The sequence below is a fragment of the Alnus glutinosa genome, chromosome 13 (assembly GCF_958979055.1).
Source record: "Alnus glutinosa chromosome 13, dhAlnGlut1.1, whole genome shotgun sequence".
Classification (NCBI taxonomy): Eukaryota; Viridiplantae; Streptophyta; class Magnoliopsida; order Fagales; family Betulaceae; genus Alnus; species Alnus glutinosa.
This window is the reverse complement of record NC_084898.1, coordinates 8,509,107-8,581,195: the sequence shown is the minus strand read 5'-3', so window position 1 is coordinate 8,581,195 and position 72,089 is coordinate 8,509,107. Positions and strand designations below refer to the sequence as shown.

Below are 72,089 nucleotides of genomic sequence, written 5' to 3'. Positions count from 1 at the left end.
TTCCATATATGAAGCTTGATCGTCCGGACCATGAAGACTGACGTCCGGACGGTTGAACTTAGAGTGCATGACTTGCCTTATGGAGGACATCGTCCGGACGGGATCACACATCGTCCGAACGGTAGCAGCCGTCTTCCCATAACTGTGTCTTGAGGCAGAAACCCTAATGTTTGTCAAACACTGAATGGCGTCCGGACAGTATAGCCACGTCGTCCGGACGGATGCGCTGGAACACTAGGGTTTTCTCGAACTCTGAAGAGCGTCCGGACGATTTCCCATTACGTCTGGACGGATGAAACCTTGCACTGTTCAAAGCTTCTAGACACTAATGGGCGTCCAGACGGAAAGATCTCGTCATCCGGACGAATGTTGCTGACTGATGAGCGTCCGGACGGAATACCACGTCGTCCGGACGGCTGACAGGGAACCGAAATAAATCCTTGAAAACTTCACAGAATCTTCTCGAAGAACATAGCTGAAGAGTAGACTCTGGATAAAGCAGCATCCCTGTGAAAGCAGCAACATTACATAGAAGTGATTTTGTCCAACAGAATGCAGCCAACACAAAAACTAACAAACTCCCCTTTGGCCATTCTAGGACAAAAATCACTTGACCGGTTAAAAATACAATCCCGGTCCAAATCAAAAATTACTCCCCCTTTTTGTCACAAAGGGACAAAGGGTAAATCAGAGTAATGAGAAAAACCACACAACAATTACTCCCCCTCAAAGTCTCAAAAGTACAAGGGTAAACAGAGTATTAATATCCACAAACAAAAAACTTTCTAAAATCCAAAACAATAGGAAAATAAAGAAAAGTCTGCAAGTGGCTCAAAAGAGAGGAACAGAAATCCTCCAAGTACCAAATCCTGCTGATCCACTGAAATCAAGTAACGGAGAGAAATCCGTAAAAGCTGGATTTATACTACTTCAGCTTCTAGCTCAGGAAGCCGGGAACCAGGGACTGAAAGATCTTCAATCTCTTGATTTTACGAAGCCTGAACCTGGTTATCCGCAGATTGACATCCTCTAAGCAACTGGTCTGCAAGATAACTGAAGAGATTCACCATTGAACCTCTGACTAATGCAGATCTGAGGGAATGCTACGGAAGGCTCTGTATAAGCTGGGGAAAAAGCTCATCTTAATCCTGAGACCTTTGGAATTTGAACATCCAACTTCAACAACAGTCAGTTTTCCAAAGGATCCATTTGTCAAACATTGTGCTGGGAGCCACTGGATATCATATTCCTGAATCAAAACCAACCAGAAATATCTCCAGAAATATCATTAGATCCTGTTAGTTCCAAAAATAATGTGGTATTTAACACGGCTATCAAATGGATGCCAAAGAGAAATATAAGCAATGCAGCTACTCATAAGGCATAAATATATCATGATCAACCCAACACACAAACAGAGAAGGATTTTCATGCACACTATCTCAAGAAAATATCCCAACAAATATTCTAATATTCTAAAAGCACAAAGACTTAAAAGAATAATGGAAGACACAATGAAGATCATGGGATGAAAAGAGATGTGCAAAAAATGCCAAAATCTCGGGAGAAATCCACGAGAAAAACACACAAGATGCCATGATAAATCAATAAAAATGCAAAGATGTGTGTATGGCAGAGAAAGAGATGCAAGTCTTAAACCTGTAGAGATCCTGTCTGGATGTGTCACTTAACCATCCGGATGGCAACTGCAAGGTCAGCATATGGCAAGACTGCGCTTGCCCGGACGTAAGAATAGGTCCGTCCGGACGCTTCATACTGAAAAACAGAAGACTAAAGAAAAACTTACAGAATTTTAATTTTTCTCAAGTCAGTTTCAGAACACGCATGTATAATCCACTAATAACACAATTAGGGAACATCTCAAACTAAGCAGAGATATAAAAGAGAGTTGAGAGTTCAATCAGCACAAACATTTTCCTGGACATAGAAAATTCAAATAGAAAGCTCAACTCATGCAATGCGTGTGTGTGTGTGAAGACTTAACCCACAAGGTATGACTATCACAGAAATGACAAAGAGCAACCACATTTTCTAGACAAGAGAGAAAATCTGTGACAGATTAGCCAAAAGTCAAACCTTATAACTTACTAGGGCCAAGCCACCCTCATCTGATACACTCCCCCTGAGATGCAGTACCTAATTGTTTTACTTGTACCATGAAGGACAAAGTAAAATTTTTTACTTGCACGTAGAGGGCAATGCATATATCAAATTCAGCACATAAGCAGTGAATATACAATTTAAAGTGCATAATTCATATGATTTACTGCTTGATTCTTATGGTGCTGCAATCTAAAGGGAATGCCAGAGTTTTTAGGTTCTAGGTTCAACTAGCATGTGGTCAATTTGGCCATCTTATCAAAAACCTCTTCTCTTATCCAGAATTTCTAGAAACAAAAAGTCAGAGAAGGAAAGATGTACCTTTAGGGGAGTCGTGGATAGTGCACATTTTTCATCGCATGAGAAAATAAGCTATCCAATTTTTGCATATACAGGAAAACACTTGGCAAATTATAGTTAGAAACTCTCAATTATATCTAAGCAAAGTAAATTAATACCCAAAGAATTGAGATATCAGGAGAAAATACATGCAATTATCTAATATTCCAAGAGAAAAAATATCCTGCAAATTCTCCCCAATTTTTTTTTTTTAAACAAAAAAAATTGTAATATAGAAATGACATCATATGCAAGGCAAGATCAAACCTGATGATGCCAATACAGAAAAACAGTCGCTCGACTTGCTTTTTATGTCTTCCCCAACAAGTACCTGCAATGCTCTCTCAAGAGAATAGGGGGCACACAAACTGGTTCCTAGATTGCATGGTAAGCACAGAAATATAACAAGTAAAAGTTCAAGCAATCAAACCTGATGCCTTAGGATTAGGAACCGAATCCTAAGCATGAACACCTTCTCCTACTAGGTGCGTTCAGTCCCCCTTATGGGGTGAATAGTCTCATTCTTCTTGACCCATACCTGCTTAACCCGTGGAGATGGTTTGCGGGTCATGTTCATATTGGTCATACTCCTTAGCATATCTTGCATTAGGCTCAGCAACCCTTCATAGCTATGGTTGCTAGTGGGCTTCTGCGGCTTCCTTTTGTAGCGCCTTGGTTTGTTCTTCTTTGATTTGCTACTTTGATAGGCAGGAACAAACAGCTGTTGATGCCCTGAAGCCTGAAGTGTCGTAGGAGGTAGAGTGCCTGATGTAGCTCTTGTTGGCAGCTTCCTCTGAACCTTCAACTTCTAGAGCTGTGGACATTTGGATCGGATGTGACCGGTGATGCCGCAGTGATGACAGGTGGGCAAGCTTCTTTTGTTTGAATGCTTCTTGACATTCTCTGCAAAATTATGGTTAGTATTCGTACAAATAACATTGTCCTTACCTTTTATATGTCTTCTATGCGGATGGACATATTTTGCTGAGGAAGAATCTTCAACTTCACTTTTCCTCAAAGCATCCTGCTTAATCCAAGGCCTGTGGGATTTCAACAAATAACAATTTGGCCTAATATGACCAATCTTCCCACAATTATGACAAATAAGGACAAACTTACCATGAGCTTATGTACCTGTATCTTTGGATTTTGGCATCACATGATTAGTTAAGCAAGAATTTTCTAAACAAGCTGTATCTACTATCACGGGCTTAATATCAATAGAATCTATTTCAGAATAAAAAGCATGTGAAGTAGAAGTACTCATATCATCAACAATTGAAGCAGGCTTATTAGAAATATCTGAATGAATACAAAGCATACTTTTCAAATTATCACTAGAGAATTTTTTCAAGAGATCTTCAGATTCTTTTAATTTATTCTCAAGTTTATCAATAATGTCAAAGAACATGGTATTCTCAGATTTCAAAGAGTCAATCAAAGCATGTGATTCAGACAACTGAACAATCAAAGACTATTTTTCTCGCTTCACCTTTTTGAGCTCTTTTGGAGAAATAAATTTATCGAATTTTGCAAAAACTTTAGAGAGCTCAATATTATAATTTTATTCAAAGGACTGAGAAAAATCCATGATAAAAGGTGTAATCAAAAAATAGAAGTCACAAAGAGATGAAGATCACACTCAGGAAATAAATCCTTTCAACGGAGTGTGCCTGGTCTGATACTAATTGAAAAATTAAACGGACTTCTAATTTAACAGTGTGTGTGAACAGTGTGCAACAAAATATTAAATGCGGAATTAAAGGAGACAAATATTTTGTTGACGAAGTGGAAACTCAATTAAGAGAAAAACCACTTTGGGGCAGCCAAACCCAGGATATCCACTATTCAGAAGACAAAGCTAGATACAGAGTAGTAACACTCACATACCCCTGATGCAGTGGTCGTACCTTGCTCTCTAACGTGTACCCCAACACGAATGCCTCCCAACCAGGTCTCCTACCTGAAGGGGTCTTCAATGGAATCCTTTACCTTAAGGCCTAGCCCTAAGATAGACTTCACAGCTGATCAAATCACACACTGGCAAAGCTAGAAAGCTAGCAGATCTTCAATATCTCCCTAAACACTATCTCTAAGCTATAGAGAATTCACCACCGAATTCTATGTTGAAAGCATGCCTTAAGCCTCTTATTTATAGGCTTTGGAAACCCAAAATTGAGTAAAAAACGGATTCTGAGGCACGCGCATCCGGATGGGAGCCAGGGCCGTCCGGACCGGCCAAGTTTTTCTTGTCCGGAAAGTAATTCTAGAATTTTCTGTAGGGCTTTCCAGATGCTAGTAATGGCCGTCCGGATGCTTAATTTGCATAATTTTTTCTTAGCTTTCCAACGACGCTAATTTCGTCCCAATCCGATATTTGAGTAAAAAGTTATGACCAAAATACCCGAGGGTGTCTGAACGGCTTGACCGAGCGTCCGGACGGTCAACTGCAACCGCCTTTCAAAATAGAGCTGAAAGCTTCCATAACAAGGCCACGGCCGGACGGTGTTGCCTGAGCGTCCGGAAGGTTATACTTTGACTGCACGAAATTACCATAATAAGGCTTGGAGCGTCCGGACCTTGAAGGCTGACGTCCGGACAGTTGAACTAGTGCACACAATTTCCATATATGAAGCTTAATCGTTCAGACTGGATCACACATCGTCCGGACGGTAGCAGCCGTCTTCCCATAACTGTGTCTTGAGGCAGAAACCCTAATGCTTGTCAAACACTGAATGGCGTCCGGACGGTATAGCCACGTCGTCCAGACGGATGCGCTGGAACACTGGGGTCTTCTCGAACTCTGAAGAGCGTCTAGATGATTTGCCATTACATCCGGACGGATGAAACCTTGCACTGTTTGAAGCTTCTAGACACTGATGGGCGTCCGGATGGAAAGATCTAGTCGTCCGAACGGATGTTGCTGACTGATGAGCGTCCGGATGGAATACCACGTCGTCCGGACAGCTGACAGGGAACCGAAATAAATCCTTGAAAACTTCACAGAATCTTCTCGAAGAACATAACTAAAGAGTAGACTCTGGATAAAGCAGCATCCCTGTGAAAGAAGCAACATTACATAGAAGTGATTTTGTCCAACAGAATGCAACCAACACAAAAACTAACACCAAAACTAACACCCAGTAAAGTGCCAATTGCAGAATGGCCTCCTCTTTTACAAGGGGTGAAATCATTTGGGTTCCTTGAAATCCATCCAGCAACAAATCCTGCACCTGTTTCACTGCAGTCCATTAGCGGGTCATATGGGAAATCAAAAGACGTATTTAAAGGTAAAAAGGGAATTCTACTATCCTGGAAAGAAAAAAAGACATCCGTAATTACATCAAGGAGTGCGATATTTGCCAGAGAAACAAGGTGGAGAATAGCCATCCAGCAGGTTTGCTGCAACCCCTCCCAATCCCAACTCAGGTGTGGACAGAAGTGAGTATGGACTTTATTGAGGGACTGCCAAATTCACATGGTGGTTGTTGACAGACTAAGCAAGTATGCTCACTTCATTCCTTTGTCTCAACCCTACACAGCAGGCACTGTAGCTCAGCTCTTCCTCGATCAGATTTTCAAGCTCTGCGGATTACCCAAATCCATAGTCAGCGACAGGGACAAGATCTTCACCAGCAACTTCTGGAAGGACCTCTTCTGTTTGAGTGGTACTGATCTCTTATTGAGTTCAGCTTACCATCCACAGACGAATGGACAGACGGAGATAATGAACAAGGGGTTGGAAGGGTATCTCAGAAGTTTGGCAGGGGACAGGCCGAAGGATTGGTTACGGTGGCTCTCTTTAGTGGAATGGGCCTACAATACCTCAAAGCATTCCTCTACAAAACTTACCCCTTTTGAGGCGGTTTACGGATATCCCCCGCCCCCGGCTCTTACCCTACGAAATGGAAACTACCAATGTTCAAGCAGTAAAGGAAACCCTGAAATCCAGAGAGTTTATCCTCTCCTTAATCAAGGAAAACCTATAAGATGCTCAAGCTCGAATGAAACTCTATGCTAACAAGCATCGCACCCCACGTGAGTTTGGTGTCTCTAAGGCGGAATCTTAAGCAATCTACAAGGTACTATGGACCTTTTCAGATCATCCAGAAGATCGGAAAGGTCGCCTACAAATTAGATTTACCCCCAGATTCTCAGATCTACCTCGTGTTCCATGTGTCCCTTCTCAAGAAACAGCTTGGAACCTAAATCATTCCCCTTGCTACCCTGCCAACCCTAACTCCTATGCCAGAGAAAATACTTACCAAGAGATTGATGAAGAAGGGGAATTGAGAGGGTGCGGAGGTGCTCATCCAATGGCTGGACCAACATAAGAGGATGCGACTTGGGAGGATCTCAAAGTTCTTCAGGGGAGATTCCCGGACCTTATGGGCAAGGACCTTTGATGGGGGAGGTTGTGTTATGCACCTTACTGTACTGAGGAGAAGATGGAAGCTGCCAGAAGAATAGGGGTGTAATGTTCGGATAAGGGTTACTTGATACCAGGGCTCGAGTAACCCTTGATGGCTGCCACGTGGTTCTCTTACATGAACAAGATAAGGAGGTGTATTCCAGCTGAAGAAAGGTATTAGAGTCATTTATGGTTAATCTTATGGGTCAGTTGTAATTTACCTTTAAGTCAATTGTATTGTTTTTCTCTAAAACCATTCCAGATTGTACTAGAACGTGGTAGTGGGCGACAACCCAGTAGTGTAATGGGTTGTTATCAGAGTAGTGGGTTGTTTCAGTGATGGGTTGAGTTAGTTATGTGTAGTAGGCCTTAGTGGGTAGTTGAGGGAGCCATTTCCGGAAATGGCTGCACTGTGCTTATGTGTGTGGAGGAGATTGTATTTATTATCGACTCAATAATGAAGTAGGTATGATTTAGAGATTGAACATATAGTCGTGTGCTTATGTGTGTGGAGGATTAGCCCCTTGAAGTGCTAACTTACTTTATAATGCCCAGAAAAGCCTGGTCAGGTAGAGCGGTGGAGGACCCAGATAGCGTTCAAAAATTTCTTAGATTTGGTGGATTTCGGGTTTTTATATCTTTGCTCTGTTTTGTTGTTTGGTGGATTTCGGGGATCTAAATGCTTGCTTGTTTGGTTACTGAGAAAATTTATGCGGGCAATCCAAAAGGCACACTGGTCGATAAAAAAAGCAGGCTGAATTTTCATTTTTCATTTTGGGTTTTTGCACAATCCTGGTGAATTCCTTATTTGGCCTGTTTAATCCAAAACCCAATGCAAGTGCAACATTGGCTCTGATTTCAACGGTTAGCCCATGTAGGTTTATGAGAACCATGTATGTAACGTTGTTGGATGTGTAAAAGCATTCACCATTAAAGAAGCCATTAAATATATTGCATTGAGTAATGATTCAACACTATCCAAAGATACAACTTTTCACCACATTGCCTATGTGACAAGAGGGTACCTCACCTTAATTTATTTTTAAAAAATAAAAAAAAAAAAAAACTCAAAAAGTAATGGGGGACCACCTTACCACATAGGCAAGGTGGTGAAAAGTTGTATCTTTGGGTGGTGATGAATCATTATTCTATTGCATAAATTGACTGCCTCAGTATGCCACCTGTATTTGTTCGAGGTTTTGAAAAGAAAAAAGATTTTTGCACAAGACTTTAGTGTACTAAGACTCATTGGTGGGACACATGCATGGATCCCACTAATGAGTCTTGGTGTGCAAATGTTGTGCACCAAAATGCATAGGTCTCACCAATGAATCTTGGTGTGCAAATATTGTGCATCAAACACTTCTCTTTTGAAAAACCAAACTAGGTTTATTATGGAGTGCGGTGAAGAGTGTTGTGAAGTCTGATGTGTAAATAAATTGCATAGGTTTATGGAGACGTTGACCTTTCTTGGCCATCAATTTGGGTGACTATAATCGTGGTGTTGACATGTTGTGGTCCCCAACAATCTCTTGAATGATTAAAGCATCACACAATCAACTAATGGGATAAGAGATTAAAAAGAAGGGTTAAATACTCTATTGGTACCTGAGTTTTAAGCTTTTTTAAATTTAGTACCTAAGTTTTCATTTGTTTCATAGGTGGACCTGAGTTTAGAGGTAAAAACACTTTGGTACCTCGGTTACATTTTCCATCCAAATATTAACGGTCTTCCACGTGTCAATCGATAAGGTTGACACGTGGCACTATATAAAATAAAAATTAAAAATAAAAATCTTTAAAAATTAATTAAAAAAAAATTGAAAAAAAAAAATAAAAAAAGAAAGAAAGAAGATGGGTGGTTTATAAAGATAGTCATGAGTGCTAAGTCACATATTGCCAAGTGTAACACTCGGGTCCCATATTGGGAAGATGAGTATCCTACATAAAATAAGTGGTTTATAAAGATAGTCATGAGTGTGAAGTCCCACATTGCCTCTTTATTAAGTGAAACTATACTTTATAAGGAACTCTAGAGAAACTCCAAATTGACTAGTTCTTTTGGGGTGATAGTTCAGATGTTGCTAGAACTTTTTCTTGGGTCATACAAATGGTATCAGAGCCACCTAGTAATGCCAGGCCATGTGGTACTAGGGCGCTGCATAATGTGGCCCAGACAAGAACGTCAGGAGTTTAAGAGGGGGAATTTGTAACACCCTGGTCCCATATTGGGAAGATGAGTAGCCCACATAGAATAGGTGGTTTATAAAGATAGTTGAAAATAATTATTGACTTCTAATTTAAACCAAGTGTGTGTGTTTGTGTGCAAACAAATATCTTAAATGCGGAATTTAAATAAGACAATATATTTGTTACGAAGTGGAAACTCTATGAAGAGAAAAAACCACTCCGGGGCAGCCAAACCCAGGAAATCCACTATCCAAAAACAAAACTAGTTACAAAACACTCGTAATCACATAACCCTATGCAGTAGTCATACCTTTAACTCTGACGTGTAACCCAACACGAACGCTTCCCAACCAGATCTTCCACCTGAAGGGGTTTTTGATGGATTCCTTTACCTTAGGGCCGACTCCTAAGATAGACTTCACACAAACAACGAGCACACACCGATAACGACTTGAGAGCTAGCGAATCTTCAATTCTCCCTAAACACCCTCTCAAAGCCCAATGGAATTCGATACTGAATTCATACAATTTACAAGCCTAGAGCCCTCTATTTATAGGCTTAAAAGAAACCCTAAATCTGCTAAAAAACAGACTCTGACTGCGGACCGTCCGGACGGCATTTAGACCCATCTAGACGGATTTCTGCTATATCTTTTCAGGAACAACACAATCCTGGAGGCCGTCCGGACGCTACTCTCTTTCCGTTCGGACGGTGGGCCGTCCGAACATTCAAGTTGTAGGATTTTTTCTTAGCTTTCCAACGGCACCAATTTCTTCTCAATTTGATACTCAAGCAGAGAGTTATGATAAAAACACTGAGACGTGCGCATAAATCTTCTTGGAAGCTTGAAATGCGTCCGGACGGTGTTGCCCTTCCGTCCGGACGGTTGCTGTTTCCCAATCCGTATCTAACATGAAATCCAACTCCATGTAGAAACGGACGTCAGAGCTACACCGTCCGGGCGCTAGGTCAAGCTTCTCTTGTTTCTACATGAAGTTGGATTTCATGTTAGACAAGGATGTCTTCAACGCTGAAGCTTCTAGACACTGTGGGGCGTCCGGACGCCTTCAAAGGCCCGTCTGGATGGTTGCACAGGAACCGGCTGTTCTAACTTGGAAATTGCATGGAATCTTCATGGACATCTTCTTAGAAACTTGTGACCATACACATGGCATGAAATGAGACACTGTCCATATTACTTGAAGACTTTGAGTAGAATCGATAATCTTGTTAAAAAGCAACCGTTACATAAAGTGTTTTTGTCAACCAGAATGTTGCCAATGTAAAATACTAACAAACTCCTCCTTTGTCCATTATGGGACAAAAAACACTTGGCCGGTTCGGAAATACATTCCCGGTCCAAAAACTAACATATACTCCACATTTTTGTCTCAAATGGACAAAAGGTAAACAGAGTATAGAAAGATCATAGTATTAAAATACTCCCCATTGATGTCTCAACAGAACAAAGGTAGACAGAGTATATAAAATCCATAGACAAAAACGCTCTAAAATCCAAAACAATAGGAAACTAGAGAAGAGTCTGCAAATGGCCCAAAAGAGAGGAACAAAAATCCTCCAAGTACCGAATCCTATTGATCCACTGAAATCAAGTAACGGAGAGAAAACCGTATCAAAAGCTGGATTTGAACTACTTCGACTTCTAGCTCCTGAAGCCGGGAAACCATACACTGAAAAGTTTCAGTCACTTGAGTCTTCTTGCCTGAAACTAATCATCCACAGAAAGAAATCCTCTAGACAAGTGGTCTGCAAAATGATAAAGCCCCTGAATCTCTAGCTGGTGCAGATCTAAAGGAAAAGGTTGCGGAAGACTCTGTATGAGCAGGGGGAATGAGCTCATCTAAAATTTGAGATCACTGAAACATATGATTTCAACACTGGTCTGTTTTCCAAAGAGCCCTCTATCTGACATTATGCTGGAAGCCGCTGGACAACATATTCCTGAAAATATTTAAACAGAAATCTATCCAAAAATAACACCACAAGGAAATATTAGATCTTGTTAGTTTCAAAAAGAATGTGGTATTATGATGGCTATCAATTGGATGCATAAAGAAATACAAAAGTAGATATAGCAATCCAAAAGACATAGATTAGTAATATCCATCCAGCATAAAGACAGAAAAAGATATCCATGCACAATCTCTCAATTCATAATCAATTAAAGATTCCAATATTCTAAAAAGAACCAAAGCTTAATAGAATAAGGAAAGTCAAATGAAATACCAGGGAATGAGAAAAGATGTCCAGAGAATACCAAAAACTAAGGATCAGTCCGAGAGAAAACACACACAACATGATAGAATAGGCAAAAAGTAGTGTGTGTTTGGCAGAGAAAGCAAAAAGCTCGCGTCTGGACGTGGTACATACTCGTCCAGATGGCATTCTATCAGATATGAGATCGACAAAGCCGAGCGCGTCCGGAAGCAAGAACATGTCTGTCTGGACGCTTCACACTAGAAGCTGAAAAGCAGAGGGAAATATGCAGAACAGAAATTTCCTAACGTTAGCTTCATAACACGCATGTATAAATAACTAATAAAATAGTCAAATAATATTTCAAAAATATACCAAGATATAATTGAGAGTTAAGAGTCAATAAGCACAAAATTTCTTGCAGATATAAATTTTTCAATAGTAAACTTAACTCATGCAATGCGTGTGTGTGTGAAAGCTTTCTCAATAAGATATGAAGTTCACTGATATGACTTAAAGCAACCGGATTTTCTAAATAAGAGAGAAAATCAATGTTAGATCAGTCAAAAGTTAAACCTTATTTTATTAGGGCCTAGCCACCTTCATCTGATACACTCCCCCTAAGCTGTAGCACTTTTCTTTTACTTCGTCCTTTAGCGGCCGTCTATTTCCACAATGATTTGGTCATTGATTGTTTTTATAGGGACAAGTTCAAGAACAGATTTATAGCACAAAAGCAGTGGATCTTTTTATTTATCCATTATTTTATTTTTTTTTAGTTTTGAATGATTTTTATCACTTGGTGCTGCAACCTAGAAAGAATGCCAGAATTTATGGGTTCTAAGTTCAACTAGCAAGCTGGTCAATTTGACCATCTTAGAAAAAAAAAAAATCTCTCTCATTAGAATTTTCAGAAGCTAAAAGTCAGAGAGAAAAAATGTACCTTAGGGGAGCTTTGGATAGTGCACAATTTTTCATCGCATGAGAAAAGCAACTATCTAGTATTAAGATGCACAAGAAAACTTAGCAGATATCAGACATAAACTCTCAATCATATATAAGCATATTCAATTAATGCACAATGAATTGAGATATCAGGCAAAAACACATACAATATCTAAAAAGCTATATAAAAAAATAAAATTATGTATCTTCTCCCCGTTTTTTTTTTTGTTGAAAACAAAAAAAAAATAGAAAAACAACAAGGATATGCTTATGGAAAAGGAAATAACATCTAATTCCAGCATGTAAGGTAAAATCAAACATGTCCTCAGGGAGAGAGGTTTAGAAATACCAAGACAGAAAAGCAACCGCCCAATGTGCTTTAACTGTTATCCCCAAAAAAATATCTACAGAAGTTTCTCAAGACAACAAGAGAAAATATGGGGATAGAATAAATGGTTTCTCAAATATAATGCAAGGCATGAATAGAATATGGCATGATAAACTATGCAATGCAAAACATACCTGACATGCACTAGGATTTAGGAACCAAAATCCTAGGCATGGTAAGACTTCACCTCTACTAGGTGAGTCCACTCCCCCTCAAGGAGTGAATGGTCTCATCATTCCTGACCCATACCTGCTTGACTCGTGGCAGTGGTTTGCAAGTCTTGTTCATGTTGTCCATTCTTCTTAGCATACATTGCATTAGGCTTAGCAACCCTTCATAGCCATGGTTGCTAATGGGCTTCTGCGGCTTTCTCTTGTAGTGCCTTGATTTGTTCTTCTTTGATTTGCCACTTTGATTGGTAGGAACAAACTTCAGTTGTCACTGCTGATGTTGTGGAGCCTGAAATGCAGTCACAGGTAGAGTGCCTGATGTAGCTCTTGTTGGCAGCTCCTTTTGAACCTTCAACTTCTGTGCCTGAAGATGTGGACATTTGGGTCGGATGTGACCGGTGATGCCGCAGTGATGACAGGTGGGCAGGCTTCTTTTGTTGGAATGCTGCTTGACTTTCTCTGCAGAAATATGGTTAGCATTCTTACAAACAATATTGCCCTTACCTTTTATATGTATCCTATGCGGAGGGACATATTTTGATGAGGAAGAATCTTCAACTTTGCTTTTCCTCAGAACATCCTGCTTAATCCAAGGCCTGTGGGATTTCAACAAATAACAATTTGGCCTAATATGACCAATCTTCCCACAATTATGACACTTAGGAATAAACTTACCTTGTATTCCTGATTCCTTGGAGTTAGGCATCACATGATTAGTTAAGTAAGAATTATCTAAACAAGCTGTATCTTCTATCACAGGCTTAATATCAATAGAATCTAATTCAGAATCAGAAGCATGTGAAGTAGAAGCACTTAAATCATTAAGAATTAAATCATGCTTGTTAGAAATATCTGCATGAATACAAAACATACTTTTCAAATTATTACTAGAGAATTTTTTCAAGAGATCATCTGATTCTTTTAATTTATTCTCTAATGCATCAACAGTCTCAAAAAGCATGGTATTCTCAAATTTCAAAGAGTCAATCAAAACATGTGATTCAGATAATTGTAAAATTAAAGACTATTTTTCTTGCTTAATCTTCTTGAGTTCTTTATTGGATTTCTTAAAGATTTTACCTATCAAAAGGGTATCTTTAGAGAAATCACAAAAATCATCTTCACAGAACTCAGGAAGATTTATGTTAGAAGAAGTCATGGATCACACTTAAGAAATAAATCTAAAACACAAGTGTAACCTGCTCTGATACCAATTGAAAATAATTATTGACTTCTAATTTAAACCAAGTGTGTGTGTTTGTGTGCAAACAAATATCTTAAATGCGAAATTTAAATAAGACAAGATCTTTGTTACGAAGTGGAAACTTTATGAAGAGAAAAAACTACTCCGGGGCAGCCAAACCCAGGAAATCCACTATCCAAAAATAAAGCTAGTTCAAGACACTCGTGCTCACATAACCCTATGCCGTAGTCATACTTTTAACTCTGACCTGTAACCCAAGACGAACACTTCCCAACCAGATCTTTCACCTGAAGGGGTTTTTGATGGATTCTTTTACCTTAGGGCCGACCCCTAAGATAGACTTCATACAAACAATGAGCACACACCGGTAACGGCTTGAGAGCTAGTGGATCTTCAATTCCTCCTAAACACCTTCTCAAAGCCCTATGGAATTCGATACTGAATTCATACAATTTACAAGCCTAGAACCCTCTATTTATAGGCTTAAAAGAAACCCTAAATATGCTTAAAAACAGACTTTGATTGCGGACCGTTCGGACGGATTTCTGCTATATCTTTTCAGGAATAGCACAATCATGGAGGCCGTTCGGACGTTACTCTCTTTCCGTCCGGAATGTGGGCAGTCCGAAGGCTGTCTGGATGTTTAAGTTGTAGGATTTTTTCTTATCTTTCCAACGACACAAATTTCGTCTCAATCCGATACTCGAGCAGAGAGTTATGATAAAAACACTGAGACGTGCACATAAATCTTCCTGGAAGCCTGAAATGCGTCCGGACGGTGTTGCCCTTCCGTCCGGATGGTTGCTGTTTCCCGATCCGTTTCTAACATGAAATCCAACTTCGTGTAGAAACAGGAGAAGCTTGACCTAGCGTCCGGACGGTGTAGCTCTGACATTCGGACGTCTTCAACACTGAAGCTTCTAGACACTGTGGGGCGTCCGGACGCCTTCAAAGGCCCGTCCGAACGGTTGCACAGGAACCGGCTGTTCTGACTTGGAAATTGCATGGAATCTTCATGGACATCTTCTTATAAACTTGTGATCATACACATGGCATGAAATGAGACACTGTCCATATTACTTGAAGACTTTGAGAAGAACCGATAATCCTGTTAAAAAGCAACTGTTACATAAAGTGTTTTTGTCAACTAGAATGTTGCCAATATAAAATACTAACAATAGTTATGAGTACTAAGTCCCACATTGCCTAGTTATTAGGTGAAACTGAGTTTTATAAGGAATTCTAGGAAAACTCTAATTTGACTAGTTCTTTTGGGGTGATAGCGCAGATGTGGCTAGTGCTTTTCGTAACGACCTAAAGAAAAGCGTTAGCCACATTTGCGATATTACCCCAAAATGACTAGTCAATTTGGAGTGTTGTGAGTTTTAAAGTACTCGTAAGCGCACAAATCATATGCAATATAGTGTGTGTGCAAGTGCGAAGTCGACAATATTGTAACCAAAGAATCTTTTTCATGCTCAACATCTTTAAGCTTTTTAAGGGAAATTTTATAAAACTTCAACAATTTTATAGATTCCTTACAGAGCTCATCATATGCCATCTGAAGATCATACTCATCATTAGACTCATCCTCAGATGATTGAAAAGTATTCCTAACAAAAGGAGTCAAGGATCTCACTATTAATCCAAAAACAAGTGAATCCGCTCTGATACCAATTGAAAAATAAAGACTCATAATAAAATCAACCGTAAATAAACAAGCAACCAAAATATAAATCGGAAAAGCAATAGACACAGATATTTTGGTTACGAAGTGAAAAATCTTTGCACCAAAGAAAAAAACCACTCTAGGGCAGCCAAACCCAAGAAATCTATTATTCAGAAGAAATAATTAGTTACAAAATAGTAGCACTTACAATACCCTTGCAATAATCGTACCTTGAACTCTAACAAGCACCTATTTGTCTGCCTCTCAACCAAACCCATGTCTGAAGAGTTCTTCAATAGATTCATTTAACTTAGAGCTCATTTCTAAGTTAGACTTCAAACGGTTAAACAATACAAACCAAATACTCTAAGAGAGTTAGCACATCTAACAATTTCTGCCTAAACACTCTCTCTTAGCACAATGAGAATTCTACACTAAATTTCTACAATAACACAGCCTATGCGCCTCTTTAAATAGGCTTCAAAAATCTTAATTCTACTTAAACTCGGATTTGCATAGGCGATGTCCGGACCTGGCTTCTGGCGTCCAGACCTGCAGCTAAAATTTCAAGTAATCACTGAAGTGCATTTGAACTTGCAACCCTAGTGTCAAGACGTTTGCATAAAACAGTTCCTTTGTCCGCAGTCATCGCATCAGTGTTCAGACATCCTTGCAGACGGGTGCTCTGTGTGGCTTGCATCTGCTGAGCCGTTCTGACTTCTTGCAGACGGATGCTCTTTGTGGCTCGCGTCTGCTGAGCCATTCGAACCTTCATAGGACTCTGAGTTTCTGAGCTAGGCGTCCGGACTCTGGCATCAGGGCGTCTGGACGAGCTGTAGGGAAAACCGACTTTTTGAGGTGTAAAGTCTCCAGAAATATTTCCTTCAACAAGAACTTGCATTCTTAGAGATATTCTGTGCAGATTTATGCCTTGATTAGTCCTTTCCATATTGGAATTAATATTCTGCAATATTCTTCTGGAAGTCCTTTGGAAATACGGTGTCCCTGTTATGGAAGTCCCTGATATGGAAGCGTTTTTGTCAACCAGAATGTAGACAATTAAAATAAACTAACAGTTGTGAGTTGGGTTACGATGATTGTGTTGGAGAAGAGAAGATTCTGCGATGATGGGGGTTTATGCATTGCTGTGTGGGATGGGTTGTGTGCCTATGTAGCAGATCGTCAATTGCTTGAGAAAACAATTGATTATTGAGCTATGATACAAAATTGACGCACTACGAACAACGAACAACAGAAAATAAAGATAATTCTAATGTTAATTTAGAGTCTCACAAAAATAACTACAAGAATGGATTGAACTAGAGTCTCATTGTCGAAAGAGAAGAGAAATCACATCTCAAACACAATATCTATTTTTTCATTCAACATAATCTACCTATTACAATCGAAAAGTATGCTTAAATAGAATTTAAGAAACCCTAGCCCTAAATTGTTTGACTTTTGGGCCAAGCCTATTAGTAAATTATAAATAACTCTAACCCTATTTTGACTCAATTTGGGGCAAACCCATTATCGATTTTCTAAATATATTAACTCTTGAAATATAAAACCTAATTAATCAATAAAACTTAAATAAATCCAAAGACCAAATATTATTTTCTCATGCTGCATCAGATGATGATCGGTTCTTACAACTTGACTTGTTGAAGACGAGGATAAATAAATTGGGGAAGCTTTTTCATCAAGGTGCTCTACTTGGAGTAGTAATTCTCTGCAAAGGTCTTTGATATATTATTTACATTGGACCTAGGCCATGGCTAAAACTACGGCTAACTAGAGGCTTAACTTGTTTTCTAGAAACTGGGTTTGACCTTTGTAAGAATGAAATGTATACTGAACTTGAGAAATCAGTCGTTCATGCTGGAACTTATCACACCATCTAACATAGCGTTTCCTAGTACAAATTCATTGGTTTTAGGCAAACTCCTATTTGTAGAGTCAGGAAATCTTGTACTTTTTTGCAAAATGGGGTAAGATAGGGAATTGACTATCAAACTCATTAACATGATAAGCTATAGCAAACTGCTACAAAATATCTACAAGGGCTTGTGGCAGAATCTCAAAAATCAAACCATGATTAAACCACCATCTGTTGAACCAGACTGGAAGCTGGCTCTTGAACTTATTATCAAAACATAAATACTTCAAACGAGTGTTATTTTTATTTTGATAAAGGATTACTTTTGTCTAGGCATCTACATAATCATAATAGCTAAACTACTGTGAGTGACCTGGGAGAGGCCTAAGAGCATATGGGTGGTCTACCCATTCTTTTTCTAAAATAGGTTTTCGTAATATATAACTTGCCAAAAATTATTATTTTCTGTGCTGGGTCTTTCTTTTGTCAATAATGGGATCTTTGACAATTGACTCATAGTGGATTAAGATATCTATGTAGAAATTTACTGACTTGTTTGGGTGAGATGGATTAAAATTCCATCTAGGAGGAAAATAACTCTTTGCAAGATCCAAAGGATCTTTCAAATGACTTTTATGGGATTCAACATAAAACAAATTTTCTATCTAGGCTTTCTAAACATATTGGGTTTGGTTGGCTTGAAGAAAATAATTTTTGGTAAGAAACTATAACGCCCCATATTTTGAACCAGCAAAATCGTAAGTGGAAACTTTTGATCAGGGCCGACTCAATAGATTTGGAGGCCTAAGGCGAAAAATTTAGGTGGGGCCTTTTTTTATATTTAAATATTTAATCTTTTCCGAACGACTTGTAAAATTTATTTTTGTTAAGCAACATTTAATTTCAACAGATGTCATATTTTGTGTTGAGTTACATATAATTCTTTTTATCTAGAATTTAATTTACTTCATTCTAAAAATTATTTTAATTAGCATAAGGTGCCAATAGAATATTATTATTATTGCTATTTTTTAAAAAATTCTTTATTACAGTCCTTAATTTTATTTCTTCAAGACACAATTAATTACTTGGGCATTATAACGGCCATATATTTAAATATAGATATTACAACTGTCCTTATATTTGCTTATTTTATACAATCAAATATATAAAAAAATAAAAATAAAAAATCATTGTATTAACATTAATCACATTTATAAATATGAATAGACAACACAATGGCATAAATGTTGATATTTTGTACTTTTAAATCGGACAGAATAACAGTATTATAAAATCAAACGCCTATTAACATTTTAAAAATATTTGAGCAGCATAACGGCGCTATAAAAAATATTCATTTTCCCCACTAAACATATTTCCCTTAAATATATATATTTCAAACACACACACACACACACACACATATATATATATATAAACTAATATGACTTATAAATCATTTTTCTTTTTACCGAAAATACTAGAAGCACATAGAGGCTAGAGAATTGTTGTCCACCACCGGATTGAATAAGGAACCAAAACCAAAGTTAGACTTGTTGACCAAATATAAACAAAGAAACAAATGAGACTTTTTTTTTTTTTTTTTTGGTCTTTTTCTATAAGAAGCACTTGATTCTTCTAGAGGCCAAAAGAGATAAACTCCTTCCAAGATTTTCTCTTTTGTTCTCTCAAAGAAAAACCGATGCAGCACTCTTACTTTCTCAAACTCTCTCTCTTCTATATCTATACTAGTCGAAAGCCACAAAAAGGAAGAAGAAGGTACTACTACAGAAACTCACCGAAAAATGAAGTGAGGGACACGGGTCCACTGCTACCGTGAAGGATGTGTGAGCCAAGATAAGTTATTTTCTAAAACTAGTCTTTATATTAATTGATTTACACTAATATAGAGTTGGTTTGCTCTATTTACTAATAATCTAAAAAACATGGGAGTGGGTTATGGGTTCTCATCATTATCCTTTTTCTTTTTCTTTTTCGGTTCAGTATTGTTTGAGGGGAAGATGATGATTTTTCTGGGTTTTGCTTTCTTGGTTCTAGTTGATAAAGATGCAGAAAAGGGTAAGCATCTCCTAGTTTTACTGCACTACGAAGGAGGAGGGAAGGTTCACAGAGAGTGTTTGCACTAAACAAAGAAAATTACGTAGAAGAGCTTGAGAGTTTTGGTTTCTTGATGGGTGAAAAAGCGATGGTGTGAGCTTCTTATTTATAAGGTTCTTGATGGTTGGATTTAGTCCAAGTGTCCTGTGATCGATGGCTGGGGGTTCTCAAGTGTTCGATGAGCTGATTCAATGTATCTTCAGGTGGGATAAAATCTTTGCTGAATCAACAAATACTTATCACTATCTAACAAATAATTAAATTCTAACGAAACATTAATTTTCTGCCAACTATGTTTCCTTTTGCCTTAGTTTCCTGTATACCATTGTTGGGTTGGACGTGCACTTGCGGAACAGTGGAGGGGGAAATTGGGCTGACTCTCATGTTTAGAACAAGGCAAGGACAGCCCACAATTTTTTTTTTTTATTTTTTTTTTTTTTTTGTAAGAATTAAAAAGGAAACAAACATGGGCTGATTTTGCTTAAGAGTTAATGTGGGTCGGGTAAAAATGAGAAGGAAAATAATCATGGTTTTTTGGTAGCCCACATGTACCTATTAAATCTTTATTAAGTAAAAATTAGTTTTTTTTTTTTTTTTTTTACTAATGACTTTAATCATAATCTTTGTAATATATAAGAGTTAATTGTGTCTCTACATGAATTAAAAACCATCAATAGAGATGATAATTTTTTTGCTAAAAATTATTGACAACTTAACTATATATATATAAAAATTATTATTGTTTCCCCGAGCAATATAAGATATATCATAAGGATATTAAAAGTAAGAACAAAATGTAAAGCAATTTAATACTAAAATAAGGACAATAATGTAAAGCCATTTAATACTAAGCATTATGTTTAAACACCAAAGCAAGCATAAAGCCATAGTGACAAAATGTTTAAACATAAAGTTTTAAGAAAAATACATGATAAGGACATATGAAAATAATTACAATGTATCATGCTAAAAGTTTCTCGATAGAAGTCTTAAGGACTGCTAAAGATTAATATCATTTTTCTTTACTTCTTTTTAATCCATAAGCTTATTGGGTTATTAAAATAATAATAACAATAAAAATAGAACATAAGGAAACATAAAAAGAGATATAAAGGAAATATGTGATTTTTTTCAAGGTATAACTTCAAACCATTCTCTTTTGAGTTGAAATTAACTTAGAGATTCCTTTGTTAACATAAAAGAAACATCGTAAAGTATCAAAATACATACATAGAAGTAATTTTGGAATGAACCCACAAAAATCCACCAAGTGGCTGAATATGTGTAGTTTTTGGGGGAAGATGATGCTTTGCTAACTATTTGATAATCTAAGCTATGTTTGGTAAGAGAAACAACTCATATGTTCACTTATAAGGTTGTATTATGCTATTGGAAACTTACAACATAGAAGTATACAAAAAGCTAAGAGAAAGTCAAGGTGGTCGAATAGACCAATAAGAGAACAAAAAGAGAAAGCTAAGGAAACCTTTAAGTGGTCTAACCTTTGTGCATAAAGAAGAAAAGACTGGTTTCTATTTATAGGAAAGAGAAAGCAACAACCAGCCTTGCGACATAAATGAAGAACTGATCATGCTAGGGAGTGAAAGAGGAAGTTTCCAATAAGTTGTAGGTTAAGTCTTCATGAGTCTATCTTCAATGATGACATAGGTGAGATTTTTCTTACAAATCACATGCTTGTCTTAAATGCATAAGGCAGCACAATATTTTGAGGAGAACACCCAAGGTGGTCAGCGAAGGCTAGAAAAATAGAGAAAAACGCAATAAACAACCATTTATCAAAGTCTCTTCCAAGTCAACAAGCCTATTTTCATCATTCATATTAATGGCATTGATGACTATTAATTGAAAGAGGTCATACTTTATGGAAATATCATGGGGGTTTGATGAGTGATTTTTGATGGGTATGAAAAATAGCGATGAATGTAGAAATGGAATGGAAAGATGATAGTGAACTCAAATTAATGGCTGGAGATAGACTCCAAGTGAATCCAATTAAGGCTGGAATCAAACCAAAAGACAAAAGTCTATATCAATTCTTTTCTCCCTTTTCATTAACGACCCAATGGTCTTTAAATATAAATACAATAAAATAAAGCCTAAAGTGATAATACCTAAATTCTAATATTCAAATTCAAATAAACTCTAATCCTAATGAGTTGGAATTCCATTCCATTCCAACTCCACCTCTAAACCAGCTACGTCTACTACTCCTAACAGGTCTCTCAACCCCTCTAATCATTATTGAAATATAAACATAGCCTAGAAAGATAAAGATAAACAGAATCTAAACATAGCCTAGAAAGATAATTAGATAAAGATAAACATAATCTACCTAACCCTAAGGGATCAGTTCTTATCAGGGTTTGGTCAGGTGGTGGAGATTTAGTAGTTTTAAATTTCGTCGACAGTTGGATATTCAAGTACACCCATTTTTAGGCTAAATTTGATATTTTATCCAAATTGAGTTTTGATTTCACGAAACTGACCTAGAAGTCATTTATTTACCAAAATGAGTCCCAATATGTCAAAAACATAATAGGTCATCCTCAATTTTAAAAATAACATGGCAAATTAGTGAAAACGTCGTTTTTGGTGAGTGAACGACGATCCCAGTTAATTATGGAATTCCTTCTTCCTCTGATTGCTATGATATTGTACCACTAGGAATAAGGCTTAAATACAAGCATAATGAGCTGAGAATTGACTCATTCTGAGTTCATATGCCCAAGTTATACTCATTTTAAATTCTAAGGTAAAAATAGATTTTTACCCTGTCACTTGATTTTGAAAGTTTCCTTAATTCCTAAAACAACTATAGAATCCAAATGATAATATCTTCCCAATATTATCATTGATTTTTGTAGATGAATTTAAGAAATATTAAATTCCTCAGGGGTTACATAAACTTTTGGTTACTTGGAACAATGCTGGCTGTCTAACATTCTACCAAGTGGTAGGGGTTTGATTTATTGGGTCCTAGGGAAGCCAATGTTGATACAAATGCTGGTCATGGGGGTTGCAATTTGTTTAACATATTAATTGGTGAACATGAATCAAAAGAGGTTACATTTCTTAGGGCAAGAACAACATGGTGTCCAAGTTGTGACTTCAAAGAATTAGTCTTACTCTTACTTTTTTGTGGCTTTTTATCAGCCATCTTTTCCCTGCAGGAATTCATGGGTTAAGAAATTAGGAATGGAGTTTTGACCTCCTTTGATATATTCTATATCAACATAAAAAACACTTAAAATTGATTGCTATTTGGCAAAAATCTATTTAGATGCAATATTTTGGACATCTTTTTCTAAAACATGTTTTGCACTTTTACAATTAACACAAATTATAAAATTTTTATTTAACAAATCACTTTGAAATTTTGATATGCATAGTACTATAGATGAAATCTCTTTCTTAGTAGTACTATAATTACTTTGTGAAGAATTTCAAATTCCTGAATGGAAACAAACAATCTGTTAAGGAGAATCTAGACTAACTTGATGCTTGAGAATGCCACCATATCCAATATTGGAGGCATTGATTTAAAAATTTGGGGTAATTACCTTTTCCTCCCATGAACTACCAACTTTTGCGCAAATCCCTCATGAACTACCAACTCGACCAAAATAGAACATCCAACTACAAAAGTTACAAGTTTTTTTCCTCTTCTATAAGTTAGAGGGGTTAAATCTGACAGTCAACCTATCATGTGACCGTCACATGCGTTTTTATGTTTTTTTCTTCCTCTTTTACCCTAATCTTCCTCAGTCTCTCACTCTCTCTTATCTTTCTTTTTTATTTATTTATTTATCTTTTCTCTTTCATATCTTTTTCTCGCTCAGGCGCACGGGCTCTTTACTCTCTCATTTTCTCTCTGACCAAACAGAATTGCAAAACAAAAATGAGAAATGAATAAGTTTGTGCCCTTATGTGAAATAGTTTGGTATACCGAGAGGGACTCTGCAATAAACAGTAAAAAAAAAACTGTTATTTATTTATTTTTTTATATATAGAAAACAAAATTCAGTTTGCCTCTGTTTTGAGCACCGCAAACAGAGTCATATGTTTTCCTCTATTTGTATGATATGGGTTACTGAAAATAAACCAAGTTGTCTAGGAACAATTAAAGAACAGATTTAGGGTACAAAATTAACTGACCGAAGCCAATTTCATGGAAAATGATAGGTGGTGTGATTCCGTTTCACACTCTGCAACAAACACCAACTTTGCATAATTTACATTTCCAGACTTCACATGTCAACAAGGGAAGTACTCAGCTGATAATTCAAAACTATCACTTTCACGATCACTAGGGAATGAACTCATCTCCCTAAGCTCAAGTTTCCTACCTCAGTACAAACAGAAAGCATAACCACCATGGTGGTCTCATCGGGCTCAAACCTACAATCCCTCATCTTCACAAAATACAGCATCCCATCACCCAACCATGAATTCTCAACACAAGCAGTAATTACCGCATTCCAAGAAACAACAGTTCTAACAAATATTTCATCAAACACCCTACATGCACACAATAATTATCGCATTCCATGAAATTTTGAGTGTTTTTTACATAACTAAATCCTAAATTAACATATGAATTCGTATGAAAACTAAAACAACAACAAATTTGATTCCAAACAAAAGGTTTATATTTTGAACAAATGTCATTTCGAAATGCAGGTTTTTATTTTATTTTATTTTTCGTTTTCATTAACCCTATAGGTCATGGTTTAATGGGTCTAATTCCTCACCTCCGCATTTCATAGAACACCCATATGGCCTCTCTCGGGGAGTTGCTCGCAGCATATCCCCCGTTGTAAAGAATCCATGGACTATTATCTACTTATTGTTCTTCTTGTTTCTAATCGTTGCTTTAGGAAGAAGACGTATGGATTAGTTGCAGAGATGAAGAAGATAATAAATGAAAGAGAGGGATAGAGATAGTTGGCAATGACGAGGGTAAAAGAGGAAGAAAAAAAATATAAAAACGCATGTGACAGTCACGTGATAGGTTGACCGTCGGATTTAACCCCTTTGACTGACGGAAGGAGGGGAAACCTGTAAACATGGTAGTTGGATGCTCTATTTTGGCCAAGTTGGTAGTTCATGGGTGATTTGTGCAAAAGTTGGTAGTTCATACGGAGAAAATGTAATTACCCAAAATTTTTTAAAGGCTTTTACATCAGGAATGCCAAGACAAGGTAAAGTCTTAACATATTTTTTGACTTCTTTGGCAATAGAAGTGTGGACTTTTGTCCAAGGAGGAGGATTTCTTCGTAGACAATCATACAAAGGTTTAAAATGTTTTCGGAGATTTTGATAAAAATTAGCAACATAATTTGAAGATCCTAAGAATCTTTGTAGCTGAGTTTTATCAATGATAACATTAAGCAATTTGTCTGCAAATTGAATGGCCTGATCAATGGGTTTGACCATTCCTTGATATATGTTGAAACCCAAAAATATGACTTTGGTTTGAAACAAGATGCTCTTCATAGAAGAAACTAGAGAAATGTTCACATACCCGCCTCAAACTACCACCTAATTGATAATGTCCCCCCCCCCCCCCAAAAAAAAACTACAAAAAAGTTGTCATGTTCCCCCAAGGCCAATAAAAATACAAAAATGACCTTATAATTATTTTCAATAAGACAAAAATAGTCCCATAAATTCAAAAAAAGAAAAAACTTGATTTTTTTTTCTTTTTTTTTTTTCAATACGAAAAATTTATTTATTTATTTATTTTTAAAAAAAGATTTTTTTAAACGAAAAATTTTAATTATTTCTTTGAAAAAAAAATTAAAAAAACGAAAACTTTTTAATTTTTCTTTTAATTTTAAATTTGGCCACCCCTAGTTTTTATGTACTTCTTTTTAATTTTTTTTTTTTAGTTTTAGTTTTAGTTTTTTTTTTATTTTTAATTTTAGTAATTAATTTAATTTTTATTAAGGTTATTTTTGTCATTGTGAGGAATATTGACAAGTTTTGGTAATTTTTTTGGGGGGGAGAGGAGGACATTATTCAAAATCAAAATTTGGAGGGACATTGTCAAATGAATGGTAGTTTGAGGGGGGTTTGCAGACTTTACCCAAGAAACTACGAACCCACTAACTTTAATGATGCTTAGAAATGAATGAAGGTGCTTTCAGTGTTTATCAATTGGCTTAGAAAAAATAAGAACGTCATCTATATGAACAATGGAGAAATGAGATATGGGATAAAAAAAATTCATTCATAATATTTTGAAACTCACTTAGCGCATTCTTGACCCCAAAAAGCATGACATTCCATTCGTAGTGACCGAAAGGTGCAACGAATGTTGTTTTGTACTAATCACTTTCATAAATCTGGATTTGCCAAAATTCATTCTTCATATCAAACTTACAAAAAACACGAGCCTAACTTATTTTGTTGATTAAATCTCTCTTATTTAGGATATGATATTTGATCTAGTTCTGCATTTTTCTGAATATAAAAAGTTAAACAAGACTAAGGAAATTTACTTTTCCTGATAATTATTTTACTTAACAATTATTTTATTTCACTTTTACAAAATTCCATTAACTGTTTACTCATTTGAATGGGTTGAGTTTTGTAAGGTGAATAATGGTGGAAGATGGAAATGAAGGAAGATATCAATGGCAAATACTGGAATTAGAATGTAAAAGGAAACATACAGAGCTCTTCGAGAGGCCCTAGCTCTCCAAGGATCGATCTACAATATTCATTCAAGTCTCCCCTCTTCTCATCTCTCATACTTCTTATATAGACTACAGTAGGAATCTCTCTCAATAACGACTGACAATAAAGATACCCAACTGGGGTATAAAAGTAAAATAACATTATGCTAATAGATTTCATAATCCTTCTAGAATTATCTACCAACTGTCCTACCACGTCACCCTTCTCCTACACCCTGGTTGTTAGATGGGGATGCGAATGGTAGGCACGTGACAACTTTAGTAAGAATATTTCTTTCACTAAAATATTTTACATAAAGGAGCTTACAATATGTTTCTTTTTATGCCAAAAAGTATTAGGCCGAGCATACTTCAAGTTGTATTTTTTGTTCGAATCTTTCAATTTTTTCTGAAAGAATTTTACTTGATAGTTGTTCTTCAATTATTTTACATTTTATTTATTCATTAAGGAAATTCAAATGTTTTCTTTTGTTATGTATCAAGTTAATTGTTTTAGAAACTTCTTTTAACAAATTAATGTCTCTGGGCTTGGGTTTCTGAAAGATCTTACTTTCTGTCCTAGAAATTCTGTGGTAGGGCCTTTGCTATAAGTTGAAAAGGGATACAACAGACACAAGAGAGGGTTACCTAGGATTACATGTGAATCAAGCATATTTTTTTATTAAAACAAATGATATTTTAAAACAAACATTATTTTGACAAACATGTGCCTTGGATAACTTGTATTCTGTCTGCATTTTACTACCGGTAGTTGATGATAGTTTTTCTTTGGTTTTGGAATACTACTTAGGGTCCGTTTGGATTTGCGATTTCAAAAAGTGCGATTTAAAATAACGATTTGAAAAAAATAATTTTTAAAAACGCAGTTAAGTGTTTGGCAAAATCACAGTTTAGCCTTTAAAATTGCAAATTAGCATTTAAAATTATGCGTTTAAAAAAAAAACATCATCTTACCTGCGATTTGAAAAAGCAGATTTTCTGCGTTTTCAAATCGCAATTTTTAAAAATCAGTTCCCAAACGATTTATGTTTTGCGATTTGATTTAAAATCGCATTTATTGTCTATGAAATCGCAATCTCAAACGCACCCTTAATAGGTAACATTCCTTCCTGAATGTAGTTCAAATCTGCACCAAAATCAATTAAGGCAACAACACCAAATGCAAATTCATTATTAACTATGATTGTTACTCTGGAATTCCATTTTTAAAAAGAATCCTGTCGATCATACCTAATAATTTGGTTTATGAATTTGAGTCTTTGACTTCCAAACTTGGTTGATCTTTCTTTATTAAAGAAGTCAACTTTACTTGATCTTCTTATGAAAACATTTCTTGTTCACTTTCAGATTTACTTTGTTCTGAGTTTTTTTTAATCAATTTTTAAAATCATTACTTCTCGTTCTAATGCTTTGTTTTTGTCTTTTAAATTCTTTATTTCTATTTTGATTTGATTTACTTCATGTTGTAAATCTTGAAGGTTTACTTCTTTGTGAGTACTCAGTTTTAAATTGGTGTAAAATTTCATTTAGACTACTTCTTTAATTAACATATGTTTAATTTTTTTTTTTTTTGAGATACTAAGCTTTGATCTCAAGATCTTCAACATTTTCAATTAAACATTTCTTAGGAACACCAAGTAACATATATTATCATCTCCTAGAATTTCATTTTAAGAACAAATGGTTTACTTATTACCAATAGTTGGTGATTTATGGTTTCTTCAATGTCTGTTTGTGTTGAAGAATTAACATCTTCTTCTTCATATTGTTATGTGTTTGCAGTATGACATGGAGTACATACTTGAGATTCAATTTTTATTCCTTTAAATCTGCGTTAGAATATATTTAAAATATGTTATGACATGTACTGTATTTGATTTATTCTGTACATTAATTCTCTGCTTTATATTTCTTAGTTTTTGTCAATTTATGTTTCCTTTTATAAGTCGATTTAGGTTTATTTTTATAGGTCGACTTATTTATACACGGTTTAAGACACACATAAATATAATATTCTATTCAGAATTTTCCGTCATTTTATCAATTAGTATCTCTTTTGATTTAATGCTCTATCTTTTATCATAAAGGGCGACTTATATCTTGGTTCATCAAAGCTTATTCTAACAATTCCAACTTGATATTGTTCAATATACTTTAGATCTATTATATTGTTCTGAACCTTTTTAGGGTGATTTTTATAGACAAAAAATGCGATTTAAACCAAATCGCAAAAAATGAATTATTTGAAAATTTTGTTTTTAAAAAAAATTACGATTTGAATGCAGACAATTTGGGTGCTTTTTTGAAAACACAGAATTTTAAAGGCTAACATGTGATTTTAAAGGTCAAACTGTGATTTTACCAAATGTTTAACTGCGTTTTTAAAAATTATTTTTTCAAATCACACATTTTAAAATCGCATTTTGTAACACGTTTTCTGGTTTAATGGGAATTTAGAGTAGAAATGGAGAGAAATAGAGAAATGGAAGAAGAAATTAAAATGGAATTAACACTGATAATAGGCAAATTCGAGGATGCCTAACACCTCCATGAGTGATTCGAGGTACTCTCCCTCCATTTTCAGCCAAAGGATTGGATACCAATTTTCATACCTAAAACATTTAACTAGACTTGTTTATATAGACTCATCTAAGGGCTATTAAACTAATAGGCCACTAAGTAATAAACCATTAACTAATAAGGCCCAAGGCCCATTAACTACTAAGGTGGCCCATTACTAATATATCTGTTACAATACCGACCCCTTTAAGCACCTTGCCCACAATGTGCAGTTATTTTTTAATATAAAAGCTTCAAAAGTTGGTTGCTGCCCTTTCTTTGTGAACAAAAATATCGCTCCAATTGTTGTAGGCCCAATAACCCACAAAAAGTAGCCCTTTCTCAAGGATAAACAGTACTGGTTCCCATGCAAGTGGTCCCATGCACAAAATCCAGCCCATTGTAAAATCCACAATCTTCTATAAGCAAAAGGATAACCATCTTCACGCATGACTGCGTGAGAGAGAAAAAAGAAAAGCCTCCTTCAGCTTTGAAATGAAATGGACTCTTGCTGTCTTTCATTTTTTAAAACAATTCATGTGGATGCCACCTGTCCGTCTGCCTAGGCCTAAAGTGCACAGCCCGAAATTGCCCTTCGTCATCCATACGGACCACTCTTCTCCTTTCTCTGCAGCTCCTAGAACCCGTAGAGAAAAGCATCGGAACCGGTCCAAGTCTCCGGCCCATAGCTCGGCTTCTCAGACCTCCGGTCCCCTGTCTCGCGCGGCTCCGGCGACAGCAGTGCCGTCCTCCTCGCCCAGCTCTCGTCGCATCCTCTTCTTCTTTCCAACGCCATCGGTGTTTGAGAACAACAAAATCCACTGCAACCTCGGGCAAATATGGAGACAAAAAGGAACTCAAAGTTTGAGTTGAGGTTTTCTGATCCGACCTTTCAGCAAGCAAGTACGGCTCAAGTTGAGAAAAATCCACCGGATCCGGAGCTCGTCTCCTTTCTTCAGCTCTCTTTTCATCTTCTCCATTTTTGATTGTGGCCAAGTCCACGAACTTCTCAGGAACCGGATTTGATGCTGGAATTGTTGTCTTTGTCAATACTGGAATTGTTGTTTGTTGTGTATCTCCAACCAGAGCTGTTTCAGATTCTGGAATTGGTTGTGTGGTGTCAACGTCTTCAACTGGATCTGGAATGTGAATGAGGTCTAGGTTTTCTTCTTTTGCAGGAACTGCAAAACGTGCTCTAAGAGTCCGAACGAATTCTTCCCAAGTGATCGCACATTTGCTAGCTCGTAGTTCCCTGAACCATAGATTAGCCTCGCCGACCATATGGAAAGCAGAAATGGACAGTCGTTGCTCTGCCGGAATATTGTAATACACAAAAAATTCTTCAGCTCTGCAACACCACGTTTCCGGATCTTCCCCATCGAATAGGGGAAAGTCCAGCCGAACAGATTTCGGCCTCATGTTTTCCTTCCCGGACGTTTCACCTCCTTCTAGAGTAGGCTGAGTAACCAGCGGAGGAAACATTTCCTTCTCCTTACCCCGCGCATTGAACCCAAGAATGCCCGAGATCGTGTCCTGAATACGCTGAAATTGAGTCTCGTAATGGAGCTTCATCTCCTCCTGATTCCTCTGCAGTTTCAACATATCCTTCTGCAAATTCTGGATCTAGGTAGTAGTCCTGTTGTTCCAGTCAAATTGATGAACACTGAGAGCTTGCAAAGCTTCTTCTGTCAATTGGTCACGGGTAACGATATCAACTAGAGATCGAGCTTGATTTTCCTCAGCCATGGTGTTAGATCGGGTTCTCCCAGACAGGAAATCAGAGTGGGCAATTGGATCAGAGGCTCTGATACCAATTTGTAACACGTTTTCTGGTTTAATGGGAATTTAGAGTAGAAATGGAGAGAAATAGAGAAATGGAAGAAGAAATTAAAATGGAATTAACACTGATAATAGGCAAATTCGAGGATGCCTAACACCTCCATGAGTGATTCGAGGTACTCTCCCTCCATTTTCAGCCAAAGGATTGGATACCAATTTTCATACCTAAAACATTTAACTAGACTTGTTTATATAGACTCATCTAAGGGCTATTAAACTAATAGGCCACTAAGTAATAAACCATTAACTAATAAGGCCCAAGGCCCATTAACTACTAAGGTGGCCCATTACTAATATATCTGTTACACATTTTTTAAAATCATAAACATAAACAAGTCCAAAAAAACTATTGACTTGGATGGGAGACTATGGATATGGGTACTTTGATGTTTGCATCAATGATTCAATGGTGTCACTTTGAATTAAAAGATAACTAAAAAGTTAAACTCAATATTATAAAGGAAAATATTACAAAAGTAAAAGCCTTGAAAAAACTGAAATTTAAAATTTGAATTCTATTACGTTTCATCTTAATTAATTGAATCATTGATGAATGAATTGGTGAGCCCAATAAATTTGATAGGATTGAGGAATTTTTAAGTGACAATTAGCATACTAAAGTGCGCCTCTTCGGTGCATAAACCAATCATGCGCATAGTGTAACGCTGACGGGCGGTTGGAGACGCTCCGTCATTGACCGTTAGTATTTAGCCAGGTGGGACTCAGGGCCCATCCACGTGGTCTCTCTGTTCCGTCTTCTCGTCAATCCCTCTCAGATAATAGACTTAATAGTGAAGATTTTGGGAGGACAGCGAGGATAAACAAATTAAACAAAACAGAGAGCCAGGACTTTTGAGAATTTCAGTGATCGATCAAATCGAATATGGCGGTGTGATATGGGCGTGTTTGGGAACATCAATTAGCAATGAAAGGTCCTTTTTCGGTCCCCGGAGACTACACCTACTTCAAGTCTCAGGTCCCTCTCCACAAGATCCCCGTACGTTTCGCTCCGAATTCTGGGTTTTGTTTTGATATTTTTTTTTCCCCATTTTCATCTAATTTCTGATCGTGGGTTTGTCTCATTAGCTTCATTTTTCAGTGGGTTTGGCTTTGTTTTGACGTGTGTCTCCTTTTTCTTAGTCAATCATGCGGTAGTGGATGAGCCTAGGTTTATAACTCTCTGATCAATATCTGAATTGGGTTTCAAGTTGTGTACCACTTGTGTGAATTTGGATGTGGGTATGGAAGAAGGTTTGTTTGAGAATGAATTTAGCTTGTTAGCCTAGACGGGTAGGCCTCTTTGTTTTTGCCATAATTATTATTTTTGTTCTTACTCAATCACGGGAATGTGGATGAGAATGGATTCACATTTTAATCGTTATTGAATCTACTGGGTTTCTCTTTTAAGTCCAAATTATGCAAATTTTGAATTGGTTTGATCAAGGGTTTTACACCGGCTTCGTAATGTAGCTGGGCGTGCATTCTGTGTTGGCTATAGTCTCTTTGTTCTCTGTTAAATATAGAGTTCTTTGAAGAGTTGCTTGTTGTCTGTTTCATTATGCATCGGGTTTCATCTTATTCTTACAATTTTGTGAATTTTGGTTCTAATTCGTGATGGCAATGAACTATAGATCAGGTTTCAATATGTTTTCCCATTTGCAAGAACTTTGATTCTGGTATCTTGAATTCTATTTGATAAAAGGATTTCATCTCAGCTTCATTTTTCTGTTCCCTTTGTTTTGTCTAATGTCTACTTATGATGAGTTTCGTTTTTTATCTGTCTGATCGTTTTGTATATTTAATTTCAACCTTCCTTTTTCACTTTGAAGCTGCATTTAAACAAGCAAATGTTGCTGGTGATTGGTTGTGAATCTTCTCTCCAATATGTGTTTGACTTTATCATAATTGAGTGGTTATTTCTTTAGAGATGCCTATAATACCCCTGCCACATGTCATTTTTCAATTAAAAAGTAATAAAATTAAATTTTAAAAAAAACTAAAAAAAAAAAAATATAAAAATATGAGGTGGCTGGCCACCCCCATTTTGGCCAAGGGGGTGGCCAGGGCTAGTTTGGGGGTGGCCGAACCACTGCCACCCCCAAAGAGCAAAATGGGGCTGGCCGAAATCACCCCCAAGAGCCATGGAGCCACTCTTGTTTGGCCTGGGGGTGGGTTTGGCCACCCCAGACTGGCCGATCTGGGCCCACTCGGTCACCCCCGAGGGTAAACCCTAACATTTTTTTTTTGGCCCTTGGAGGTGGCCAAACCACCTCCATGGCCCTTGAGGGTGGCTCAACCACCCCCAACCACCCCAAGGCCAGACGAGGGTGGTTCAAGACTTTTAGGGGTGGTTTCAGCGGCCATGGGAGTGGTTTGGCTACTTCCATATTTTTTTTTTATTTTTTAGTTTTTAATTTTTTTAATTGAAAAATTGTCGTGACAGGAGTATTATTGGCATATTTCGACAAAATGGGTCTTTTTGAAACTTTTTGGTAGTTGGGGGGCAACTTCCAAAATTGCTGGTAGTTTGAGAGACTTAAATATAATTTTCCTAAAAAGAAAAATTATTTAGAGCATGTTGATGAAATTTTAAATAGGGTTTTAACTTTTATATTTCAAAAATACTTGATATATTTGGTACTGGTATGTTCTGAAATAGCCTTGTAGAAGGTTCTTGCAGAGCAGCTCTAGGCAGTGGTGAATATGTTACCCATTTATGATCTACGTATTTCTTTAATATCCTTTTCTGGAGAAATTTTCTAGAACTGGAACATATTGTTGGAGTAGCGTCTTGGAACAACGGTGACCTAGGTGAACAAGTCCTCGATTGAGAACATTGATCTCTAAAATATCTCAAGAGTGGGAGTGCCTCATAATTTTCAAATAAATAAGGATTAATATTGATGATTCTGTTAATATCTTCCACTCCCCAGCTGTACTAAATATAACCTGTGGATCAGTGACAGATCCACTCCTAAGTTGCCAAATTGCGAATTGAGAGTCGGAGCGAGGGCCTAGGTGACGAATTTGTCACCCTGGTCGTGACTTTGGGAATGATTGCAATGGCTACTTCTGATTCAGTCTAGTTTATTGACGAAGACCAATCAGAATATTAGCTTGTGTTTTGTTGATGTATTTTAAAGCACAGAAGTCCAGTTATTTATTTATTTTGTGGGAGAGTGAGCATTTTTGCATTAACTCCTTGATGATGTTCACCTTGATTATACCTTTTATTGACTGATGATGTCTTGGCCTTGGAACCTTCTTTTTTCTTTTTTCTCACAGATTGGCACAAAGCAGTGGCGATATTATGATTTTGGTCCAAAGGTGGTACCTCCTCTTGTTTGTCTTCCTGGAACAGCAGGGACAGCGGATGTATACTATAAACAGATAATGTCATTGTCCATGAAGGTTGTAAGTTTGATCTTTTATGGTTTCTTCATCATAACTGTGACATTATTTTGTGTCAACATGTTAGAAATTCATATTCATTCATTTTTTTTTTTGCCCTCTTTTTATATTTCTTCTTCTTCTTTTTCTTCTATAATGTAGAAGTTGGGGAGTTTATGACATGGTTTTCTAAGTTCTCACGGATTAGTATTTATATCATGGAGATTCTTAGTGTCATGGCCCAAAAGTCCAAAATGGCATGATAACTGCTGTCACTACAACAAACTCTAAAATTGAAACAATTCAACCAGAGCATCTAAAAATTCATCAACACAATGTTCAAAGTCCACATATTATCGGTATCCAAATACTACCAAAAACCAAACCTAAATAAAATAATAACAAGAACTCCATAGGGTAAAAGACCACGATAACAATTCCAACAAATACTAAAATCCCAAGTGAAACGGAAGGTCTCCAAGAACAACCATTTAAGTAAATCTAAAACATTAACATGTCCACTACTCCATAAACTAAAATATTGAGGCACCTTAGCAAATTCTCATGGACTCGCACCAAAAGACTCCAAATCCTCCAATGTTGTGCTAGAAGGATCCTGATATGCTATAGTATCTGAAAAATGTTAATAAGATTTAATGAGTCACCTTACTAATTTAATTGGTTAATCCAAATGTGAGATTGAGCAATGTATACTTACCCCCACTTTCATAAGATTTTTTTTAAAAAAAAAATCAGTAAATAACTTGAAGTAAGAATAACAAGAACTTAACGGTAAAACCTGCGCCAACATACTAATATATCAAGTAATTAAATAAGTTTAACATGAGAAATTCACTTCGTAATTTCAAAACAATTAAATAACACTTTTCCACACATTACTTACAATTTATTGTGAGCAATAAAGTTTGATCATATCCAAATACAGAAAACTCACCCTAGGCCTTGGCATTCTCTGTGGTCCTTCGAATCAGGACAATGGTCTTTGAATCAGACCGACAAATATAATGCCCTTCGAATCAGGCTCAAATAAATATCCTTCGGATCAGGACATTGGTCTTCGAATCAGACCAATAAAAATAATGCTCTTCGAATCAGATCATTAGCCTTTGAATAAGGACTAATATCACTCACACTTATCTTGGGGTGTTTCAAATATAATTCAAGGTGTACAGAGCTAATATTATCAATATTCAAAATATTATACCCAACATGTCAATACCAAAATTTTAATAAAAACTCACATGGTACAAAATATTTGCACCTCAGCACCAAAATATAGCTCGTCTCACCATGTGTTTGACATATTCGTAATACTCATAAAATAACACTTAATATATAAATAATACAATAAATTCCAGCAACTATTAATTCTTGTAAAACATCAAATTCGAGTATTTGAAAAATAACCCAAATTAACCAATTCTACTTACCTAATGCGCAAACACCAATATCCAAGAGTTTCTTCGTACCCTTAGAGGTTCTAACTTGTTCCTATTCAAGAATGCAACAAATCAAACATTAGCACCTAAGCGAATCACAAAACCTAATTTCTCCATATAACATATTCTTTAAAAATCCATTTCTCTTGTTTAATCCCAATCTCCCTTACATCAGATTCATTTGATGCATTAGAACACTAATTTAAGGCCTCAAATTCGCATACAAAACATCAATTTAGAGACATTCATATAACTTTACAAAATCCCATAGTTTCACCCAAAATTAAGACCCTATATGCTCATTTTACTCAAATCAGCCACACCCATTCCTTAATGAATGTTCATACATGTAATCAAATCCTTTAGAACACAACACAATAGGGCCATCAACTTGAAGCAATTAGAATTCAAAAACAGAAATCCCTAATTTTCCATGTATAAACAACCATAAATCTCAAATTTTCCTCAGATTAGTCGAACCCATTGCAATTTGAATGAACCCACATGTTATTCTAACATCTATAAACAAGACCCATTCATCAATTTTGAAATATTAAGGCTGAAGTATCAAAATCCTCAACTTTTTGCATTATTTTATTTTTATAAGTAATCAAGATATCATTAAAAGCGTAAGGTACACATAGAGTATACAAGAGAAGCCACCTAATTAAGAGTGTGTTGACCACATGGTTTGGACTATTAGGAAGACAGCTCAAGACAACTGTCCAAAGATATAGGGTGTTGAAAAATAAAAACTTAATCTCCTCTAAAGTCCTCTTGCGATCCTCAAAACTTCTATCATTCATTTTCCTCCAAAGACACCACAAAAGGAGCATCAAAGTACCTCGTATTTTTCCCTCCGCCTCACGAAGGTACCATCTTCCACACAACATCTTCCGAGTGTTGTCGATAGTCCACCAACAAGCATACAAGTCAACTACTCGTCTAGACATAACTCATGACAGCCCAAACTGACTGAAGAAAACATTCCACATGGCACAAACAACCTCACAATGAAGAAGAAGATGATCCACATACTCTCCATTCCTTTTGCACATGCAACACCTATCCACCAAACTGGCGTGCCACTTTCTTAGATTGTTTATAGTAAGGATCTTTCCTAGGGCCACCTACCAAGCAAAAAAGGCAACCCTCATTGGAAGCTTAGTCCGCCAAACACTCTTTCAGGAGAAGCGTAAACTCTCACTAGAAGTCATGACACTGTAAAAGGATTTAATACTAAACAATCCTATTTTGGAAAGGACCCACCACAGCTTGTCTTTGACCAAACAAAATCCGCAATTTCAGCATTATGGAACCCTAACTTTTTAAATCTTTGATTCATAACAATATAGCTAGTATTTTCTCAAATTAACATCATAAACTGAAAGGACTCATCAAAAAACATACCTCTGTGTGATCAATTGAAGAAAAACTAGCGATTTTTGTCAGGTCGGGTCGCTAATGGGTATGGCCAGAATTTGAGTTTTCCGACGAGTTTTGGAGCCAAAAACACTGGTTTTGGGGTGAGAGAAGGCCGACTATGGTGTTTATGGGTTGATTCCAGTCAAAGACCAATTGCTTTTGTGAGATTTGGCCAAAGAAGATTCAAATCTTTCTTCTCCTTTTAACTCGCCTCACTCACTCTATTGAAGTTCTCTCTCTCTCTCTCTCTCTCTCTAATCTTGGTTCCACTAATTCACCAATACAGAGAGAAAGACAATGGAAAGAAGATGAAATTGTGCATGTAGAGAAAGTAGTGGCTTTTGTTTTGAAAAAGAAGGAAGTTATTGGAGACGTGCGGCAGTTTTTTATTCTTCTTTAAAACGTGAGCAGCAATTTTTTTTTTTTTGTTATGTCTTGGAGTGGAAAACAATTGATGCTTGGAATAATTTTGGTTGAGCAATATTGTTATTTGGGGAATTTATTTCATCAAACGGATATGAGATATGAAAGGAAATTATCATATGTTATCATAAAAACCTTCATTTGGCAATATTCTGTTTTCCCATAGATTTTCATGTGTTTTATATGAAGAGAATGTGATATAGATCGGTTGTGTAAGCCAAGTATATAATGTCCATCAGCTTATCATGGTTATATTATCAAAGTCTACAGTTTATGTTTCTAATTTATTAGCTTAAAATTTCCTTTTATTTGAAGAAATAGGGAACTAATGATGTCCATCTAATGTGTCAGCATAAAACAAATTGACATGGGAAGGGTGAAGAAGATTAGAGATATAATCAAATATATCTGTGAATCCTTCCTGAGCCATTTAGATTTTGGCTAGATTATGTTTAACCTGTTTTATATCATTACTAACACAATAGATATGAACTTGCTTTTCTGTGACTCATATAACCAAACATAGACACTTTTTTTAAGTTAGTTACCTCTATAATGTTCGAACTTCTTTCGCCTCATTTAGAATTTCATGGTCAACATGGCTATTTCGTTGTGGTCTTTCTTGTCCTTATCTCGCTAGATGGAATAAGTTCTGCAGCTGGACACCGTTACGCCAGTAATGAATCTGTTAGAATTATTTTTAGAAATGTTAGAATTTTTCTACATATTTTTAGAAAGTATGTAGGGTAAGGATTCCAAATTGTAGAAATATGAAAAATCTTAAAAGGGACAAGCCAGTGTGCACTATAGTTAATATTTTATTTTTTTAATCCTTGTCATAATATATTCGTGTGGAATGAAACTAGACTGTTTTACTTATAAAAAAAGAAAAAGAAATTAGACTATTTCAACAAGAAAATTTTATTGATGCTCTTGTTGTACGTGATGGTAATTGCCTAAATCCTGTTTTGTGCGTGTGGCAAGTAAACCTTCTAGTGTGCTACCATAACCATTACTTGTTTTTTGATGTTATGCATTATAAAATTTTGAACTAAAATTGAAGAATCATATTCTTTTGAAATGTGTAGGGTTACCGGGTGGTTTCTGTTGATATTCCACGGGTATGGAATCATCACGAGTGGATTCAAGCATTTGAAAAGTTCTTGGATGCTATTGATGTTCATCATGTAAGTGCTTCATTTCCTTTGCCAATTTCTTCTACCAAATTTTCTGGGTTATCAATATATTTCTTGTCTATCTCATTTTACTCTATCTGTTGTATTTAATGTTGTAGCACTTTCCAAAATGCCTGTTCATCTTGTGCAGTAACTAATTTTTGCATTTTGAATTGGTACTTTGCTTCAATAGTGGAACACCCCATTCCTGTAGGAGGACGAATCAATCAAAAACATGAGGATATAAGAATTTGATAAACTAAAAATTAAAGAAAACCAAACGTCCCATAATTATTTAAACTTAAAATCATCACATATTGTTATTACAACTCGTCTCATAAAACTTAAACTTTAAACCTTTAGTGTTATTATAGAAAGTCTACTGAAACCAAACAACTAGGGCTCCTTTGGTTTGCGGGATGATTATTCTATTAGAAAAATGAATAATTATTACTGGGAATGAGAGAAGGTGGAATGGAATAGCTATTCATATTCCTTAACTTGGTGACAATATATAGTCTCTCATTGGAATTGTATCAAAATTACTAAAATACTCCATATAATAATAATAATAATAATAGTTTAAAAAAAAACCTTGAAAAAATTTCTTTGGCAGCTCCAGGGCAGAGCCATGGCACCCCCGGATTCTGCACAAGCCAATGGTTCTTGGTCACAAACATCTTCTTTATCCTGAGTTCTAGGACAAACCCTAAGCTCAGACCTGGTTACAAGGAAGGTTTTCACAAATTTATGCAATATATGTAACACAAATTTTAGGTTAAAGGGGTTGGGAATTCCTGAATCAAATAATTGAGTTTCAAATTGACTCGCAAGTTGACTTGCAGAGCCCTTGGGAGGTAGGAATGGATGTTGGGTTCCATCCCGACGAATCTTGGCAGGTGGCCAGGCCACCAAAAAGAATTTCGAGTTTTTTTTTTTTTTAAAAAAAGAAAGGTTTGCAGCAAAAGAAAAAAAAGAAAAAAAAGTAATGGATTTTTTTAGAAAATTCATTCCATTCCTTAAGGAATAGCTATTCCTCTCATATTTTAGAGGGATAAGTATTCATCTTCATAGGGGAATAGCTATTCATAAGAACAGTGAGCAACCAAACAAAAGAATAACTATTCCAGTTATTCCATTCCAAGTGTCTATTCTGCAAACCAAAAGAACCCCTAATGTGCTAGGTGCTCTTATTCCATTCATCTTCTATGTGAGGGCTTCTTTCTCTAGTTTTGACATCATCTGAGTTGTTTTAAAATATAAAAATAAAAGGTAAGTCGAATACTTAGTAAGTAGTTAAAAGATACAATAAATAACGTTGGAAACAATTTTAAGTTTCAAAACATAAAAAAGGTGCAAATAAAGCATTCATCATCATAAATATGTCCTTTCCTTTAAAATCTTGAGTGGCCTAGACACAATTACTCCATGTGTGTAAGGGTTGGCGATCACTAGGATCCCAGTTCCATTCTCATGGCCACAGGTGGAGCCACGTTTAGGATATGGACATCACGTGACAAACTATGGTGCACTCGAGTGAGCCATTCTTGGCGGACCGTACAAGATGGTTGCCCCTGCCCTTTAGCTTCGGTACCATTGCACATCATTCATATGGCCAAGAAAACATTTTTAAAACGTTTCATTCTTTCATCCAATCATTTCCTTTTCTTTCCTTTCTTTCACTTTCATCAAATATCATAACATATTTATAAAATGTTCATAACGTAGCGGAAGCATTCACATAAAGTCATTTGCATTTAAACTCTTTTTCAACATTAGTTTAGGATACATAAAGTAGCTACCAATTAAGGGCTAACATTGCATTTATATACTTTGAAAATAACTTTAAGAAAACATGACATTGACATTTGGAAGAAAGCAAAGATATGATCATATCTACTAACCTCACTCAGCTTCAAAAGTTTAACACTCACTTAGCAACCTAAGCAAATTATTGTTAACGCTCTTGTAAATCATTTATTCTTTTCCATTGTTTAATCCTCCTAAACATTGCTTTCCATACTAAGGGGCAGATCTGATTTCTCCTCTTAAAGACACTTATTTCATATTTCAAGTTCAATTATTTGATTTGAATGATCATACTATGCCTGTATGCTCAATTACTACACATGGATCATGCAAGGTGAGTTTATCCTCATGCTCTCTAGAGTGTAGGTCTCAACACCACATATATCTAGTCCTTATAGGGTTCTCAGGTCACCATAAGGTTCCCTAGACAGATCTGGTCTTGGGCAAACATATAGGTTTTTAAGGCTTCAAGGTTCAACTAGTGTTTTGTGTGTGTGCGCTGTAATTCCAGCAACATGTTAGCGAAGATTACTTGGCTGTAAATCCTACAAGTGTCCAATGATCACATGGTTTGGACCATTAGGAAGACAACCCAAAGAGGGTTTTATTCTAGGGTTCAACTATTGCAAATTACCTTTCCAAAAAGGCCCTACAGCCACCTTTCTTTTATTCTCTTTTTCTAAACTGACATGAAATATTTGTGGGAGGGTAGGAGGGAGGGAGCTACGTTTTCTTTTCTTCTCTTCTTTCTAAACTGGCGTGAAATATTTGTGGCTGAAATAGGTGGCTGTTTTTTTAGAGTAACTTTTGGGTTTTAATTGATACTTGTAAGCTGGCAGCATAGGTAAAGTGACGGCTGCAGAGGAGTTCAGGGTTTTAGGACAGCTTGGGTTTTAGTGCAGCAATAAAGCTGGCAGCAGTAAAATCAGATTTCCTTTTAAAACTAGACTTCCTTCCTTTTTGAAATAACTTAAGAAAACAGCTCCTACAAAATAGGGATAAGTTGACATATAATTATGACTTGTTTTAACAAAGAAAACTTTCGTTTTTGGGGAAAAAGACAGCTTGTTAGGATTTAGACTTCAATTTTATTGACCTTCTTGCCCTTTTTAAGTCTTTTTCAACCCTCTTAACATACCCCTCTATTAAACCCACGAAATTAGATTAGATAATTAAAGAAATAGCTACCAAACAATAAATAAACATATAAAACAGCAAGCAACATCATAAAATTTACTCTAGGAGGTCTAGGGTGCTACAAGTAGCCACCTCTATGCTTTATATAGTTTTAAGTATGTAGGTCATTCAAATCAGTGTACATAAATTGTGAATCTTGTTAGAGTGAACTATAATTTACCAAGAGTATAGGAAGTGATATGAAAATCTTCTAGAAGAATGCTAGGTGTCCTAGTGAGCTCTCCCTATAGCTATCATAGACTATGCTTGTATTTTGGCTCTATTTAATGAATGAAGAAGGATGAATGAGCTATGTAGAATTAGTAGCTTCATTCCATTTTCTTAGTCTCTTTCATTATATTGTATCAGAGCATTTCAGTAAAATAAGTGTGTACAGCAAATAATTTTTTTTCCCTTCCTCCTAGAGTTTTTGGCTGTATTTGTTACACTCACAACCTTGGAACCAGATTTGACAAACTCGATCCCCCTGGCCACCAAATGTGTTTTCCTTGGATATTCTCAAACTCGAAAAGGTTATCGGTGCTACAGTTCTGTTCTTTGACGATATTTTGTTAGTACTGATGTTACATTTTTTGAGTCTCAACTATACTTTTCTGATACCTCGTCTTTTGGGGATTCTTTCTTTAACATCCCTTTCCCTACACCTGGCCCTCTTTCCCCTGGTCCTTCAACGACAGTGCCACTTTAGAGATCTGCTCCCCTATAGGTGTACGCTCGCCATCCACCATTCCCCATGTGCTCCCACCACCTTCCGCGGAGTCTTTAGATCCAATTCCTTTGGCATTAGAATCCTTACCTATTACTCTCCGGAAAGGTACTAGATCTTGTGTCACCAAGCATCCTCTAGGTAACTTTGTTTCTTATCAATCCTTATCTCCTTTGTTTTCTTCTTTAATTTCACATCTTTCTAGTGTGTCTCGCCCGAAAATAGTTAAAGTTGTCTTATTTGACACTGGTTGGCGGAACGCAATGGAAGTAGAAATGGAGGCTCTGCATTAGAATGCCACTTGCAAACTATTTCTCTTCCTCCTGGCAAACAGCTTGTTGGCTGCAAATGGGTAAACATTGTCAATTTAATCTTGATGGCAACCTAAATAAGTTGAAAGCTTGATTGATTGCTAAAGGCTATAGTCAGACCTGTGGCATTGATTATGATGATACATTCTTTCCTGATGCAAAAATTTCTTCTATTTGAGTTTCCATTTATTTAGCAACTAACCTTGATTGGCCTTTGTATCATCTGGATGTGAGAAATGCTTTTCTTCATGGTGATCTTCTTGAAGAAGTCTATATGGAGCCACCACCGGGGTTTGTTTCTCAAGGGGAGTTTGAGGGATATTTGTGTAGATTGAAGAATGCACTATATGGCATCAAGCAATCTCCAAGAGCATGGTTTGACAAATTTTCTGATGTGGTATAGGAGTTTGGTCTTCTTCGATGTCAGACTGATCATTTGGTATTCCACTTGCATACAGATGTTGGGTATGGGTATATTTTCCTTGTGGTTTATGTAGATGACTTTGTGATTAGTGGGGATGATCCTTGAGGAATTGTTAGATTGAAACAACTTTTGGAGGAGAAATTTTAGACCAAAGAGTTGAGAAGACTTCGGTATTTCTTAGTCATTGAGGTTGATAGATCCTAGCTAGTGGTTAATTTATCTCTGAGAAAATATGTGCTATACTTATTGGAAGAAACATGTCTTTTGGGTGCTTGTCTTGTTGATGTTCCTATTAGATACAGATGATTGGTTGGGAATCGAATTATCTTACTATCACTAGGTCATATATCTCTTATGCAGTAAGTGTAGGAAGTCAATTTATGGAAGCACCTAGAACTTCACACTGGGAGGCTGTGATTAGTATTCTACGATATCTAAAGAAATTCCCAGGTTGTGGAATCCTATATAGGAAGAATGAACACCTCATGATAGAAGGATTCACTGATGTAGATTGGGAATGATCCCCTTTAGAAAGAAGATCTGCTATTAGGTATTGTACTTTTTTGAGAGGTAGCCTTGTTACTTGAAAGAGTAAGAAACAAACAGTGGTTGCTCGATATAGTGCAGAAGCAAGAGTATAGTGCTATGGCTCATACGACTAGTGAATTGACATGCTTTTGGCATTTTCTTCAGGAAATTGGATTTTCAGTTCCTACACCTATTCCTTTGTATTGTGACAATCAGGCTGCTGTGCACATTACCTCTAACCTAGTGTGTTCCATGAGTGAACAAAACACATTGAATTTGATTGACATTTCATTTGGTATAAAAAATATTCATTGGAGTTATTTCTACACCTTTTGCAAAATCTGGAGATCAACTTGCGGTTGTGTTTACCAAGTCTCTATGTCGTGGTTGATTAGAATTTATTTGTTCCAAGTTGGGCTTATATAAAAATGTGCTCCAACTTGAGGGGGAGTGTTAGAGTGAACTGTAATTTCCTAGGAGTATTGGGAGTGATATGAAAGTCTTCTAGAAGTATGCTAGGTGTCCTAATGAGCTGTCCTTATAGTTGTCATAGAATATTCTTGTATTTTTGCTCTATTTAATGATGAAGAAGGATGAATGAGCTACATAGAATTAGTTGCTTCATTCCTTCCTTTCTCTCTTGAGGCGTTGAAGCTTGGATGTCATTCTGTTTGAATTTGCGGAGGTTCTCGGGTGGTGGGTTTTCTCATAGTGCTCTATTGTTGGTTGTGTTCTGGTATGGTGTTGGTTCGTCAGGTCTGAGCTTGGCTGGTGCTGGTCTCCAGCTGGTGGTGGAGCAGGTGTACGCGTGGAGTACCATGTGGCTTTGATATGGAGAGGCGTTTCACCGTGGAAGCAAAAAAAATCTTTTTCTTCGATGAGAGATGATAAGGCAGATTTACGTTTGGAGGAAAGGAAGAAGAATTTTGGAGGGTATGTTTATGTGGGTATCCAATGTTCCGTTTGGCTGGTGGATATGGTTGTAGAGGTGCTGTCTTTGGGTAAAGAAGATTTCGTCAAGTCTTACTGTGAGGATGAGAAGGTGCTGATGGTCCATGGGGGTGGTAACAAGGCTGGTCACTATCTGGAGGTGGCCATTTATGCAAAGGGTGGTCGGAAAGGCATCATTTGGCTTCCATAGGGTCGTGGAGGGTGGGGATAGTGACGATTTGTGGGAGAGCTACAGAAATTGCTGAAGTTTTTTGAAGCTAAGGGCGGGTCACTGGGTTCTGAGGCACATTCCCCAAAGGGAAAACAGAAGATGTGTGTTGGTGGGGCTTCTCCGTCTTTCATAGAGGTGGTGAGGGGAGTGGTTGTCAAGCCTCCAGGGTCAATGGTTCCGAAGGTAGAGCCTTTTGTTTTGGATCTGTTGCCAGTGGTGGGGTGTAGGGATGTGGTAGACAGGAGACTGGCGGTGAACTACTTTGTTTTGGAGGGGTCGTTGGAGAAGAAGCAGAAGCAATTTTGCTTGCTTGGGGACGGCGAATCGAGGAAGAAGAAGAAGGTAGGGCTTATCCGTTCGTGGAAGAAGGTTCTAGACAGTCTTCGGTTCACTCTAGAGCGGGCTTCAGCTTCCGGGTTCAAGCTTGTTGGGCCGGGTATGAAGTTCAAGTGCGGCAGTTGGGCTAGGCCTAAGCCCACAAGGGTGCGGCTGGATCTAGGTTCTCCGAGTGTTGGACCCGGTTCAAATCCTAATTTGATTTCAGCGGCTGTTTCTGGGGCAAATTTGGGTCCAGCGTATTCCGGGAGTTTTGCAAAACGGCAGTCCTTCGTCGGTTGGTGTGCTTCTACTCCAGTGGTCAATTATCCTTCCACCATGTTGGTTGTGTCGGAGGTTTGCGGACTCCTGCGACTTCGGTGTCTTTGGTTGATTCTCACACGTCTGAGGGGCCTTCTCCAGCACCGGTAAGCACTGCTGTTGGGTTTGCTTTCCCTTTTCATAGTAGAAGTGGTGGTGTTTGCTTGACCCCTCAGCTTTGCCTCGAGGGGCCTTCTCAGCCCTTCTCCATCCCTCTCTTAGGGGTGGCTGAGTTGGGAGAGAGGCTCTGTTTTGCCTCTATGCCTTCGGTTTCTAAGCCTTTCCAGAAGTTCTACCGGAAGGCAAGGGAAAGCATATTTGGACTATTAGATGAGAAATTAGTGGTCGAGTCTATGGCAGCAATGAGGCTGCTTGTCAGTTTTTCAGCCGAGGAAGTAGCGGCAATGCTTGCAGAGTTGAACCCAATAGGAGGGGCAGATTTCGTGGAGGGTTGTGTTAAGCCTTCTTCTTCTATGAAGGGATGCCTTCAGCGGGGGTTTCTAGACCCGAGTCCGGCTGTGAAAGCTTCATCTATTCATACCTCAATTTTAAAGACGGTTGTGTCTTCATCGACTTCAAAAGTTAAGGAAGTTGGGGTGGTAGGGTTTCCCTCCTCCTTGGGTGGTTGTGTCACTCCTATTGTTTGGTAAGGATGATGATTCCAGGGTGAATGGGTTATCCCAATCTCAGAAGTGGCCAGTAGGTTTTGGTTTGTCTGGAGAGGTAGTTGTGTGGGAGTAGGGTGATGAGATCTGGGATGGGGAGGATGGAGATTCCCCTTATCCTTTGGGTGTTCTTCCTCCCAACTTGGTATTGGATTGGGAATTGGCTCGTGTTGAGGATGAGGATGTGTCCTTGGTGATTATGGATGCCTTTGAAAATGACTTTTTTCGGAAATTTAAGGTTGCACGGCCAAAGACCAAAGGGAGGAGGGAGATTTTGAATTTGGTTAGCACCATTAATTATGGTGATGCAAGCACGTCATCTCAGCATAGGAAAGGCAAGGTTCACGTGTTGTAGTAGGGCTCATGTGTTGAAGGGTGTGTTTCTTGAGGGTTTGGGTTTGAGGGCTTTTGTTGTTTGAGGGTTTGTTGGGTTTTTTTTTTTTCTTTTTGTGAGTTGTTTTGTTTTTTGCTTTCTAGCTACATGCTTTCTCTTGTATACTTTCGGTGTACTTAGGGGCGCATTACACTTTTAATAAGACAAGTTTATACTTATAAAAAAAAATCTGATCTCCTAGAATGTTCCTATTTACTGAAAATGGAGAGATGAATAGATGTAGTTTTGCTATTTAGTGTCTTGAATTCACTAGGGTACTAGTGAATTATGGTAACTCAAATTTGGATACCGAATAGTGGAAGTGTGCTTTATTTTGTTACATCATAACTTTGACTAATCCGGCTCTCAAACAAAAATTGGATTTGGTTCCTTCCTTTGTTAATTCCATACTTCTAATATCATCAATTTGTTAGATATGAAAGTGGGGGAGATGAATGAATAACTGGTGAGAATATTGCGAGCTTTTTACGTTCACTAGAGAACCGAAGATAAGTTAAGTCCTTGTCACTTGCAAGTCACAAGAAGTGGCCCTCTCTTTGGATGCTACTTGGATTTATTTGGTGGCATCACTTGGATTTTATCGAAAGTGCTTATTGTTTATTTTTCCTTAAGCGTGAAAATTGACAGAACTTAACCGAGTAGTAAATTATAATGCTTAATATGAGATCTGTATTGGAAAATTCAATGATTCATTCTGATTCTTCTCTCTCTCTCTCTCTCTCTCTCAATGTGCTTGTTGGCTGCCAAGCCCAAGGCCTTGATCTAGCTTTCAAGCAGTTGGACCAAAAGCGATTTGTGTTCCAAAACCCAGGATCTCTCAGTACATGCTTTGGTTTCTTTTGCTCCAATTGTGTAAACTTGATGATACATCCAGCCCATATTTTAGTTGTGTGCTTACAAATGTTAAGACTGGATGCTGGGTGATATAAGTTGTTCAATTATTGATCTCTTGATGAAATTAATTGTACAAGTTTTAGACATATATTATCCTTAGATTCATCAACAATGAACTGCCTGTATACAGCTACACTTAGTTACAGTTGGTGTGAGCAGATCATTGGAGGAGAAGATACAAGTGGTCTGTGAAACAATTTTATGTAGGTTCCATGAGCAATGTGGTTTCTAACAGTTAGCGTATATGCCTGATGTTACTTATATATCATAAACTGATAGCCTGAAAATATAAAACTAATCAACATATCTTACATATTTATGTCACTAGTCTGACAACTTCACTGGTTGCTGAGTAGACTGATCAATCAAAATCTCACAGATACATCTATATGGTACATCCCTTGGGGGATTCTTAGCACAACTTTTTGCTCAGCATCGTCCAAGGCGGGTTCGGTCATTGATACTATCAAATTCTTTTCTGGATACACGCAGTTTCTCTGCTGCAATGCCATGGGCTCCTGTGTAAGTTACCAAATTTTTTCTTAGATTAACGACCGCAAGAATATGATCAAACTATCTTTTTTTTTTTTTTTTATGTATCTCTTTATTTGATAAAAGAATAGAAGAAAAAGAGAGTAGAGTTGCTATGATATAATAATGCACATCAAAGATTTGATAAATGTGTGCTATTGTGATGCTAGGACCAAGTTCACCATCAACAGACTGCTTACAACTCTAATTACATGCAGTAGATGATAATGAGAAATATGTTTTTTGGTTTTTGACACAGAATTATAAACAAATGGGACCATATTCTCCACTGAGCTAAGTCAGTTTTTAGTTGCTGCTAAAATCTTCATAATATTATCAGGGTAGTTAAAGATCTACTTCGCGGAAACTGTATTTTCGCTAGAAGTTTGACCAATGTTCTGCTTATGGGCGATAATTATCTGCAGAGCACCTGTTAATTTCTTTTTCTTCTTTTTTCTTTTTTTTCTTTTTTTTTTTTTAAAAAAAATTTTTTTTTTGAGGGGTTGGGGGTGTGGAGGGCAGCGCTGATTGCCCTGTTCTGTAATTCTCTGAAGATGAACATGGGGAAGGGGCATGTTAATAACTAGATGCATTTAATTATCTTTTTTTTTTTTTTTTTTTTTTTTTATTCATTCATAGCACAGAAGGGGCACAACCCTAGTATGCAGGAGCAATTAATTATCTAAAAAATAAGGAGCAATTATATCATATATGTAGAAGTCTATTTTAACAAAACTTGAGTGACCCCTAGCAGAATTTTATGGCGTAGTTCTGTCTGATTTTGTTATATAGGAAATCATACCATTACCTTGTTTTAGGAGCCCAAGCTGAGCAAATACTATGATATTTCATTTGCTGAATGGTCACTAAATAGATTAGTGAGCAAGCCAGTTTGTTCTTTCTAGAAATTGAATTGAGTTGGCAAGGGTCATAATAGGTACTCCTTGATACTTACCAGGTCAGCATGTACTTCTCTTTCTTATGATTTTGAAAATATAGGATTTGGATACTGCATACCTCACTATTCCGACCTACACAGATACAAAGTAATAGAAGCCTCCTTATCAACAGCCAAGGTAAACCAGTCAGGAAATTGGTTTTGCAATAATCCCCACACTATAAATCATGTCAAAACTGAACATAGGAATCATCCCTTACTGCGAACTTGATGAAGCCTGAAAATAGATCCCAACCACATATACTGCCTTTCCACAGGCTCGAACCGTACAACCCCTTTATTATTGCAGATAGATGTTCAGTAACCCCAAGCCTCCCTGTACTTCACTGCAATGACATGTCTTCACAATGTTTTTGTTTGGGTACATACCTTTAAAGCCATTCCCTAATAAGATTTGGTTAAAGGTACCCAATTTCTGGACACCCAAACCACCACCCTTGATATTGCCTACCTTATCCTTATCCACTTTATGAAACTTAATTTCCTCCATCCCTTTGCATAGAACATGTGGATGGAGAAAGAAAGTGAGTTTTTAAAGTTGATAATGTACTTCTGATTGAGTCTCCCTTTGTTTGACAAATACAATTTCTTTTGACTTGCCAAATGCCTCTTCATCTTTTCAATACTAGTATTCCAAACAACACTAGCCTGAAAAGATTACCCCAAAAGGCAGTCCTAGACCTGTTATTGGTACTGGGCCCCTTTCCACTGACTCGCCAGACGCTGCTCCGTCTTTTCAACAATAGTATTCCAAACTGCATGAGCCTTAAAAGATGACCGCAAAGCCAAACCTACGTATGCCATTGGTAATGTTATTACCCTGCAACCCAACACCTCAGAAAACTTGGATGCCATTCCAGATCACCCACAGGTACTTATTTGCTCTTATCTCAATATACCTTCAACCCAAATTGGCTCCAAAGCAAAATAATACATAGCTAATAGCTCTAAGTTGATTAGGGAATGCATGTCACAAGAGGACGGTATAATCAATGATTGATAAATGAGAATCTCCATATCTTCTCAATGAACTCCCCCAACATAGAATCTGACTATAAGCCCAACTGCAACTGCTCTGTATAACGTTCTACTAAAAATTTCAATAATAAAAATGAAAAGAAGGGGAGATAAAGGGTCTCCTTGTCTCAACCCTCTAGAACTGCAAAGGAAAAACAGTTTGATTGCCATTCACCAAAATTGACACAAAGACAGTTGAAATATAAACCAAAACCATTTCCTCCATTTCTCACTGAAAGCAAGTCTTTCCAACAAATAAATCAAACAATTCTGGTTCACATGATTGCAGGCCTTTTCTATATCTGACTTGCAAAACAACCCAGGGTGCTTACTCCTACCACTATCTAACAATCCAAAATTTGTATACCTGCCACAAAAGCATGTTGAGTATCTGATCAAACTGCCTGCTACAAGTTCAACCTAAGGCTAACAGTTTAGAAGCACTTATCCACTAGGCTAATAGGCCAAAAAGCCTGACCAAGATTTGGTGCAGTCAAACTCACAATTATATCTACATTCAGCTTTTATTCCCAAGCTCTAATTATTCACAAGATTTGGTGTTGTATGTGTAAGAAGAGTGAGGAATCCATTGAACACCTCTTACTTCACTGTGATGTTGCACGGGATATCTGGAGTTTTTTCAATAGGTTGTTTGGTGTGGAGTGGGTCATGCCGCGACGGGTGCTGGATTTGTTGAGTAGTTGGGGCAATTCGCTTGGTCATGGTCAAGTTCAACAAATTTGGAAGCAAGTTCCTTTGTGTGTTATGTAGGGTATTTGGCGTGAGAGAAATGCACAGCATTTTGAAGATGTAGAAATTTCGGTGTTGGAGTTGTGTCGAAATGTGCTTAATATGTTATTTGTATGGGTCTCGGCTCATACCCCGAGTCATGTTACGTTTATAGAGTTTTTAAATTCCTGCTCCTTTGTTTCCTCTGATTATGGGCACTTTTGTATACTTCCTGTGTACTAGGGTTGTGCCCCTTTGCGCTTTTTAATGATATGACATTATTTATCAAAAAATATATTTTTCTTGTAGAAACCTTAATTTGAACCCTCACAAACCCCCCAAACCCCTCCCCTCCAGGAGAATGTGGTGGGTGGGTAGGTGGGATGATTGTTTGCTAAAAGGTGGTGTGCATTCATTAGTATACACAAGTATAATGAAGTGTGTATTATTAGTTCAAGATCACATCTTTTTTTCTTTTTCTCTCTCTTCCTCCTGCATTCCTGGACTATTTTGCATCTCATCTTGAGGATGAGCTGAAGGATCAAGTTTTTTTAGTTTATTTATCCAGCCTCTCTCATAGCTATACTTTGTGATTTTACAATGGCAGTGTTCTATAGTGACATCAGTTTCCAACTAATAGTTCCAAATTATGTTATTAGTAGTTCAATTACTATTAGTATATATTCTCTTGGTTTTTATAAAGAGGTGCGTAAATTTGTTATTTTTGCCTGATACGTTGTTTGTAGTGACTTGCTTGTTCGATATGTTGTTTCCTCAACAAATTAACTTCCTGATTGTGGTATGCCTTATGCAGTGTTAGTTGGACCCCTTCTTTTTTGCTGAAACGATACGTCTTAACAGGAATTCGTGATGGTCCCCATGAGCCATTCATTGCAGATTCTGTGGACTTTGTTGTTTCTCAGGTAAAGTATGTGAAAGGCCTAAGGTATCTGTTGATTTTAGCTATGTATATCATATTTTGAAGCAATCTGCTCTCGAACTATACATATTTCAGTTTTCAGAACAGAATGAAACTTTCTGTGTCTGTCAAAGCATTTATTGCACTTATTCAAACTCCCTTCCCTGAACATTGATTTCTCAACCATCAATTTTCAGGGAAGGGAGTTTGTCACCCTAGTAGTGCAAAGTTCTTTGACCTTGGTAGGAACCACATGGTTGTAACTGGGTTTTCAACTAGACTTCAAATACAATTACATTCTAATTGTATTCATGTAACGACCATGTGAAAAGCGCTAACCACATATGCGCTATCAATCTAAAAGAACTAGTCAATTTGAAGCTTTCTTAGAATCACGTATAAAGCCCAGTTGTACCTAGTAAATAAGTAATGTGAGACTTAGCACTCATGAGTATTTTTATATAAACCACCAATTAATTCTATGTGGGCTACTCATCTTCCCAATATAGGACCGGGGTGTTACAAACTCCCCCTTAAGCCACTAATGTCATTGTCAGAGTCACGTCATGCGGTGCTTACATTACCATATAGCATTACTAGGTGGCTCTGATACCATTTGTAATAACTCAAGGAAAAACGCTAGCCACATATGTGCTATCAACCCAAAATGACTATTCAATTTGGAGTTTCCCTAGAATTACTTATTAAGCCGAGTTTCACTTGGTAAATAGGCAATGTGAGACTTAGCACCCATGAGTATTTTTATATAAAACACCCATTAGTTTTGTGGGTTACTCATCTTCCCAATATGGGGCCGGGGTGTTACAAACTCTCCCTTAAACCTCTGACTTCTTCATCAGAGCCACGTCATGCAGTGCTGACAGTATCACGTGGCATTACTAGGTGGCTCTGATACTATTTGTAACGACACAAGGAAAAACCCTAACCACATCTGCGCTATTACCCTAAAAGGGCTAGTCAATTTAGAGCTTCCCTAGAATTATTTATAAAGCCCAATTTCACATAATAAATAAACAATGTGGGACTTAGCACCCATGAGTAACTTTATATGAACCACCCATTAATTCTATGTGAGCTACTCATCTTCGTAAAATGAGACCAGAGTGTTGCAATTCATTTGTGAAAATTTGAATCAATATTTGCAATCAATTTCGCACATATTAATGAATTGCGTGTATATATATATATATATATAGATCTGCTATTTGTCCAACTCCTTTTCAAATTCACCATTGGATTTGTACCTACAGATTCAGTGGTAGATTTGAAAAAAATATGGATGGAGTTGGACGAGAGTTGGACATGAGAAGGAAAAATAGCATTTTTCATATATATATATATATATATATTTGCAATCAATTTGATGAGTGTGCTCAACTTTGTTCCCGGCGGTCTTGAGAGTTGCCTTTTCTTTCTAATCTTATATTGCAAATATCGAGGAGGTGAATTGCATCTCTGCTACATCTGTATGATGAGTGACATTTTTTCAAGATAGTGCTCACAATTCATTTATATTTGTTCACAAAATAGAGAGAAAATCTTGTGCATAAGCCAATTCCCATTTGCTCTCTCTGTTTCTGTTTATTTTAAATACAAATATATATGTTGTAGAAAACTACCTGCTTAATTCCTTTTGCACCATAACATTTGACTATCAATTTGGGTTTTCTCTAGGTTTCTTTTGTGGGTTGTTTTGGGTTTTTTTTTCGGGTTCTAGGGTTTTCCTTTTGGGGTTTTTGGTGGGTTTCGGGCTTGGTCCTCTTGGGGTTTTTTTGGGTTTTTTTCTTTTTTTGTGCTGGCTTTGGCTACTCGTGTATACTCCCAGTGTACTTAGGGGCGCCTTACGCTTTTTAATAAACTTACTTACTTATCAAAAAAAAACATTTGACTATCAATTCAGGTTGAAACACTCTCAAGGGACGACTTGGCCTCCAGGTTAACTTTGACAGTTGATGCTGCTTCAGTTGGACCTTTGCTGCTTTCTGATTCGTTTATCACCATAATGGATGTAAGTTATCTGAACCTCTTTTGGATTTATGTTTGTGCAAATATGTATTTCTAGAACCCAAACCTCTCTGAAATATAAGGGTATATTGTGGTCTAGTATTACTCTAGTCCAAATTTAGGAAAATCCTTGCGGTTTCGGCTTCGGCTTCTTTGCCTTCTGAAACTTGGTTCTGATTTTTTGTCTAATTTTCTTTCTTTCTTCCATTTCTTCTTCTTTGGTTTTTGCCCCCTTGCTTGTTAATATTCCAAGTTCTGCTTGTAGCTTCTGAAATTCACCAGAAACACTTTGGATTCAACTTCTTTTACTTGTGATTTGAAAAGCTTTTTGATGGTTTGTGCATGTTACTCCTCGGTGAATTTATGTAGTCTAATTTACTGTAAAAATAATGATAATTAATAGGTAAGAGAAGCATCAATTGCAAACTCTGTTCTTTTTTGTCGTTTCTCTGGTGAAAGTGGAACAAAAAAAAAAAAGTGCCCTTTATTCTAATTGGCCTTATGCCAGCTTTGGAAATTAGCCAAAAATCAAATTCTCCAGTAACTGCAGGCCTATCTCACATTTGGAGATGTCTACTTGAATTAAATGGGTTTGTACCCTGAACTGAATGTTAGCAATGTGGTCCTAATAATTTTGTGAAGATTCTAAGTTGCATTTATTAAAGTTCTTTTTATCATGAATTATTTAGGGGAAGGAAACCAGCTAAATATGCAACTAGGTTCAAAGTGAATCTCATGGCTGTAAGCCAAGCTTTTTTGTTAATTTTGTTGAGCTTGACAGACCAAAGGTCAGTAGATTACTATTCCTGGATAAATATATAACAGTTAGGTTCTTAAAATTTCTTGAAACTCTATTAACACATAATCCCATGATTCTGGTTTCTCTAGAATGTTATCATCATTTTTGTCATTCGGTTTATTTATCTATTTATTTATATGTTCCTGCATGGCATTTCAAATGCTTGAAGTCATTGAATTCTTGCAAGGCTCAGCATCCTTAACTTGATGCCTTTTTTGTACCTATAATACTGGAAGAAGAAAATTAAAAAAAGTTTTTACTGATAGCAATACTGGTTCTTTTTGACATGTTTACATGTTCCTTCCTTGAAGACAAATGACTACTGTGCAATTCCTCAACAACTCAAGGATGAACTGAGTGAGAGGTATCCTGAAGCAAGGCGAGCATCCTTGAAAACTGGGGGAGATTTCCCATTTCTTTCACGTCCAGATGAAGTTAACTTACATCTTCAGGTAGTTACCATTTCTATTTGCTGATATTTGTATTGGTTAAAGGGCCTGTTCAATGAGTGTCTACAATGTGGCAGCTACACCTGAGGCGGGTTGGCGTAGAAGCTCAGCCAGACTTGGTCCTGGGTGTCCCAAAGGGAGGTAGTGGTGAAGGTCCTAGTGAAGAGCATAATGGAAGAGAAGATCCTGATGATCCACCCAAGGATGATGGGGAACCCTCTGAAGGGCCATCCGGAGATAGTCAGCTGCATCCAGCTCCAGAAATTTCAGAATCTCGTAGTTTAGATGACCAGCCCCTTGGCAATGCAAGAGATTGCCACTTCGTTGATGAAGATATGACGGTGCTTTTCTTAACTCATGTATGGAAGATTTTCTTTCTACATTTTCTTCCTCTTTATTTGGGATCATTGTATATTACTTTGAACTGTTGTTGGAAAGTCAGACAAGTTGTGTAAAATGAAATATTTGGACATTGTTGTTGTATAAGCTTATGCAAGCAATTGTTACAAACCAAGTCTATTTTGGGGTGGCTAATGTTTCTGTATTCTGTTTCAGATTGTGCCATACCTTAATTTGACTTTTGCACATTCCAAGATACTTTTTATACACTTTTCATTAAGTAGTATGTGCATGGGACTTTTGGTTGTACTCATTTACCTCAAGTCTGGAGTCTGGCAGGGTTCAGGGTTCTACTTGATTTCCAGGTTTCAGATTGAAACTATTGTTTAGAAGAGGGGTTAGCTGCAGTTTGTTTTGTCTTTGTTTGTTTTTTTTTTTTTTTTAAAAAAAATAAAAAATAAAATTAATTTTACTTTGTTTAAATTTGTTTGGTGAGTTTATATCTTCCTCCAAGTTTTTCTTTCAAAGGCCTGTTAAGTTGGTATTTGTAGTTAGCTGGAGGGGTCAATTGGGATGGGCAGCAGTTTGAATAAGGCGCTTTTACTTTTGAATGCCAGAAGCGCTCAAATTTCATAAAATTTATAGTTTGGTTCTATGGTTGGTACAGTTGATATATTGCAGTAATTTTCTGTGAAAAATCGGACTTGAAAACCTGGTAAAAATAGCTCTTGTGGATTTGTTGTTTTATTGGATGGTTTTGCATAATCTTGTTGGTCCTTTACCTATATATGTTGCTCTGCATCACATCAAATAGTAACTTAAGAGTTGTAATTTTGATTTGACCTACACTCAAGGTATTGTTCTGTTCAATGCTACTTTGATGCAGTTATCTTTACAGAATTCAAAAATAAATTCAAAGTATTGTAAGTTTGTTTTTTTTCTTAAACAATGTGAGGGGTGTTTATTTAATATAGTTGATGATTGTGGATTTTAGGTTTTTAGTTAACTATCTGTTGTGCAATCTGATGATGAAGAATTGGGAAGTTAATTACTTCATTAGTTATTGTAATTGTTTATAATTTTGAAATCTCTATTGTATGTATACTAATTCTAAAGTTTATAAGAGAACTATTCATCAAAACAAAGAAGTGTTCATGCAAGCTAAGTGGCATGCACTCGAATCATGCACACTTGTATATTGGTTTGCCCTATGTATGATTCAGATGAGTGGATAATTTGACTTGAGTTTGAAGAGATTGCTCATTAGCTATTATTAATCTTTCTAAGTAGTGTTATAAGTTGATTCCTCATAAGAAATTCTCTTTTGCTAAAATGTGGCTTCTAACTACCCAATTTGAGATCCAGCAGCTGAATCTCAAGGCTTCACCACAAGTCCTAGCAAATGCAATTGGCAAAGCTCCTAAAGATAAAGTAACGGAAATAATACACTTAATACCTGAACTGACAACTGACAAGCCATTTTTAGATAATTCCCTAAATTATTTTTTTTTGAAAGGAACTTGCAATTTCATTAAAAATAAGACAAATGACACTCGGCAATTACAATTCCTGAAATACAAGACGGATACGAACCCATCCAAACTAGATTTAGATCCTGAATAACAGCAAACCTAGCAAGTTGGTGGGCCGCATTATTACATTCTCTTCGGACAAAGTTAACATTCCACACAGGAAAATCCTTTAAAATCTCTCTAGTCTCTACAATGATATTCTCAAACCTGCTAAAATCCTCATCCTCTCGATTTAGAGCTGTGACCACCACACTAGCATCGCCTTCGAGAAAGATGGATTGGAGACCCAAAGTTCGTCCATGTTCTACACCCATTTTAGCACAATAGCTTCTGCTATAGTCGGATTCAAAATGTATATCTGCACCAAGCACTGAGCAGCAAGAACTATCCCAGAATGGTCACAGGCAATAACTCCTACCCCCATGAGATTCTTCCGCCTGTCTATAGCAGCATCCCAATTCACCTTGACACTACTAGCTCTAGGAGGTTTCCAAAGAGTTTGGGTGGAATAGTCCTGTAAATCAAAACATGATGATGGGGTATTCGCCTCTCGAAACTTCTCAAGTGAGTCTCTAGCACCAATTAACAAACACTTTGGGGGCATAAGGGTACTCTCAAAAACCCATTGATTTCTTCGAAGCCATAACTTTTGGGCAATTATGGCAGCTAATTCAATTTCCTCCTGATTCAGCCAATCACTTAAATAATTAAAGATGTTACTAAACGCATCTGCTTCAATTGCACATTTTTGGATGGCTCAGGAACTTTAAGACCACATTGCACAAGCAGCATCACAACCCCACAAGACATGCTTAGACGTTTCCACCTCTCGGCCACACAAAGGACAATTCGGGTCAGTCACAATTTTCCTTTTCATTAATTTTTCCTTTGTAGGAAGAATGTCTTTGCATGCTCTCCAGAGGAAAAGATGAACTACACGGGGCACTTTCAGCTTCCATATTTTCTACCATACAAGACTTTGTTGGGGGCAAACAGAGCTGCAGCAATTTAGACGGGCCTTCCAGTCAAGCTGCAAAAAATAAGCACTTCACACGATAAATTGCCCATTGGCCGTATATGCCGAGACCTGCCTGTCTTGAACAACGCCGGGGCTAATGGCTAAGCTACAAATTTTCTCCACAATGTCAGTTGGAAAGATTTGCTCAATAAGCGGTATGTTCCACCATATACTCTGCTGATCAATAATTTCAGCCACTTTGGCATCTTTGTTTAAAATATGCAATGGTAATTGAATAGAATTGGAATGGGGAGAAAAAAAAAATCAAATGTTCTCCCCAATTATTAATTTTTGATTCATCTGCCACCTTCTAAATCAATCACTCCTGCAGCAGAGGTTTTGCCATCGATATGCTACGCCAAATATAAGATGGTCTATATCCAAGCGAAGCCTCCAAAAAGGATTTCTCAAGAAAATATTTTTCCTTTAAAACCCTAGCTGCAAGTGAATCTGGTTTCTGTATTAAGCACCACCCTTGTTTAGTAAGAAGAGCAATATTAAAACTCTCCAAATCTCGGTATCCCAGTCCCCCTGAATTCCTACTTCTGCCAAGGCCTTTCCAAGACATCTGATCAGTATTTTCCTTATGTCCCCACCAAAACTTACTCATCAACATATTTGTTTCATGGCATAGAGTAGTTGGGAGCCTAAACACGCTCATAGTATAAGTTGGAATGGCCTGAAGGAATGCTTTTATAAAGATCTCCTTACCTGCATAGGATAGGAATTTTTCTTTCCATCCATTCATTTGGCTCCAAATCCGGCTCTTAATATGGTTAAAAGAGGAAATTCTGGACCGACCAATAAGGGCTGGTAACCCCAAATATGATTCATACTGCTTTGTAGAATTAAGCCCCGTTTCTTGCAAAATATATACCCGATCCTCTTCCCTTGTGTTTCTACTAAAGAAAATAGAGGTATTTTCAAGGTTAACTTTCTGACCACAAGCCCTCTCATAGATATCCAAAATATCCTTAATTTGCCTCCATTCTTTGAGATTAGCCCTCCCAAATAAGAGACTATCATCAGCAAAAAGAAGGTGATTTATCTTTATCCCACCTTGACAGATAGGCACACCAGAAATCTTTCTCAATCCTGCAGAATGGTTTAACATATTACTTAAAGCCTCAGCAAAAATAATGAAAAAATAAGGGGAAATGGGATCTCCCTGACGAATACCTCTAGTGGGGATAATATGACCATGGGGTTGGCCATTGATGAGAATAGCATAAGTAACTGTTCGGACACAATTCATTAGAAGCCGAACCCATCTATCAGCAAAACTAAGTTTCCGCATCATAGCCTCCAAGAAATCCCACTCCAAACGATCATACGCCTTACTCATATCAATTTTAAGAGCCATAAAACCATTTCTACCTTTTAGCCGTGTTTCTATGGTATGGAGAGTTTCAAAAGCCACAATGATGTTATCTGTTATCAATCGGCCCGGAATGAACGCACTTTGTTCGGGGTAGATGATATGAGGCAACACAACTTTCAACTTATTAGCAAGCACCTTAGAAATTAACTTGTATACCACATTACAAAGGCTAATAGGTCGATAATCTTTGACTGACTACAGGGATGAAACCTTAGGAATAAGGCAAATGTTAGTAGCATTAATAGCCGCATCAAAAGGCCCTCCATTGAGGAAGGATAAAACTCCCTATGTGATTTCTCTTCCCAAAGTACACCAAGCCTTTTGGAAAAAACCCGCAGAAAATCCGACCAAGCCTGGAGATTTCAAGGGATGCATTTGGGAAAGAGCCATGCAAACCTCCTCCTCCGTGAATGGCCACAGTAAATTTGAGTTCATCTCCGCCAAAACTCGAGGCTCCACATGTTCCAAGTATTGAGAGAAATCTGTTGATGTGTTAGAGCTAAATATATCTTTATAATAGTCAATGAAAACCCTATATACCTCCTTATTGTGCCTCCATGTCCTACCTTGATCATCAGTGATTGAACGAATATTGTTAACTTTTCTTCTGTGATTGGCCCATGCATGGAAGAACTGGGTGTTACGGTCTCCTTGACGATACCAGTTATGTTTAGCTCTCTGTTTCCATTTAACGTCTTCTCTCTCCAAAATATCATCAATATCTTTGTGTATCTGCTTAATAGAATCAACTTGATTAGGACGGTTATTTCTTTGCAATTCAAGAAGATTTTTACTTTTATGCTTCAACAATTCTGCATCTTTCTCAAACTTTTGTTTACTCCAACGTGTAAGATTTCTTTGGCAAGCTGATAATTGAAACTGGATATCCTTCATCCGATTTGCCTCAAACACTTCTTGTTCCCAAGCTGCTTTGATGATATCACGGCATTCAGGATCCAACTACCAATTAACTTCGAATTTAAAACCGCAGCGATAAAGCCGGGTACAAGAGGCAGTTCCCTGTAAGAAATGAGAATCAGGTTATGGCCAAAGTGTGTGCTGTCAAAACATGAACCTCCACATGTTGGAAACGTAAACACGAATCACTATTGGCAACTGCTCGATCAAGTCTCTCCTGCGTAAAATTTCCATCACTTCTACTATTGCACCATGTATACCGTGGCCCAGAAAACTCTAGACCACTCAAATCACAATCTTCTAAAGCCATCTTGAAATTGTTCATCTGGGAATTACGTCTTAGAGCTACACCTTCTTTCTCCGTTTGCTCTATAATCTCATTAAAATCACCTGTGCAAAGTCATGTTGTGGGTTGAAATGATTTTAGGAGCCTCAACAAATCCCAGGATTCACTTCGCCTAGCAGTATCAGGATTTCCGTAAAACCCGGTAAACTTTCATCTCGGACTTCCATCTTCATTATGTATAATAACATTGATATGATGGCGAGAGAAATTAAAGATCTCCATGAAAAAAATTTCTTTCCATAGTAAAGTTAGACCCCCACACCTTCCAACCAGGTTTACAACAAAAAGTCCTTCAAAGCCCAGTTTGCATTTGATCTTCTCCATATGTTTATGCTTACTCAAGGTTTCTATGAGAAAAACAAAATTGGATTTCTTTTCTTGCACCATTTGGTGCAAATCTCGAATTTGAAGGTTTCCAATCCCTCGACAATTCCATCATAAGAGATTCATTGTAACAGGAGGGGCTGAGAATTAGCCACCACCTTTGCCAACAGAGAATGTACCTCCCCTCTAGGTTTACTTTTCTTAGTCTGAGTCTCTTGAATATCAGAAGATATCCATCCAACATCTTCAAACTTTATTTTCCCTTCAATTTCATAAATACTACCAGCCATGTTATCCCTAATTTTTCTTCTCCACGTACGTACCTTGCCCAAAGCCTTTGTAGTCTCCTCATTTGTAGCCTAGGAATCCTCATGGATAACATTATACCCATGTTTAGGGGTGGGTGGATCGGATACACTAGAGAGTACTCCTTGTCCTGTGTGGTTTGGCGGGAAAAAAACCACCTCCTCCTGGGACCCATTGCTTCCATTTGCCACGTTAGTGTTACATGGCTTCTTGCATGCCACATGCTCAACTTTTGTCATTTTTTCATTCAGATTTACCAACAAGGAATCTCCCACATTTATTATAAGATCTGCGACACTTTGCTCCATGCAAGAAATCTTTTTCATCACACCCCAGTCTTCCACTGAGTTTTGGGCAAAAACCTCTGTATCATTCTTGATCAGTTGCCTCGCGCTCTGATCCTTGTCACCTTTCCTGATGTCAGCCGCATTTTTCTCTTCCAAATCCCCCCCTAAATCTTTCACATTAATACTAGTTGTCCCACCCTGCTTCTCATCACTTTCTATGTAATCAGTCGTGCACTGTTCATCCTGCTTTCCTGCTGCTCCTCCTAAAATTTTGTCAGCTGAGTCATCCCAGCTCCTCTCTGCCTTGTGCTGATCCTCTGTACTTTGTATGATCAGACGGGTTGTGACCTTGGCCGAAGAGTGCCCTTCCACTACGCTGTCGGCAACCACAGGTTCCTAATTGGCATAAAACTGCTTTCCTGAATTATAATCTGCCTGTTGAACTTTCAGTAAGCCTTCCTTCTTATAGCGTAGATCATCTACCCGTAGCCAAGCCCCCTAAGATTTAGCCAATACATTCTCATTAATGTAGAAACTAGTTTTGCTCGTGCATGGCTTGTCTGCATGATAGATTCTCCCACAATGATAACAAAACTGTGGAAGTTTTTCATACTTGAACGATACCCAGAGAGATTTACCATTTACAACAAGAGCACGACCCCTTTCAAGCGGCTTTGTGATATCAACATAAACTCTTATTCGTAAACATCTACCTCACCCAACTCCATCACCAGTAACATCTATGTTCTCCACAATGCCAATGGATTGGCCTATCTGAAAACCTACTTCCCGATTCATACACGATAAAGGCATGTCATGTACCTGTACCCAAAAAAACGCTTTGGAAAAATCCATTTGCAGTGGTGGTATATTTTCATCAATTTTCTTTAAGACCAAAACACTGCGGTCAAAAAGCCATGGGTGACCCTCCTTGACACGCCGTTTGTCAACCATGTTAGAAAACTCTAGCAGCCATAAAATTATCATGTAGTTCCTTAAAAGCCACTGCTTCAATAGTCTTCCAAAGACTAGTCATTAGCGCCTTGAAAGTTTCTTTCTGAATGCGCCGATCCGACATCAATCTACCCAGCAAACAACATTTACTTCTTGCCCCTAAATTATTATGCGACACTTGTCTCTCTCAAATTACCGTTTTCTTTCCATAGAACCTTTCGTTAGCATTTGGCGTTAAAATGGATGGAAGTTGCTTACATGACTTACTATGTACAATTTTTTGTACTTGAAATGTACAAATTACCCTTCAACTAAAGAAAAAAACAACAAATTTTTAATTTTTTTTTTTTAAAAAAAAAAACAAAGATGTTGGGGGTGACTGAGTTACCTTGAAAACCAAGGCTACGAGGGTGATTTGACTACTTCTACGGTCATTTTTTAGGGTGAATCACTTCCTTGTTGAACCACTCATCTCTTTTGTTTTGTATTTTGATTTGGTAAAATTACACTTAGCTCTCCTGAATTTACATGTGATTTGCAAAGACACTACCAAACTTTTAAAGTGACATTTGACCTCTTCCAACCATCAAATAGTTAAAAGTTATACCATATGTTAGCAAATGATGTTAAAATAGACAAAAAAAAAAAAAAAATGCCACAAATGATGTGCAAGTTACTTTATTTATTTTTTATTTTTATACTTAAACTACATAAATTACCCCTAAAAAAAAAAAAAAAAAACTTAAGGAATAGCTGAACAATGTTTATGCGGGTGCTCGAACCACCCCAAACACATCTAAAATGGATGGAGGGCTAGCCAAGCCACCTCACAAGGTTGTAAGGGGTGCAGAACCACCTCCTCAAGGTTGAGGGGTCATTTGGTCAGAGAATGATCCTCTCCATTTCAGGATCCAGTTAGTGTATTTAAGAGGGGTAAAATGGTAAAAAAATAATAATAATAAATGACCATTTTACCTCTCCTAAATAAACTAATTGGCTCCTCTCTATTTCATTTACTGTTTCCCATTTGGTCACCTCCTTATTAGTTTGTGGTGACTTATGCAGGTAGTTTGGCCTCCCCCTAACCATTTCAAGGGTGCTCGACTGTGGACCACCCCCTGACTATCTTGAGTGTGGCATTTTTTTTGTCCTTTTTTTCTCTTAATAATTTTAAGGGTTTATTTGGATATTTTAAGTTTTATTTTTTTATTTTTTTATTTTTTTTTAAAAAAAAGGTCATGTGAGCATCATGTGTGGCATTTTTCATCAATTTTAACGTCAGGTGTTAACAGATGGTCTAATTTACAACCGTTTGATAGTTAGAGAGGGTCAAGTCTCATTTTTAAAATTTAGTGATATTTTTACAAATCGCATGCAAGTTCGCAAGGGTTTAAGTGTAATTTTTCTATAATAAAATAATAATGAAAATAGAAGGTTCGATCAAATTTATTGTAGTAATATGTGATGTCTCACATTGTTTGGGTATGAGAATGATGATGTGCTTATATGTATATTCACACTCTTCTTTACACGTGTTTTAAAGCCGTGATGGTCATATATTTATTAGAACTCCACCGTTATGCGTGCTTATGTGAGAATAGTACCAAGATTTGTGACATTTTGAAAAATCTCATTCAAGAGAGCTAAAAGTGGACAATATTGTGTCGTTGGGAATTGGTTGTTACAAATGGTATTAAAGTCATTGTCCAGCCTAAGATGAGGGGAGCGTGCACAAGCCCATGAAGGTCGCCAATGGGAACTCACTGAGACGCCAAGAATGTGGTGATCCCATGAGAGTCGCCAGCAGGGACGTTGGGTCCCAAGAGAGGTGATTGCGACGTCTCACATCACCTGGATATAGGAATGAGAATGTGCTTATATGTATATTCGTACAATTCTTGACACAACATGTTTTAAAGTCATGATGATTATAGACTTATCAGAACTCCATAGTTAAACAAGCTTATGCGAGAGTAGTATTAGAACGGGTAATGTCCAGACTAGTTCAAGAAAAAAAAAAAAGGAGAGAGAGAAAAAAAAAGGGACAATATTATGTTCTTAAAGTTGGGTTGTTACATAGTAAAACGTTTACCACCCTCATTTTGAATGGCCTTTGATCCATGGCCACAATGGGATGGTGTCACACCCTTATCATGATGGTGCATATGATTTTGAAGTTTTTAGCTACATTCAAAATAAGCTCTTAGTAAATCTCTATAAAATAAATAAATAAATAAGTCAAAACCTATAATTTTAATTGATGGGTTGCTTGCTTGACTGGTAATGGCTATTGAATAAAGGGTGTTACAATTCAAAATCACATCTATGCACTAGAATCAATGAGTAGCTCTATTATGTAATACTAGAGGTGACAACACAAAGTGAACACTTTCAAGCTTTGAGGTTGACTTGGTTTTGCTTGGAGATTGAACTACCCCATTGAATTTTATATGAATCTTGTGTGCAACTTTGTGATCTTCAAAAGTGTTAGGTTTATGTTGACAAATTTAGTGTCAAAACTAGTTTGGTTGTAAGTTTAGGTTGAGTTGTCTAGTTGGTTCTTAAGTTGGAGTCCAAAACTTGGTAAAAACTAAAGAACAAACTTTACACTTTATGCACATTAGAATGTGGGGAAGGGTGGGATATATGACGTTGAAGCTAATCATGAGGAAAGCCTACGATAGAGTGGAATGGGGTTTTTTTGGAGGAAACAATGAGGAGGATGGGGTTTGACAATAGGTGGATTAAGCATATTATGACCTCTATCAGCATTGTGACCTATTCTGTGTTAATCAATGGACAACCATGTGGGCAAAATTTGCCCTTATAGAGGAATATGGCAAGGGGATCCTTTATCCCCTTATCTTCTTATCCTCTATTTGGAGACCTTGAGCTCATTACCACAACATGCGGAAAAGTATGGGGGAGCTAATTGGTGTTCCAAACTCCAAAAAGGGTCCACGGCTAAGCCATCTTTTTTTCCTTGATGATAGCTTTTACTTTTTTGCAAGGCCATTGGAGATTTATGAGGCCTCGAGAGAAAAGTTGAATAGGGATAAAACGTTGATTGTTTCAACAGAAATACAAGTATGGAGGATAGAGACCAGATTCTCAATATATCTAGGATCCAAGCTACACAAAGATTTTGACATTTACTTGGGACTTCCGGCGCTAGAAGGAAAATCTAGAACATGGGCTTTCAAGAGCATTAAAGACCGAGTATGGAAGAGGTTGCACAATAGGAAGACAAGGTTCCTTTCACAAGTAGGGATAGAGATCTTACTTAAGCTGTGGTTCAAGCAATTCCTACATATATTATGAGCGTCTTCCTTCTGCCAAAAAAATTGTACGAGGACATAAACTCAATGATTCAGAATTTCTGATGGGGACTTCAGGGAAAAGAAGCTAAGACCCATTAGATGAATTGGAGAAGATGGGACGATCCAAGACACATGGAGGTATGGGTTTCAGAGATCTGGTATGCTTTAATAAAGCATTGCTTGCAAAACAGTACCGGAGACTATTACAAAACCCAAACAACCTAGTGGCAAATATTATCAAGTCAAAATACTATCCAAAAGGAACTATCATGGAAACAGCATTGGGTAGAAGACCTTTTGCTTAGAGAAATATTGTCAGCATGTGATCAGCTCAAATATATATGCATATATGAAGGATTGGAGATGGCAAGGATGTCAAAATATGGAGCGATAAGTGGTTGCCTACTCCGGCCACTTATTCTACTCAATCACCAAAGATGTTAGCGGAAGATGCAAAAGTGAAGGAGCTTTTAGATCAAGATACCAGATGGTGGAATAGTTCCTTGATAAAAGAAATTTTCCAGGAGGATGAGGTCGATATAATATGTCAGTTATCATTAAGCAAATATAGTCAGAAGCATGTGATGATTTGGAAAGGTACCTCTACGGGCAAGTTTTCTGTGAGTAGTGCTTACCATATGTAGAAGTAAAGAAAAGACATGCAACGTGAGGGAGGCTCAAAGCATACAGGACATGGTAGATTAAGGAAAGTAATTTGGAATATAAAGGTGCCTAATGTGGTGAAGATGCTTTTGGAGAGCGTGCCAACCAAAGAGAATTTTCTAAAGAAAGGTATTGTGACAGACTCCTTATGCCCCATTTGTGGATTGGAACGGGAAAATGTTGAGCATATTTTATGGAGCTACCCTTCAACTAGAGATGTGTGTGGAGCATGTGGAAAGGTCCAAAAAAGTAGTGGAGGAGAAATCGCATTTATAAATGTCATGGAAGAGACGATGGATATATCATATATGTGATTGTGAGGAATATGAGTTGGTTGCGGTAATAGCAAGAAAAATCTGGTTTATGAGAAATACAGTGGTTCTTGGTAGCGAATTTACTTATCCTGACCAAGTTATTCGAGAGGCTATAGACTCTATTGCAGAATATATGAAAGCAAATGCTAATGAGGGAGAGCAAGTTATATATAATATGGAGGAGGAACAATGGAGGTACCACCGAGAACTCAAAAGGTGAATTGGGATGTTGCAATAGATTCTCCAAATAGTCGAATTGGCATTGATATCATTGTGCGGGATCATGAGGGGTGTGTTATTGTTGCTAGGAGCACAACCAACTTTGTTATTGTAGAACCGGTTATAGCGGAGGTTTGGCTGCTTTGCAGTCGGTGGGGTTTAATCGGGACTTGGGGCTGCAGCAGACCGTTTTGGAGGGTAATGCGATCCAAATAGTGAATGGTGTGAAGGCTAACAAGCGAAACTAAAATAGATATGGACAAATAGTGGACTATACTCGAGGCGTGTTAAATAAATTGTAAAGTTGGCAGGTTATAGTCATGCCAAAAGAGAAGTTAATTTTGCTAAGCATGGGTTAGCTAAAGCAACTATCAAACAAGTTATAGATAAGTTTTGGATAAAAGAAATTCTCCCTTATATCTGTGGCGTCGTACTAGTGCAGCATGCTCTTTCTTTATGAATATGATGAAGTATGAAATTAATAAAAGATTCAATCTAATATTTACGACCATGTCAAAAAAAATCTCTAATATTTACGACTGGTCAGTGGTAACCAAAGGTTTCCATAAAAATATGTAAGGAAATAGAAAACAAAACAAAAAAAAACAAAAATTGTACTTCTATTCTTGTAAAGGACATGTAATGGCCAAACTGTACTACTATTCTTGAAAAGACTTGTTGGCATAAACTCTCCACAAGGCACCATAACTCTTTGGGCAGTCTCTTCAAATAAAGTAGCGCATTCAATTGCGAAGCACGACTATGAGATTCACCCTAAAAAGTGAGGCTTAATGCTTTCGTTGTACACCCATTCCATGCCATGTAGGGCCTCCCTCAGTATGGTCCTACTCACTCTGGTCTAGTATCTACAATGAAGTGACTTTTGCCAAAGCATCAATAGTGAAAGAAATATGCAATTGGCCTTGCATCAAGGGATTTCAGCAAGTGTAAAGAGAAAAAGGAAGATTTTTTGTTTGTTTGTTTTTCTTTTTCTTTTTCTTTTTCTGTAAGAAAATGAAGATTTTTCTCAAAGCCAAGATAACGGAGCAACTGAGCGGTAGATTTTTCTCTAAATCTTACCCTACTATTGCCGCCAGCTAGCAAGTAGCAAAGCAAACCCTCTGTTCCCTCCCCCTCCCCATCCAAACTTCCCCAGTCAGAAGAATGGCCTACAAACACTCACGCTTTTTCACTGTCCATCACAACTTAGTGAAAGGCTTCTGGATTACTTCTAGATCACCACGAAAAGCATCAAGTTTGAGGGTAAAAATGTATATTACCTAAAAGTCAACATACCACTTTCTTCAGTTTCTTGAAGCCAAGTAACTAAAGGATGTAATAGTTCTCCACCAACCTATCCTAAATAGGATCTACACACTACACTACTTTTAGTCTTCCACTTGGTCTTCAACCTTTTTGGGAATGTATTATTGCATGAGTCTGATCTTTCATTGATGGTTTAAACCAATGACACATTTACAAGAGAATCCACGTTGCGAACTTGGCCATGAACTCTAGAATAAGCAACATACCTAGCTTTACACAGGTCCGAGGTTTACCAAACAGAGACGGGTACACGAAGTAGCCCCGCCTTGAAGATGTTCCCAGTTATCAAAAAAATTAGTGCAGTACCAAGGTCCACCATATCCAATATAGTGAATCGATGTTTACGGGGCTATTCTTCGATCAGCTCAAATCCTGTGCTATAGATCTCCCAGGCGATGGATATTTCTAGTGTTGAGAAATGAGAACATGAAACACCAAGGACTGATGCAAGTCTAGACATCACATGCAAATCTTTTACCTTCGCTTGGAACAGTAACATGGTTTGGAACCCAAAGCAAGTCACTATCTACACATTCTTGAGCCGGGGAGGTTGGGGGGCATGGCTCATCTAGCTTGATGATGCAAATTACAACTACAATTTCAACTACAGCACAAGCCTCAACAGCTCAGTCGGTGAATGTATAGCTACCTCATAAAACTTGAAGATGCTTAACAGACCTCTGAAAATTTTACTGCAACGGAGCCTTTGCTGCTTCCCAACCTAGTAGAAATGACTTCCGATCACAATGATCCTAGCCATTGTACAGACCAAGAAAACTTGGCTGCTCGCCTAAAAAGATGTACATAATTAAAACTTCCCTGCACAACTTCATCCTTAAGTAACAACCTAGAGTGTTTTCTTAGTTTCTAGAAAGGGAAACAAATCAACACGAGTATCAACAGGAATTGAAAGAGGATCAATTAAACTTCTCTTGTTGTTACTGATAAATGATGCTGCCATAAATGTGGTTGAATAAAAAATGTATGAAATAATTTATTTGCTTCCATTGCTCTTTCCAACCCAAACCTCCACTCTGTTATTTTAGATGCACCATCTTCTACACAAGCGAAGAAAGTTTAAATGCAGAAGAGAACGAGCCAAACAAGTCTATCTCTATTTCATCCATAATTCACCAATATGCAACACACGTAACTTTCAGCATCAAGAAGCTCCATCCATTAAACACCACTCACTGCACAAAAGGCACTACAAGCCTAACATTATGGCATTTCTAAAGCATACACATTTTGCCTCCCACCTCACAAATTTCATGAGCTTAACAAAGATCAGAGTCTTGACTTGTGATTTACATATCTCAATTGTATTCAAAACCAAAACCAATTACAAAAAGAAGGATAAGAATATCCCACAAGAAGATGTTTTTATACAACTAAAGAGCGCTATTAAGAGTGCATGACTGAAATTTTCGACAGCTGATGTAGTCCATTTCTCACAATCACATAAACTTCTTCTCTCTTTAAGCTTCAAAACACTAAGAAAACACAAAGTAACAAAGAAACAAATGGCTATCCATCATCTTATGATCAACTCGTCAAAACGTCGATACCCAACAACAAACCAGGTGCCAAATCTCATCATAAAGACATTACTGAATTTTCCAAGGCACGCAATATTCTCATACAAACTTAAACAAACAAAATCCAGAATAAGAAACCCTGAAGACCAAAGTTTCAATACACAATATAAACAAAACAAGAACGAAATTAGCATCACTTCAAAGAAAAGAAAAAGAAAAAGGAATCCAAACAAACCCTAATTCCAGAACACCAAACGAAGAACAAACATAACAGAAATTGAATCCCAAGAAACATTTCCGTAAAACACAAACCCGATTCTACCCTCGCGTCACTTGGCGACCATCCGGGCGATGAAATCCTCGTACCGGATCCTCCCGTCGGACCCGACCTCCACCTCCCGGATCCACTCGTCGAACTCGGAGGGCTCGAGCTTCTCGCCAATGTTGGTGAGGATGTGCCGGAGCTCCGAGACCGAGACGTATCCTGTGGAGTCCTTGTCGAGGACCTTGAACGCGTCGCGGAGCTGGCGATCGAAGGGCTCGGCCTTCATATGCTTGGCCATGAGGTCCAGGAATCGAGCGAAGTCAAATGGGGCCGTGAGGTTCTCCTCGGTTACGATGGATTTGAGCTGGGCCTGCGTCGGGTTGCCCCCGAGAGACCGCATTAGGATCCCCAGTTCGGACGGGGCGATCCGGCCGTCGCCGTCGGTGTCGAAGAGCGTGAAGGCCTCCTTCATGGACGACACCTGGTCATCGCTCAGATCCTTGCCCATTTTTTCTGGGTCGGGTTTGTTTCTCACTCCAGAAATTTGTTGCTTTCTCTCTTCTCTCTATCGCTGTCGGAGATGAGAAATGGTGGAAGCACGTTATTTGGTTTCGTGTTTTTTGTCTCTGTTATGCTTTTGAAAATGGAAAATGGAAAATGGAAAAGTTGGGGCGAGAACGGCGTCGTTTCTAGGATCGAGAATTTCTTTTTTTGTGTGTATTTTTGCTGGGAGAGTGAGAATCCTCTAAAATTCTGAAGTGAATTATTTTGAGTAAATTTTCTCAAATCTCAATAATAATTATCATATTACATTTATTCATTATAATATAATATTTATATTTTCGTATTTATTATATTTTAAATATAATAGATGTTGGTATGACAAATAAAATATCTTTAAAAAATTCCTGTAAAATATCCTAAAAATTCTAGAAATTCATGATCCTCATTTTGATATACGTATATTGAAATTGTTTATAATATTTTACAACTCAAATTTATTTTTTTAAACTTTGAGTTAAAATGATATTATTTGAAGGTTTCTTAAAATATTCTACTCTAAAACAATAAATAAAGATAATTAATTAGGTGATAAACACACAATAATCAATGTACAGCCTTTTCTTTTTCTTTTTTAATGATTTTTTTATGATAATTGAGCTTACCCAATATTCTATCCACCTTCAAGATTAGGGCCAATGATCCATCTCTACCAACATAGGAAAAATTGAACCTTTGCTACATCCATGTGAACCCAACAATGCCATTCAAGCAAATGCATCCTTATTCATTCACAGTAAATTAAGTGAAACTATTAAGTTTAATATTTGACTCATTAAGTGTGAGATTTTTTTCGAAGAATTATAATTCTTTTTACAGAATGATTTGACAATCTATAATTGATTAAATGATTAAGTAAAAAACTCGACTTGTCAATTTAATTAATTAGTGTATAACTTGTCAATCATATACTCTTAATTATTTCACTAATTATGGATTGTCACATCAGTTTGTATGCAAATTATAATAAAAGTTGTGGTAACGTAAGATTTTTTTCTATAAGTTTACTTAGAGTATGTTTAGTACATGGAATAACTATTCGACTATTCTATTAAGAAAATAAATAGCTTTTATTGAAAATGGAAGAAGGTGGAACGTAATAATTATTTTCATAGAATAGTTATTCCTATCAAAATTGAGAAGAATAGCTATTCAGCCTATTCTTCAATTTAAGGAATATTCATTTTCATTGGAATGACTATTCTAAGTGTGAGAGTATATGATAATGATAAATATACTCTAACCTTAAGCTTATTCTATTTTGAGAATTTTTTTTTTTTATTTTTTTTTTCATTTAGTGTACATTTGCTAGACATCTCCGTACAAATTTTTTATTTTGCAAATCAACCATTGAATTTGTGAAATCTGTTAAATGGGTTGGCTTGTTGGCAGACTTGATCATGGAGGGTTTCTTTCTTGGAGGCCCTAAAAGCCGTATTAGGGCTGGTAGGATACTGGACTAGTGGAGGCTGCTGGAATGTGGGTTGTGGGCCTCCATTCTAGTTGTCTCCCATTCCCTTGGACTACTTGTGTAGGCCAATGGGAATTAAGTCAAAATAGGGTCGCAGGCTTCCATTCCAGCAATCTCTCATTCCCTTGGGCTATTTCTGTAGGCTAAAGGAAATTAAGTGGAAAGGATATTGTTGGCTCTCATTCCTTTTGGACGACTTGAGTAAG

The 72,089-nt window shown here is 37.2% G+C and overlaps 3 protein-coding genes across 3 annotated transcripts; 1 reads left to right on the top strand and 2 right to left on the bottom strand.

Moving 5' to 3' along the window:
• Window positions 1–31,561: 31,561 nt before the first annotated feature.
• LOC133854895 (uncharacterized) lies at window positions 31,562–55,355 on the top strand. Its single transcript, XM_062291162.1, has 8 exons — window positions 31,562–31,772; window positions 34,061–34,186; window positions 38,562–38,660; window positions 47,754–47,896; window positions 51,424–51,532; window positions 53,450–53,557; window positions 54,664–54,804; window positions 54,879–55,355. The coding sequence occupies exons 1-8, from the start codon at window positions 31,701–31,703 to the stop codon at window positions 55,254–55,256; spliced, it is 1,176 nt and encodes a 391-aa protein (XP_062147146.1). The 5' UTR covers window positions 31,562–31,700; the 3' UTR covers window positions 55,257–55,355.
• A 1,621-nt stretch (window positions 55,356–56,976) lies between these two features.
• Window positions 56,977–60,949, bottom strand: LOC133853871 (uncharacterized). The gene is made up of 6 exons (XM_062289895.1): window positions 60,856–60,949; window positions 60,147–60,379; window positions 59,468–60,031; window positions 58,870–59,266; window positions 58,568–58,785; window positions 56,977–57,354 (listed from the first exon to the last, which is right to left on the bottom strand). The coding sequence occupies exons 1-6, from the start codon at window positions 60,947–60,949 to the stop codon at window positions 56,977–56,979; spliced, it is 1,884 nt and encodes a 627-aa protein (XP_062145879.1).
• Window positions 60,950–69,564: 8,615 nt separating this feature from the next.
• Window positions 69,565–70,470, bottom strand: LOC133854472 (probable calcium-binding protein CML13). Its single transcript, XM_062290698.1, has one exon. It carries the CDS (start codon window positions 70,357–70,359, stop codon window positions 69,916–69,918), a length of 444 nt encoding a protein of 147 aa, XP_062146682.1. The 5' UTR covers window positions 70,360–70,470; the 3' UTR covers window positions 69,565–69,915.
• Between the last annotated feature and the right edge of the window lie 1,619 nt (window positions 70,471–72,089).

Coding starts and splice junctions, on each gene's coding strand:
- LOC133854895 (XM_062291162.1), top strand. CDS start 31,701: ATGAAAGGTCCTTTTTCGGTCCCCGGAGACTACACCTACTTCAAGTCT. Junction 31,773..34,060: donor TCCCTCTCCACAAGATCCCC/GTACGTTTCGCT, acceptor TTTTTCTCACAG/ATTGGCACAAAGCAGTGGCG. Junction 54,805..54,878: donor AAGTTAACTTACATCTTCAG/GTAGTTACCATT, acceptor ACAATGTGGCAG/CTACACCTGAGGCGGGTTGG.
- LOC133853871 (XM_062289895.1), bottom strand. CDS start 60,949: ATGGCTGGTAGTATTTATGAAATTGAAGGGAAAATAAAGTTTGAAGAT. Junction 58,786..58,869: donor TCATATTATCCCCACTAGAG/GTATTCGTCAGG, acceptor ACCATTCTGCAG/GATTGAGAAAGATTTCTGGT. Junction 57,355..58,567: donor ACACAAGGGAAGAGGATCGG/GTATATATTTTG, acceptor TGGCTGAATCAG/GAGGAAATTGAATTAGCTGC.
- LOC133854472 (XM_062290698.1), bottom strand. CDS start 70,359: ATGGGCAAGGATCTGAGCGATGACCAGGTGTCGTCCATGAAGGAGGCC.